At 47.7% G+C, this 72089-nt stretch overlaps 5 protein-coding genes across 5 annotated transcripts; all 5 read left to right on the top strand.

Annotated features, from left to right (window-relative positions):
- Positions 1–29028: 29028 nt before the first annotated feature.
- EV420DRAFT_1583955 (uncharacterized protein) lies at positions 29029–30756 on the top strand. Its single transcript, XM_060474754.1, has 2 exons — positions 29029–29395; positions 29442–30756. The coding sequence occupies exons 1-2, from the start codon at positions 29261–29263 to the stop codon at positions 30687–30689; spliced, it is 1383 nt and encodes a 460-aa protein (XP_060323257.1). The 5' UTR covers positions 29029–29260; the 3' UTR covers positions 30690–30756.
- A 518-nt stretch (positions 30757–31274) lies between these two features.
- On the top strand, positions 31275–32870 carry EV420DRAFT_1279539 (uncharacterized protein; the record flags this gene model as incomplete). The annotated part of the gene is made up of 1 exon (XM_060468150.1): positions 31275–32870. A coding segment is annotated over one exon (1596 nt), but the record flags the coding sequence as incomplete, so codon positions are not given.
- Positions 32871–34774: 1904 nt separating this feature from the next.
- Positions 34775–36497, top strand: EV420DRAFT_1623189 (uncharacterized protein; the record flags this gene model as incomplete). The annotated part of the gene is made up of 2 exons (XM_060475914.1): positions 34775–34790; positions 35392–36497. 2 exons carry the CDS (start codon positions 34775–34777, stop codon positions 36495–36497), a joined length of 1122 nt encoding a protein of 373 aa, XP_060323255.1.
- A 5817-nt stretch (positions 36498–42314) lies between these two features.
- Positions 42315–42603, top strand: EV420DRAFT_1583951 (uncharacterized protein; the record flags this gene model as incomplete). Its single annotated transcript, XM_060474753.1, has 1 exon — positions 42315–42603. The coding sequence occupies one exon, from the start codon at positions 42318–42320 to the stop codon at positions 42546–42548; it is 231 nt and encodes a 76-aa protein (XP_060323254.1). The 3' UTR covers positions 42549–42603.
- A 24472-nt stretch (positions 42604–67075) lies between these two features.
- On the top strand, positions 67076–67765 carry EV420DRAFT_1583891 (uncharacterized protein; the record flags this gene model as incomplete). Its single annotated transcript, XM_060474752.1, has 3 exons — positions 67076–67093; positions 67423–67667; positions 67720–67765. 2 exons carry the CDS (start codon positions 67076–67078, stop codon positions 67624–67626), a joined length of 222 nt encoding a protein of 73 aa, XP_060323253.1. The 3' UTR covers positions 67627–67667; positions 67720–67765.
- Between the last annotated feature and the right edge of the window lie 4324 nt (positions 67766–72089).

Below are 72089 nucleotides of genomic sequence, written 5' to 3'. Positions count from 1 at the left end.
TGTAGCAACCGTAAGACCGCTACAAAGGGCGAATTGAAAGTGGATAGGTTCGGTATACGAACGATGAAGAATTCCGTGGAAACGAAACCCTCGCGGTGGGCTCCAGAAATGATGAGCCTAAACTTCCGTGGCAACGGCAAAAACCAAAACTCTACAGGAGTTCACGGCAAATGGCGTGTAGCGGCAATAAAGGCTTTGTTGTTGTGCGAGTGTTTCGGTGCACCTCCGTGCGATGAATTCCTCAAGAACGCAAGTATACACTGCGACTTTTCAGTCAGCGAAGTAGTACCCTTAACGATCGAGTACTAGAAAACGTTGGCTGTAAGCCGGGAAGGGTCTCGATAGACGAGAAGGAACGGAATCCGGTATAACTGGGAATACCGGCAAACCGTGAACGAAGTGACGGCAATTTAAGTAGTAAAAGCCGTGGGCGATGTTGACGGAATTAGAGAAAATGCCGTCAAAGAGAAATACCGTTGGCAAGATAACAAATACCGTGACGGCAAGAGACGAAGACTGTAGTCGAGAAACGAGAAACTGGCGGTAAAACGAAGATAAGACTGGCTGGCGATGATATGAGGGGGAACTAGTGACGGCAAAACGACGGCTGGGACTGGGCTGGACTGAAACTGAAACTATACTGAGGTTAACGACGGCAAAACGAAACTGATACTAATCCTGAGTCTACACGGAGACTATCCTATACTGAAACTGACGGCAAGATACCAAATACCGTGACTGATGATCCTATACTGAAGCTGTTGACCGAAATTCCGTGACAGATGCTGCTGGCGGCAATAACGATCCTAATCTGAGTCCACACGGGGACGTAACGATCCTGAACTGAACTGGGTAAAACGATGGCGACGTAGAAGGTGAAAACTGATGAAAACGATCCTGGCTGGTGAAAGTGAAACGATGCTGGCGGATTAAAAGATAAAAGCGAGTTGTGGACACCAAATTCCGTGTATTGGCGCAATATGAGCGTACACCAATACCGTTAGAAGAAAAGCCGTGACAGAGAGTATAACTTGGAGTGACTATGTTGTTATTGTCTATCTCCTAGCGAGTACAAGCGATAACGGTGGTCGATAACGTGGATGATGGCTAGTGTCCAGTAACTTGTTCTAGCAACTACTACTACACTAGCTTTTATACTACAAGTCCGGAATAAAATTAGAATACTTGAAACGAGTCCTTAGTAAGTCCTTAGTACATCGATTGGTAAGAAATGATACAAAACGCGTGCTCCCAGAGTTCTAAAGTAACAGCACCCACACGGTTTTACCGCGTATAGACTTAATGATCAGAAAGAATTCCCCCGACATACGGACTCTTGGGCTGCTGTGTTGCTGCGGCAAAGTACACTGAAGGTAGTACACTGAAGTAGATGCGTGCGGCATTATCTTGGCGTTGTAACAGCCTTAGTAAAGTGAGTGGAAAGGTCACGGCATTAGGTCTTTTGCCGTGGAGTTGGTACTTTGACTGTGGCATTCTTCTAAATGACGCTTGATGCTGATGTCATCGATGGCTGTGCTGGGCGATCAATGATGGTCCTAAATCCGTGAGATCTGCAATCAGGTGCCTGGCGGCATTAATGAAGTGGCGCATATTGATACGGAATACGAGCTGGGAAGGATAGTTGGCGGTAAGAGTGGGTATTGCCGTGATTGCAATCGTTGACTTAGTGAAAGTCCGCTAAGTGGACAAGGCATTTATTATAATGCTAAAATCCGCGAATTCTGAGCGTACAGAGCCTTGAGGCTCATCACCGTTTCGAACATCTGCTTCTCGTCGCCGAATTCTTCGCACTTGTGAGCGAGCCGCTCGAACTTCGCGAAGAATTCTACCACGGACTTGAAGTCAGATTGCTGTACCTTCTTCCATTCCGCCTTCCATATTGTCAATTCCACGACTTCTCGGAACTGGACCGTTAGGTCATGTGAAAATTCTTCCCAGGTAGGGAACCGCCAGTGTCCTTGTGGGGTTCGGTACTTGTAGTACTGATCCACCCACCATTGCTGCGCTTCTCCTCGAAGGTACCCTTGGGCGAATGTGATCCGATAAGGGTTCTGCCCTTGATCGTTCATTGTATAGTATTGGGGGAACACCTGGAAGTAAACCTCGCAGTGGTGTAGGAATCGAGTGATGTCCGAGGATACCCCGAAGAAGTACTCGGGTTGAGTAATCAACTTGGGTTTGACATCGTTCCATGGGTTGTTGGCGGCACCTGGGGCTAGATTCCACGGCGGGATAGGGTCTGGAGGGGGAGGTGCGTTTGGCGGCACCGGTGGATTGGGCGGTCGTGACAGTGACCGCAGGTGTGGGTTGCCGTCCGGGGGGGGATACCCCTCTGGGTACTTAGGCGGCGGCGGCGGCGGTTTTTTAGGTACCGTGGACTCCTTTCCTTTCCTCGAAGTCCCGGCACCTGGGTCGTCAAATTCGTAGTCGGGGTCCTCAGGTCCCACGCCTGCCCAGAACTCCTCCGTCTCGAGTGGGTTAGGCATTGGCTGCGGCCGCTTGTACACCTCACATCCCGGCTTCACCATGTCGGGATGTACCTGGTTCCACACGATGGCTGCTCGATGCCATGTTTTGACGTCCAGGATGTTTTTCATGAGGTATACGTCCCCCATGTACTCTGCATGTCGGTAATCCTCTCCGGCCTCCATGAGGAGCCACTGGGAATCCCGCTCCATGTCTTCCATCATGATCTCATACAACCCGTGCCATGGAAGTATATTAAAGATTGTGGGCCGTGGAGCCGCCGGGTCGACCAGGACCGTCCTGACCACCCTCATCACTTCCACCTCGAGGGAGCTGTTTGGCGGACGACTCGGCATCCTCGGCCTCCTTCCTCTCTCGGGCGAGTCTGTCGATCTCCTGATTCCTTCGCCAGCGCCCGATGTCAGAGTCGGGGTCGCTGATCTCCGACTCATAGGCCTGCCAGGCTCTCCTTCGGGCCTCGAGGTCGGTTCCTGCTCGCTCTGCCATTCCGGAATATCGGAGGGCGGCAGCTCATTGTCGGTTCTCGACCTCGGCGCAAGTGGCGTCGGGCTCGAGAGGGAGGTCGTAAAAGCTGTCAGGCCCGATGAGGGCGGCGATTTCGGCGTGGCGAGTGCATAGGTCTGCCGCTCTTCCTCTGTCCATTCTGGCCTCGATTTCTGGGGTGATCCGGGCATTTCAAGGGAGGTCGAGCAACTCAACGAGCGTGTGGTAGAGAAGCGTCCATGGACGCTGGTCGCGAGGGACGGGGTCGGCGAATGCTCGACCCGCGACGGACGGTGTGAAATTGGGGACGGGGGCGAGGTCGCTGGCCCCGGCAATTGTTCCAAGCTCTTCGGGAGTGTAGTCTGGGTACTCCTCCCAGAGCTGCTGATCCGTCAGTTCAGGCCTGGTGATGGTGGTAATGGGCATTGTGGCCTCTTCGCTGACGATGACAAGGGGGCCCCTTGGGGTCGTGACTTGGGCCACAGGAGTCTCTTCCCTTGGCTCGGCATAGACCCAACTGGTGCTGGGGTGCCAGCTGATGGGGGGTCCCCTATCTGCGGGCCAAGAAAGAACAGGTCTTGCTCCATCTGTACGGGAGGTAGACACGGCGGAGGCCCCAAGCCCAAGCTCTCCGGAATCACTGTCGTAGTCGTCTTTTTGCCGCTCCATATACCTCCGGCGCTCGCTTCCCCAGTCTGCATCTGTCCACTTAGTTTGCGACCTTCCACTCCAGTTGTCTCCGGTATGGGCTGCATCTTCCTCCTCATTCGGGTAGAGGTCACCGAGGAGGTCTTCGAGTCGGATTCTTTCGAGCTCTGTGAGCTCATCCCCTTCAAACTCGGTGTCAGGGCTTTCTTTGCCCGCGACCAGATTCCTGGTGCCTTGTCCTCTGCCTCCGTCGGTGCTTGACTCGCCTTCGACTGGAGACTGGTCGAAGAGACCTGGTAGGGGCGAGTCTCCTCGGTCGAGGAGTATGCCCCGGGTATCGGTGATGTCGACTGAGTCGGCTGACTCATCAGTAACGCTTCTGTAGGAGTCGGTGCTCGACTCTGAGGATCGCGAGCTGGGTCGCGATGATCCGTAGAGGGACTCTCCATAGAGGGACTCCACAGGTTCGGGTGGCAGTAGGGTTTGTTGGGAGGCTGTGGGGATATCGATCACCTGCGGGGGATATGCGGGTACGCTGGGTATGTAGTGGAAGGGTAGTTGAGGTCGAACCCTTCTCTGCTGACGACAACAGCGGAGTATCTGGTACAAGGAGATGGACAAGAAAAAGAGTATAAAAGTTACGAAGATGATGGGAATGGTGTCAGACCAGGGCATTCGTACATTCGTCTATTCTGCATAAAGTTCGATGACTCCATCTAGTCATGCAACGACAGGTGGTTTGCCAGAAGTTGCATGGCGAGGATAGCGAGTGTGAGGAGGAGGACGATAATCAGGTTGAGGTCAGTCTCATAGTCGAGATCGATCATCAACAGGGCTTCGTCGGTTTGGGACATGCTCAGCAGTGCCAGCAATATGATTGCCAGCAGTGAAGCAAGTCGGAAGAGAGTGGTGAAAAGGTTCAGTTTCGGATTCGGATGTATTCGATGTAAAGTCCTACAAGGTAGGCCGCAAGTAACGGCGCTGGGATGTAGTATCAACACAGAACGATGGTGATTACTACCCTGATTAACACTGAGGTTAACGGGTCTTGAGCGAGGGCGGGCAGGAGCCAAAGGACGCCTGCGGTGAGTATAAGGATGGGGTAAATGTTGGGCAATGATAAGTTGTTGGGCAACGAAGGATGAGCTTCGGCTAAATGTTAGCCACTAACTCTAATCAACTTAGATCGAGCTAGGATCCCCACTCGCACTTCGGTGGAGGATACTCTAGCAAGTCAAAGGCAATGAAAGTCGATGGGACAGATAGTCACGAAGGACGGAGTTCGATGTTAGGTAGATTAAACCTTAGCCAAAGCTGGGGTTTAGGCCAGCTGAGGCTCTACTTAAATACAAATGGATGTGCTAATAATAGTACCATGAGAAATGATCCGTAGGGATCGCATATGAATAATAGTGCTGAGTAAAACGAAGAAAAATGAATAAACCGTAACACCTGACCACCTCCCTGGTGTGATAAGATGTTCTGAGGTTGTCCTACAGCAGGCATATCTGGTCATGAGGGTATGAAGTAATGCTGTGGAAGTGACCAGTAATGGATAGGTGGAGGGAAAGGATCCAAAGGTGTTTCCATAAAATGTGGACTATGACTCGGATATACATTGTACTGCTGTACTGATGGCATGAAGGAGAGTGATGATGCCAATGACATGGGAGCTATAAATGGTGTAGGAGGAGTAGATGGCTCTGACGTATTGCTCGTAAAACCTGTCTGGTTGTTCCGAGTTAGGACATGGTTTCTTTGTAGGGTATTGGCAGCAGTACTTGGGGGCCCTTCAACATCTTTCTCGCCTGTGCCTGTAGGTTGGCTTTCTGACATCCTTGTTATGCCTAGGGAGAGTCATGCACTTTCAGTCAGGACAGAAGATAGGGACAGGTGGTGGTAGTGGAAGGGGTACAAGGAGTCGCAGTCATCGAATTTGTGTCGTTTTGAGCACCCAGATCTACAAGTTTACCGAGGTCCAAACAAATCCCACGCATCTTTGATTTTTGGTTTCCAGGGCCAGCCAGAGTGCATTGCCTTCAAGACTGAGCGTCGTCACTGATTCCAGGTTTGATACACTGGTGTAATATCGTATAGTGAGCACGCACCAAATTACCATCCGTCGACTGGTCACTGAGATTCCGCTCTTCACAGGTGTGAATGGAAAATACCATTACTGCGGCTCATTTACAATCAGATGATTGCTAGCATATCAATCATGATGGGGCGCCCATCAGCAAGGGACCCGGGAACATTTTGAATGTCAATCCTGCTCCTGGTGCCGTAAACTTTATACTAGTCTGGCCGAGAACGATGCAAAACTGGAATACTTCCCTTAGCTAATAGCGCCTGCTCCATGACATTTAAATGCAGGCGCCGTTCAAGTGGCACAAAAAAATCGAACGACAGGGACCACCATACCATTGGAAGGAATGACATGTACATATCGATGATCTACTTGGCGGTGAGGGCCTAGTAGGCATAAGATCTTGAGTAAACAAAGACGATAGAGAGTGTGTACCTCTAATCATCCCGAGTCTGTAACGCCCTTGAGACGCCAATCCTCCATTGGCAGCTACAATTCTTGTATGGAACCGTGATCCGATCAACAGAAAAAATCCCTATCCAACTTGTTCGATGTAACGGTTCGGTCACGATTTGCTTGACATAGATAGACGCGCGGTATGGTGGAGACCAAGTTGGGGTGCATAAGAGGGCCTATAGAGCCAAAGAGAGTGACACTCTGCCTTCCAAAGGCACTATATACATTGCCAATCAGTCTTGTGTACTTCCGCATCCTTGAGGATTAGCTGGCAAATTTCATGAGTGCCTGGTACTAACATGATCAATCCTTCATGAGCTGAAGAAGTCAACTGATGTGAGTTTCAAAGCAGCCAGAGGGGTAACGGGGACGCACATGATGTCGTATTTTTGAGAAGATGGGCAAAGCTCCAGATATTAGTACCCCAGCCATGTAGTGGGACGTGACGAAGAGGAAAGCCACGTGATTTTCCCATTGCCAAAATTCGCCGTGCATGCGGCCACTGACAACACGTGTGGTACACCACTGTTCAACGGGCTGGTGAAGTCAAGATCATTCACTCTGTCTTTAGAACGAGATTGCCGCCAAGTAGATAAGAGCCGCGACACTGACTTGGAAAGGGAAAAGCCAAAGTGTCACATGGTCGTCACTAAATAGGCCATGGGAAAAGATATGCTCTCATTCGTGCTCTAACTCATCTTCTCTGCTGCTTCGAAACTTGTCTCACAGATTCGTTCGCCACAATAGATTGTTCTTTCGACATTCGATTATCACCAACTCCAGCTTTTTAGGAACTGCTGCTGTTGAACACGATCGTGGAAGGATCAAGCGGGTCGATACACCGAGTCGACAAGAACACTTGACCATGTCCATTCATTGAAATACCCTCCAGGCGGCCTGCGCTAACTTGACATATGACCACCAGGGAACGGAAGAGAACAGGAGAAAAGGCCGGGAGGGAGAATGGGTGCTGCGCACAGACACTTCCCTTGGCATGCAGTTAAGGGGCTGGAGGCGGACACACCGTAAACAGAAAGTTTTCAGCTATACTGAAATTATCGCGTGACTCCAGAAACTTGACCATAAACTAGTCCCGAAATTGGAGAAATGGCAGGCAAGGTCAGTTTCGGGACGAGTTTCCGGTCAAGTTTCGTGACTTCCCGGTACACCCGAAATACTTCTATTTGCGGTGTGAGAGAACGGAGGTGCGAACATTTTTTCTTTTGCTTGACGTTGTTCTAATTTTGGTTTTCAAGACTGATGTGCAGTTGTTCATTCAGCTACGTCTACCTGCTGTCATCCTGGAAGGCTACACCGAGTCGACAAGAACCCTCGACCATGGCCGTCCGCTGAAGTACTCTCTAAACCGGCGGCATTAACTTAATACATGACCACGATAGAAGGATGATAGGAAGCGAAGATGGATGGAAGCGATACTGTGAGGGAGAACGGTTGTACACGAGTAAGGGGTTGGATGTTGTTGCTGGAGCTTGGAGAATGGAGGTACAGGCATTTCGGCTTCTTTTGTTTAACGTTTCTCTAATTCTGGCTGAAATTTCAAGATTGACCTCATATTTTCGAGTTGTGATTTGGGACACACTGTGTGGTTACTCACTCAGTTATGTATACCCTGCAGTTGTCTGACTCGTCGGTAATATCAACCGCAATCCGTCTATTGGAGGGATAGCTGGTTCTCTCAATGTGGGGAACATCGCATCTGAATCAATAACAAGGAGGCGTCGCGGATGGAGAAGGCCGGTGTGCGAGCATCTTCTCTTCCGAATCCGTTTGGCATCATTCTAAGTTTTTGTCTGCAGGTCGACCGAGTGTGGGCATGCCTTGAGATCTGTGGCTCCTCATTCGCACTTCCATCTTCTCCACTGCTTCGAAGCTCGTCTCATGGGTTTGATTGCCACAAGCTTGTAGTTATCTGATGCCAGTTGACGCGATGGAGGTGTGTGCATTGTTATTTCAACCTTAGAGTGTTACCAACCCCAGCTCTCTAGGACCTGCCGCCATTGGAGATGAACATGGAAGGATCCGCTAATTTGATATGCGACTGCCTGAGAAGGATGATGGTGGGGGAGCTTCCCTCAGCGTGCGGGTAAGGAGCTGAAGGAGCTGGCAACTTGGGGAATGGAGGTGTGGGCATTTCTTCTTTTCCTTGATGTTGCTCTAATTTTGGCTTTCAAGCTCCTCACATCTCCGAGTTGTCCGATCCGGGTCAATGTAGCTATTCGGTCGCTATGTATATCCTGCAGTCGTCTGGCTCGTCAATAAAATCAACTGTGATGCGTCTATTGGAGGAGAGTGGTTCCCTCAACATGGGAACAACATATCTGGATCAATGAGGTGGCGTGCAAGAAACAATCTTAGTTGGGGATAGAGAAGGCTGAGGTGTGAGTGTCTTTTCTGCCGACTCGGAGTCCATTCTTGCCCTGCCCGCCTACGTTAAATTGGTATATGAACAGTGGCATGGAGGATTGAGGTACACATCTTTTCTTGGTTCCAGCTTCTAGTCTGACGCATATACATAGCCTTCTTGGTCTACATAAAGATGCTTGCATCGAGGGGTATTGTGATCTGCCCCTTCCATCAATGCTTCAGTTTCACTTCCACCAGGTCCCCCTTCCATGTGAGCTTAGCATCTCATGCAGACCAGCATCATCTCGACTTGGACATGAAAGAAAGAGGCCTAGTTGCGGATGTCAGAGGAGGATTGGCTTTTGTGCGCATCCCTTCTTTCGCTTGGTGTTATTCTCATTCTACATCTACAGGTCCAGGTTCACTTTTCGGAGTGTTGAATGACTGGTCCTCAATCCTCTGCACATCGGCCACCTCACGGATTTTTGGTGTCTACCGTTGCAAGTCACCACCGCTTGTGGGAAGGGGCATGCTCTAACCCTACACCCTATCTCCCATCTATGGTCGGTTCACTTTCACCTTTGCTGCAAGGTTCATACTTGTTTGAGCCCAGTCCCACCGCTGGGATGATCCCATCGTCATTTCTGGTTAGCCATTCACTTTAGGATAACAGTCCATCCCACGTTACTCATTCTTTCACATCCAGCATATCGGGATGCTATCAAAGTCAGACTCATTGCTGCTGTCACGCCTCTAGTGGTAGCATTCTTCATGCCAAATTGGGATCCGCGGTACACAGAACGCCGGCCCGGAAGTAAAATGGTTTTTTTTCTTTTGATCTTTTTCTGCCCGTAGCCTTACCGTCAACCGATTATTGAGTGACCAGTAAAGTATAGTTTACAGAAAATACAATAAACGTCTAGAGATAGAAATTACATCTAACGCGATCTCTACATCGAAATCTGGATCCTCAAAACCTCAACCGGCATGTCATCAGTTCTCCTCTTGTACATTTCCAGCCCCCGTCAATCCCATCTTGAGCCTGTTCTCCACTTCGCTAAAGCATCGTGTAGTTCCATCTAGTGGTCTGTATGTCTGGGAGTAGGTGGCGAATATTCCGAACTCAGCGCAGGGTCTCCTTTGTACATAGAACCGTATGAAGCGCGTTTTTCCGCATTTGCGCAAGTACCTGAATCATTTACTGGATTCGAGCGCTTCCGCCGGACCATCCTGTCGCGGTGAAATACGATAGGATACTTCCTCCTGTGCTGCCGTCGGTGGAGGGTGTATATGAGAGCGCATAGAAGGAGCAATATGAATACAAAGGACCCGACTGTGGCGCCGATAATTGGGAGGGACCTAGATAAGCCGATAAAAGTTCCATTAGAAAAGAACGGAGAAAAACATACGTACGTGGATTTTGAAGCAGTAGTGGTTGTTCTGAAATGAGTCAGGTTTACAAGTTCAATACTGATCCTTTGGGGATGCGTACGATGAAGAACTAGTAGCTTGGGAGGAGCTGTTGAGATATGGGCGATGAGTACTAGTGCAGGAAAAAGACATAGACGAACGTCTGAGATGTTGGGTCTGCAGACCAGGAAAGGAAGGGTGTTGATTCCGAGTCAAATGTTGAAGACCCTGATGGGTTGCTTACAATGATGCTGGTTAATCTAACAAAGAAATCATGAGCCGGCCTTGTTAGAGCGCAATGGACTTACATAGGAACAGCGGTATTAATTCCGGAATCGGTACTGCTAGCAGAAATACTAGAATGACTCGGCAGCGTCTGAATAGTGCTGTTTATATTACTGGTGAATTCGGTGTAGTTTTTGTAATGGGAAAGGAGAAGTTGAAAGGTGAGACCGAGGCTTGATAGTTCAATAAATAGACCAAGGACACACCCAAGAGGTACCGGCAGAGGCAGATCTAGAGATATTCCAGCTGATGCATCTCCTCCTTGAGGACCATCAGGAATGAAGCCGCCACCAGTCGAAGTAACGAAGTGGAAACAAAATCTGTCGGGTGAATTTGAGTGCTGATCACACAATGAAGAACACAACTTACGAAATAGCAAGCCAGAGCAACATATAGCGAGACGTGAAAGGGTGGGTACTGTTTGAAGTAGACAGATAGTACAGAGTCGATCTGAACGCGGTTGTGAGGAGAAAATCTGAAACTATCAGTGGTCTTGGATACAGATAAACCATCGTATACCGCCACTGAGATGCGAACGCGGGATGAAGATCATGGTGTAAATGCTGATCAACATAGGATTCGAATATGACATCATGCAACATGAAAGCAGTTCCTGGGTATGAAGACTGGGTGCCGCAGTCAAATAACCAGATGGTATGATGCACTGCACTGAATGTAGCTATGGGAAGATGTCCAAACTATCATTGGTCTGGGACACGCCAGGGCCCAGTGATACATCATCCTTATGAAGATGAAAGCTGATCAGCATAGCACTCACATATCAGAATGCCGTGTAGCAAAGAACCTTTCGTAAGTAGATACGACGCCAAGATCAACAGCAGTATTATGATGGATAGAAATCTGGCTTTTTTGGCGAATCATCTCGCGTTACTGTTTCTAACCTATTCTTGAAAGAGGTAATCGGATGACCCTCGCATTTAGTAGTAAGGTCCGACAAAAGTCATCGTACATCGGAAGTCAAGATCATTGACTCCGAGTCTCTAGAACCGGATCCCCGTCGAGTTGTTCGAGTTGGGTCTCGCGTCGGCACCTTTCGTTTAGTATTCTCAAGCAGATGATTGACAGGGCCAGAATCGTGCGCGTAGGGATCTGGTTGAAAGAGAGAAGCGAGATCACATGGTTGTCGCTAAGTGGACCATGGGAAAATATATCTTCTCCTTGGCGCTTTCATCTTCTGCTACTTTGTAGCTCGTCTCATGGATTCGATTTCCTACAATGCGTTGTTCTTTGGACGTTGGAGTGTCGCTGACTCCAGCTCTCAGGGATCTGCCGCTGTTGGAGACGAACGTGAAAGGATCAAGCACGTCGCTACACCCACTGGGCCTGGCCATCCGTTGAAGCACTCTCCAGGTTACCGACGCTAACTTGATATGCGACCACCTGGGAAGGATGATGGTTCTACGCGGAGAACGGGAGGGGAGGAGAGATGGGAGAGCTTTACTTGACGTGCGGGTAAGGGGTTAGAGGAGCTGGCAGCTTGGAGAATGGGAGGTATGGGCGGTTCTTCTTTTGCTTGACGTTACTCTAATTTTGGTTTGCAAGATCGATTTCAGATTTCCGAGTTGTCCGATTCGGGCCATGCATTGTAGCTGTTCGGTCGCCATGCATACCCTGCCGTCGTCTGGCTTGTCAATAAAATCAATTGCGATGCATCTATTGAAGGGAGGGCGGATTCGTCTCAGTCGGGGATGGAGAAGGCTGAGGTGTGAGCATCTTTTCTGCCGACTCGGAGTCCGCTGGACCTCATTCTAAGTTTGTGTCTGCAGGTCGACCGAGTCTGGATGTGCCGCTTCTCGGTCTGTTCGCCTACGTTGAACTGGCATATGAATATTAATTGTGGGATGGACGATTGAGGTACGCATCTTTTCATGGTTCCAACTTCCAGTCTGATGCATATATACAGCTTTCTCGGTCTATAATAAAGATGTTTGCGTCGAATGGTACCATCCTCGTGCAGATCAGCATCCTCTCGGCGAGAAAGAGTCCTACTCGCGGATGATAGAGGAGGATTAGCTTTTGTACGAACATCTTTTTTTTCGCTTGGTGTCATTCTCAGTTTACTTCTACAGCCTTCGAGCTTCACTTCTCGAAGCGTTGAATGACTGGTCCCCATTCGTCTACGCATCGGCCACCTCCCAGATTTTTTTGACGTCTACCACTACTTTGGTGTTCCCCAAGCGTTTCGTCTCTATTAAAGCTATTCACTGGCTATCAATTTATACTTATACCACCTTGCTTGCTTGCTGTGTCATTCCATAATGTATATCGGCCCTCCACACTTTATCGCACGACGGCATATCGGGATCGCGTGGCTCAAAGGCCTGTTCGATCCTAGCTCGTGCCATGATGGCCGTTACGACATACCAGAAATTTGTTCTTTTTCTAGCCGGACTGCTTATCGTACTGGGACTTGTCGCTTGGATTCCAGTATCCTCGCAATCCCTCTTAGCTCGGTTGGTAGAGCGCTCCATGCTGAGATCAGTCGTTCAAGTTGACTAGAGGAGATCACTAATAAAGGATGCCACTTTTGGCCCACAAAAGTCCTGATGTGGTCCAAGTGACTTGACTCCGAGAAGGCACATTTCTGGTTCGATCCCAGCTAATGTCATGGACATAACACGTAGATGTTTTCTTCTTGGGAATCTATATATTAAGAGAGGTCGCATTGATGCTGACATAATAAGCGGACTTTGAACTTTCCGGCCATTGCCACACCGCAGCGTATTCCGGCTGAGTTTGAATGTTGCCACATTGCCAGGTTGCACCCAGGTTATGATAACACGATAGCGACGAGAGAGCAGGCAAGTAAGATGAGTACATGAGTACATTACTGAGATGTTCCAGTCTATAAATGAATATGTGTCAGCATAATTCTAACACAACTGCCAATCTTTCTTTGTAACTACTCCTCATGGTAATGGCTTAAATATTTTATTCATCAGTGTCTCTGACAATCTGGGCTTAAGATGGAGGGAAGGGTTGCAACAGTTATTCAAGCTGTCATCAATAATTTGGGACATACAAGGTACCATTATGGATACAACCATGACAATATGGCTGTAAGCTATCCAAAAATATCTCTTAAGGACTTACAAATATGCACTGTATTATTAGAGATGTGCACCATATCCAGTCTGTACTATGGTGGATATGAGTCCACACCATTGGGAGCATAGGCAAGAGGGGACTAAGGCAGATTCAGATCAGGGCATGTGATGGTTTAGGGCAGGTAGATGTAGCTTTTCCCATTTTCAATGTTCATAGCCAGGTATTTCATCATTGATGCATTTCATCTCTAAGACTCTGTGAGGGGCTCCACCATGACCATCTTTGAGGATGCAAAACATGGATGCTGCCAGAGTCAGATCCATGATATGGTACAGATTTAGCCTCAGCCATACCGTATCATAGGTAAGGCTTTTTGTATAGTCTACAGCTGTATCTGTAATGGTATGGTGCACATCCTTATGCATCCTTACTATGATGGAGTTTCACAGCCACCAGCAACCGATTTTTATTTTACATTATTTAGACCCTTATTTACCTTACTGATCATTACTGTAAAATTTTGGCTTCTTATCACCATCTTCCTGAGTATCATACCACGGAATACATGTTGTTCAAGCCACATCACCATGTTCTCTCTGACCGCTACACTTAAAATCCCAACAAAAAAGCTGATATAGATACAGATACATAGAACTCAGCTTATGTATACATTGGAAATTAGAATATATTTTATTTGAGCCTCAACTTATCACCATGTTTATATCCCCTGATAACATCTATTTCCAACTGCTCAGAGTCTCTCAAAAAAGATTTTACTCCACCAGACGAAAAGACTAGGCTAGTCTTTTCGTCGTTGGTCTCGCATTCTATTCCTCTCTACGAATGTCCACATAATTACATTCTGTTATCCAGGTACTTATTGCGAAGCCTCGCGCATCGTTCTTTCCATCAACATGCAGGATAAATCCCTTTCTTTCAAATATCCGCGACTTCCTGGCTGCCATTAATTCTGGACCTCTGATGATTTTTTTCTTAGTGGCCAGACTCTTGCTGTGCCTGGCCCGGTTCTTCTCTTTTTGTACTGACTCGTAAGTCCAGTGCAATATGAAGGATAGCCATCCTTCGACGGTAGGCTCCCCATTTGCAAAAACGAAGATGACCTTTCACCGCACAATGACCCTTGTCTGCTGATTCTTCTGGTCGGGTCCCCCTGACCGTGTTTAGATCACATGGTCGTTTCGTGGGCCGTGGGAAGCGTACACTTGGCGCTTCATAAACAAGACGATCTTTGTTTTGCGCTCGCTTGAGTTTCCAGGGTGACTTCAACACTTGCGGTTTCTGTATTAGTCCACGATGTATCCAATGACTCTGAATGAAGTGAACACTGCTATGATTGTTGGGGAGGGGTGCTAAAGTTGACGCAGAACGGGTAGATGATAGGGATGCGTGCATTGCGCTTTTTACGCCGAGGTGTCACTATAACTAGGCTGAAGTCTTTGCTTCTGTTCCTGGATTATGGCCATCACATCCAAACGAAACGAATCTGGAGGAACCCCCGAAGAAATGCTCACCGCCGACCGGTTCTCGGTGCTGTGCCAGGATCATGGCTAACGGATAAGTGACGGAGGTACAGGATTCGTTTCCTTTGCCTTGTTCTTTAGTTTCTTTCGTTTCTACAGGTTGGGATGCCGATCACCGTGTGTCACCAGAGAGAGTGCATGCACGTTGCTACAATCGGGCTGGAGTCTCGACTCTCGACCGGCTTACTATCGTATTACACTCTTGTTCAATCCTAATCTATCGAAGTCAGCTTTCCATCGTTGGTCGGCTTTTCGTATACATGAGTCGGACGCTACTGTTTCTGCTTTCCTTCCAGTGCTAATGCCCTTTCCTACAGATATTCGTCTGTTTGCGTGTATGCAAGGCCAGACACGACGCACAAATGCACGCGGTGTACCAATGGCGCATACTTCTAGTGAGATCCGTCTCCTTGGAACCTTGGCAACCTCTCAATGATTTTCCCTTAGATTTGACATGCTTGTCTACCACGTGCCATCCGTAAATATATGCTGGCCAGTATCTCCAACGCAAACTATGAGGCGGCATTATGGTGTAACGGGCGGGGAAGTTACGGAAAAAGAATTATTTCTGGCTCGATCCCAGCTAATGTCATGCAATAGGTGTGGTTGCCTTTTCTTGAAATACTCACGGATCTGTTCGGCAATGAAATACGTGGTAATAAACCTAAGGTTTCTCAAGTTCAAACCTGCTTTCATGGATTCTGCCGTTGTCCTGACCTTTGTTTTTCTATGCTCACACCATTTTGCAGCCTCATCAAGGATTCCACATTCCGAGTGGGGCGAATATCATCAAGGAGGACCATTCAAGTCAGATACGGTATGGACAGGTCATGATATGCGTTTATTACTCTTTTAGCACCGGGGCAGTGTTGCTGACATTAGCTCTCTTGGTCGACCAATACTCAGCCATCTTATCTCACCGTAATTAGGTAGATTTATGTGAAGCATACCTTACATCAACACAGAACCGTTTTAACACATATTTCATCCCTGAATCGCCTCTCGGGCCTTGTAGGGTATTCAAAACGGATGACCGACACTTTCTCAAACTTCCCATCAGGTCTTAGCCTCCCAACTACCCAAAAATCAGAGATTGATGGAACGTACCCTCCACCAGTGCCTATGAGTGTATACCAGCCATCACGTATCGGGTAAGTGTGGTCAGCGACGATTTTGCATTCACTGTACGACCACGAAAAGTCAGCTTTGACGAACAAGTTCCCGTGTCGAGGGTTGTCCGATGTTTCAGCCAACCCATTGATATAGACTGAGTCAACACGTGGTCCCTCGTACCAGTCGGAATCTATCTCCTCTGTCCAAAAAACATATCCGACATTGAATCCCTTATCACCCCACGGAAGTGTGTGCGCCATTACCTGCTCCCATGATGGATGCCAAGATTTCTTTTTATTCCCAGGTCTGGGGAAGCAGAAGAACAACTCTGCCCGTAATGAAGGCGACGTGGTATCCACAAGGGCTGCCCAGGCATCTTCTTCCGACTGAGCCCCATCATATATTGGAATAGACTTTGCATCAAGAAGGTATATCAAGCCTGCAACTTTATCCAAAGGCTTTGTTGACACCCGATTCCGCATCTGTGACAGGATCATAAACGGCGTCCCCCATCTTCGCATGTCGCGCAATAATTTCAGTTGATCATGGACCCTCGTTAGCATTTCCTCTTCCGCGTCACCAGTATCCCCACCAACAGCGAACGGCTCAGAGTCATCTGGGATCTCCTGTAGCGTCCACGCCCGATTGAACCAACACTGGTTGCTCTCGAGATCACCCAGTATGAAATTCAACGGCCGACCCAGTCCGCTTAAATAGACCACTGTATGCGACATGTTTCTAAGGCTGCCATCATACACTCCTCCGATCGTGGGGACGTCCAATTTCCACTCCTTCTTGCGCTGACCTTCCTTGTGCTGATCCTCCTCATAGTGATCCTCCCTAATCGCATACTCCTGCCGCAAACACAGAACGTCCAACCACACATACTCTGCTCCGCGGTTCAACATCTCGATGCGGATGAGATTAAGGTCAACATCTTTCGGTATGGGCACGGGCCACTCGTATCCGTTGATGGGTGTCATAGCATTCTTGCGCTCTTCTTCGGCCACCCATGCATGTGAGATCCCCGTCCAGTCTGTGAGCGCAACCCAGTATGGGACCACCCGATTAGCATACAAATCCCAGACACGTCGCGGGGGCATGTCCCGCTTGGTGATCTTGGCACCGACGATCGCCTTCCTCCGCATTATCCTGTCCCTCTCTTCGTCTCTGCGCAACGACTCTTCGATGACGGCGGGGTGAAACCAGTAGAAACGCAAATGAGCATAGACCATGCCAAAATTGCATTCTTGTTTGATATAGGATTCGAGAACTGAGAACAACAGGGGAGATGGAGTGTATGAAGTGCCGAGCATTGTGTTAAATTTCTCGAATACTCCATGAACACCAAGATTGGCACAGGGAGTGTCGGCCAGAGCAGATGGAATGACCTTTCTACCAGTGTATGACCGTTGCTTCAACACGGGAATCGTCGATTCGTCTCGACCGGTCTCATCGAAGGCGGAGAGAGTGACCTCAGGAGGGTCGTACTTGCGCATCTGCACACAAAACATTATTCCTTGCCTCTCTAGGTCACTGTTCTTACCTCATTCATTATGACGCCCCATCGGCCGTCGTTATACCCCCAGTCTTCCTCCCAAAGATTGTCAGATTCATCGCATTCTTCCTCTAGTGATAACAGGATGAGGATGTGCAACATTAAACCAAGACAAGCGCACTACTTATGTCCATGGTCTACGTGGGTTGCTGGCATCCGTCGTCACACCGAGCAGTTTTTGTCGTGCTGTATGACAGCAAGAAGCAAAGAATGAAGACTAGCGTATAGATCACAGCGATGTGTCATGATCATCTGCACTGCCGAAAAATAGACACCGAAAGTAACATAGAAACTAATCCTTATGCATCATGAGTTGCGATCTTCATCTTCATGAGTCCTAGTTACCCGTTGGTGTTCTCTATCGAGCTCATCAGCCAGTCCTTCGGCAGCCAGTACGCCATCGCCAACAACGTCGACTCTATCCTCGAATCTCTTATCCCTAAGCGTTTGTTCCTTGCTGATGGTCAATACGAGTGTTCATTGGGGATACATTGGCATACATTTAAGAGAGGACTACCCATGTGGGACGGTGAAAGACTGAGGGTAGGATCAGCATCCCGGACAGTGGATATAGATGGTTCGTACTTTGTAGATGATAGTCAAGTTATGGAAGCGATAAACTGGTAAGCTGGGGGACTCAAATTAGCAGGCAGGTCAAGTCTTGAGGACTCATGGGAATCAATCCGGTCTGCAGGCTTTAGGACTCAGGGAATGTCAGGATCAGCATCCATATCGTTAAATAATCCTTGACATTTGCGTTTTGTCTAACATCGAGAGTTTTGTCAGTCGATGAATGGTAACAGGTGAAACACAGGACTTACGATTCTTGTTCAAAGCTCGAGCTCTTCCATCCACCAGGTTCAAGTCAAATAAATTGTTTTTCTTCTTCGAATCGCGCGAGGTTCTTTGAGATAGAAGACCTATGCGGGGATGAGCCTGTGTGAGAACACGCACCGAAGAAGGAAGCAAACCTGAGAAACGCAAGTGAAAGAAATGTTTCGCAAGCTGTAATCCATATCGTAGAATTGCCCCAGCATCATCTTGAGAACAGCCGTAACAAGGATCAGAAGACAAGAATCAAAAATCGGCACCGAGCAGTACCCGAATCGAACGGGACCAAAAATCTGCGCACTTCTTGGATCAGGGGACGGGATCACCGAAAAGGGGGAATAATGGTGGACAAACGAAATTTTGAGGTATTCCCCCCCCAAAATAATCTTTACCATGTTTCAACACTATAAACATGCCTTAGCGATCTATCTTTATGACGCGGGTGCATTCTGAGTGACACAAAGGAATGAGACCAACTTATGCGTGAGGATAACAGCAGTAGACATCTGAATACGAGATTGGCACGACATCAAGACAAAAGAAATGAGACCTGTACCTCCAGAAGCGACTCGTGGAACATTACACAGATACTTCCTACTCGATGTAGAAGTATGGCAGAGTTACCGGTCATGGAAGCTGTTAAGGGTCGAAACTAGAGGGAAATCGTTAGCACCCCCCCTCGCAAGAATAATGCACGCACTTCCATCACCATTCGATACTGTGTCTGGGCTACCTCTGGTCTTGATTTTCTAGCATAGAACGAAGATTCACCATCTCGCTTTGTTTGGCTGACTCCAAGGTGGGCCGTGTAGCAGGGAAGGGAAATTGCCATGCTTTCCTCAAGCCTTCCTTAGTGACATAAATTATTGAGAGATTTGAAGATATCGTTTCGCCAGTGTAATTACTGACGCCACATCCGGAAGATTTTTCGAACGAGACTGTTTTTTTAACGTGAGGACAAGAAGAGAGACTGGGAGGCAGGGGTGTAGCGGCCGGAGGCAGCCGGGGATTTCGAATTTTTGCATCATGTCCAGATCACGTGCATCTCGTGTTTCTACTTTCTGTTATTTTCCCTCCTTCGCTCGCTACAAGTATCGGTCGGAGTCGGTGCCTGCAGGACCCAGGATAACAACATCGTATCAATAGAAATATATGGCTTTCCTCGAAAGGGCCCACTACACGACCGACCAGAAAATACTTGAAGCTTTGCCATCTTTATCTCCGTGCTGCACTCCGTTCCAGGGTCAGCGCTCCTTACAAAGGATTCGATTGTCAGCAGACCTGCAATTTGTGGTCATTTGAGGCGAACAATTCCAGGATTTCTTACGCCTGCGAGTTTGGACCGAGTACAGATTGTGGTTGATGGTTGTGCGTGCATTATCCTTTCGATCTGGGTGTCGCTAACACCAATTGTCCAGGTCAGCCCTTACCGTCCCTCCGTTTGTTTCAAGCGAATTGAACCTGGAAGATCCCGTGTCAGTACTGACTCACAAATCGTGACAGGTAGTAGGGGTGTCGGTTCTTTTGCCTTGCTAATTTTGTGCCATAGATAAACTAAGCAGCTGAGGGTTCGCGACTACCATGGTCGAGCTTGTCCTCTCCGACCTCTCAGATCTCATTTCTGTTATGATGTAAGACGGAGATTAACTTGATAGATACAGTTACTGTAAAATCTTTCCATTTATCTTCTAATGGCATATAGCCTGCGCGCGCAGCACATCGACAAGAAAACGTGTCTCCCAATGTGAACGTATCTCTCATTCGTCAAAGCGTGCCATGCCGAACATGCTAACGATAGTAAAGAACAAGAGGAGACGACGGATGGGACATGTGCGCATACGGATTACTGCGGTATGAGACTAGTCTCCTGAATAACGTTAGCCCGACTTGACGTCGTCCCTCTAAGTTTGTGTTTTGGATCCACGCTCGAGGTTGAACGTTTGAACGATGAGGTGTATACTTCACGGTATTGGATGTACGGCATGAATACTGTATAAACGATCATCACAACATCCTGTCGATGAGTAGAGGTGTCGCTAACTAGATTTCCAGACTGCAAACGTCTGATGAACGCATTATCTGCGCAGTGCACCTGACGATCCCTTCAAGCATGTTTGGATTCCGGCCTCAAACGCTGAAGCGCTGAAGTTTGAAAGTGCGTGCTTCTTCCTTAGATAGAGTGTCGCTAACTGTGGATCTCCAGATCGACCCCAACGAGTAATTAATAGGGAGCTAGCTCGTTCCTGGGCATTTGTTTTGCCTATATCTTTTTTTGGTGTTGAATTCTCCGGTGCTGTCTGGCTCAAACACATCTAGTCATCGACGGATCGGCACACTTAGCGCCTTAGATCCGACGCCCGTTTCCTTCTGATGCACTTGAGGTTTGCTCGAGGGCAGGGTTTGTATTAGCGTTTACATACTTGATGAATATCACAGGCGTTTTCTTATGTGGACCTAGTGAGATGCCTTGAATGTCTCCATCATGAAGGCTATGCGCAGGCGATACAATCAAATGTAGGCGCTTCTCCTGGGAATTATTTGAGTGAGTGATGCTGTACCCGCTTCCGCTTTATATAGAAATCCTATTGAATCCATGCAGATATCAGCCTGCCCTTTCTCACTATATACAATGCCTGAACAACACGCTCATGTCCTTTACACAAAGCTGCTTCTCTCTCGAGGTCACGGTTACCCCCTATGGATCCCAGAGCCAGATTATAGCCTCTGTTCAGCATACGTCGATAGAGGTATCTGCGTCGGTGACGTTGGGATTATCAGAGATGACGGAGGATTTGACTTTATTTTCAATGCCTTCCTCGAAGCCGACGATCCTGTTCATGAAGGCGGCGTCCCTCCCAATTTCACTCCCCTACATATGGAGTCTCACAATCCTGTCCGCACTATATATTGCCAACATCCGAGAGGCTCATCTGTGAGAAGTTCTCATGTATCTGTCACCTCAGTGGCTCTGGAGGCGTCAGCCGAAGTACCGTGCGTTCATATGCCTCTATTATCCAGATAGAAAATTTATCTTAGGTTTAGTTCAGTTGCAGGTGGGGGGGGGCAGGATTCGAATTCACGACGTCCAAGGACCAAGCAGCAGTCCTGATGCTCCTACAAGGTGGTACACGATTTGACGGTAAAAATTTATCGTTGATGAGGAACTACGCCCTTGCACATGCACACGAGTGGTATGAATACGTCAATAGCCCAGACTATCTTGGTCGGGAGGCACCAAACGGTTCTCTTTACTTTGTCACCGGATGCGACAAAGCAACAGCGTGGGGATCTGCTGCGATGTCCAGGCCTTCAGATACTCGCCAATTCTCAATAAAGTTCCTCGTGGGGGGTCTTGCAGAAGGTCGGATAGCATTGCGGTCATCTTGGAGTACCCAGGAATGGGCCGACACTCGGATTTACCCCGATCAAGATATCGACATGAACGCACCTCTTCCCATCAGGGAGAATCAAGGCATATTCATTCGTGGATTCACCATCTCTGTAAGAGAGAAGAGTAGAATAACCAAGATCTTACCTGGATTTGGGCGGCGCGATGTGCAGCTTGTAGGGATGTCGGACAAGTCTGGAAACCTACCCGTTGCTGGGTCCAAGGCGCCCTACTCCAATCACAGACATGATTCGCCACCAGTATCGGTGCCGATATGGGCAGCTAACGGGGATACGATTCGCGGGTCTATTGTAGGAAACGAACTAGTGAGAATGATTCCATCAACCGTGTTTGCTAATAATTCGGATTCAATGTTCTTTAGAAGCGATTACTGATGAGTATCATTGACGCCCACATGGTAGATATTTTATTCCACTATATTCTTTACATTCATTGCTTATTCTGACTGCAGAAAAGTTTTGGTGAATCACATTGGCCGCAATCTGTGTTTGTGAGTTTGAAGATCTCATCTACTACTAAATTATGAGCCATTAACTATATTGAAAGATGAATATTCCACTAGTAAGAAAATTGAGCAACGATGGACCAGAGTATGCGGTTGTACAATACTTCCCTGAAAGATCCACTGAGGTGCGAGCGACCTTGCCGATACATAATGCATGCATACTGACCCTAATGGGCCAGTTACTCAATCCATCAGTCAAATTCAACGAATACATCCTTGCTAAGGTTTGATTCTTTCATATACTTCTTTACAGGTCGCTTATACGCTGCAAAGGTTCCCGAAAGCGACGTTGTTGTCACACACGACAGTATCTGGATGCTACCAATGCTGGTAGCAGATATCATCGGATCCGGATTATCTATTCCTCGGTTACTAACAGCTGTTAGTAGGGAGCCCCCATCTTATTCTCGATCTATGAGGCGAAGAACGAAAAGGGCGCGCTACTTTAAAGCGCGTTTACGAAAGTCTACATTTAATCTCCAGGTGGTGTTATCATTTAGTCGAATCCCTGCCTAATTGCTGACACCATTCACTGAAGGAATTTAACACGAGCGCCATATTTCCATCCCTTGAAAATTCTTGGATTTTTTCTCGTCTGTTTGTGCCTGTCGCTCCCTCTGTCGACGCCGAAGTTCACAATTATATCGATCGGTTTCCAATGTTCAACACCTCGGAGCTGGTGCGTGTTTCGATTCGTCTTCTTCATACAGTCTAGTCAATGGTGATCAGGTCCTCGAATTTGCGAAAGGCGCCTCTTACATTTTCCGTCAAATACCTTTCAGCGAGGAACCCCTACAGGATACCCGCAAAGGGGCAACCCGTAAGGCACAGCTGCTGATTGAAGGGGGTCGCAACTCTCAGGCGCCGCGGAGGCCTCAATCTGTTCATCAGGTAGGTCCTATATTCTTCCGATTTTCCGTCCACTACATGAATATCAGGATAATCTTGTGATGAGATACGATGGAAATCGTTGGTTTGGATGCGTTACAGAAGCTGCCACAGTCCTTCGCTCACTGGCGCCATCTACCACTGTGTATAAAACATTAGAGAGAATCGAGGCGGAAATCAATGTAAGCTCCTAGTTCACGTTCAATTTGTTTATGCTCATGTCCTATAGCTGTTAGCGAGCCCGCCGATTCTAGAGAACAAGAGATTTGATATCGTCGCTACGAATGATGTCTTTTATGGTAAAGGGAGTAAAACGTCCGCTCTGCCAGGGAAGAGGCATCGTACCGGACGCTCGTTTATCTCGGCCGGGATCAATTCGCGTCGGTTTCCTTCTGCTGCACGTTAGCAGGAAGGCATGTAACGGATAGACACTTTTCCGCAGAATAGCGAACGGGCAACTGCACGTCTTATCTCTTATTAGTTCGAGCCTGTAATTCTCAGTCTACTGGTCAAGGAGTTACAGGATGAGCGGTAAAGCTCTCATCTCTGGTTCGTCACCTCGTTCGAATTGGAATCCTACCTTGAATAAGGATCGCAGGATTTAGTTTTTATTTTTGAACCTTTGTGAGAGGCGAAAGTCTTATTAGGGCAGTGTTGCACGGTGAATCATGATCTATCATTGGCCGACTGTTGGACAAATCCAATTTAGTAACCGTGCTTGATAATATCACATTTCTCGAAACGCAGACATCCAAACGGCATTCAAATATCAATATTGAACGATACTAAATCATACATAGTTGCGAACAAAGAACTAGAGCAATTAAGGAATTTATTGAAAGAATTCAATGCTCGTGATTCGTTGGAGAAGCTAATCCCCGCTGTAATGAACAGTGTTAGACCTCAGAATGCTAGCATACCACGTAGGCACGTACAAGCAATCACCGCACCCGGACCCATCAGAGACGCAAACATTCCAAGAATTTTCCACGTTGTTCCTCCCATTGACTTTGTCGACATCCGAGTCACCACAAGCGTTCAGGATATCGTTCACCCTATTATGGAGTTCGTCGTCTGAGATGCTGTTGACGTCTACGTAGATGCAGCCTACGCAGGGTCAGTCAAAATCGAAATCAAGAACAGTTAGAGGAATTACAGTTGTTGGCGGAGCAGATGGGGTTGTATGCAAGGAAGGGACCGTAGTGACAGGTATGGCTATAGTCGAGGCCGGACCAGCCGTTGGCGAGGAGGTCGCGGCAGGAGGAAAGTCTGTGAGCGGGTGCGGGCTCGCCATTAGTAGTAACTCGGATGGGAGATGGAGGGTACGCACGTCGCATCCCCCGCGGTACCGCAGGTAATATCACCTTTAGCGGTGGTGGCAAAGGCAGCGATTACGGACAATTTGGTGAAAGCGCTAGTCAGCTTCATGGTGTGTATAGAAGAGATGATGGAGAGGCGGAAAGAAATCTGGGGGGGTTAAATATCGTTTGGACGTCTGGCTGTGGAGTGGTTTAGTTGCTAATCCCCCATTTTCATCGCGGGAAATATTATGAAGGACCGATGAGGGTTTTGGAGCGGAAGGTCACGATGTCGGTGGGTTGGTGTTTGAAACGCTTTGTGGTTCGCTAGAAATTTTTTTTGCTGTTGGCTTCTTCTAACCAGATGGGCTAGGAATATCTGGAACTTCATGTGTAGTACCAAATCGGACTCTGAGATGAACGCAAGGAGAGGACGCCTAGAAATTGCGTCTGACACATGCCATAGAATCCGACGATTCTCCAACTCGAAGCATAGTCACAGGATATTCGAGAAACTCGGAGTCCTAGCAAAGCCAGACTAAAGGAATATAAGTTTTTGCGAGCGAATATAATCCAAAGTGACAAGTCTCCAGTTCCGCATTCGTTGTCACTCCACGCATCACGACAGAAGCGCTTCGTTAAATTTTCTCATCAATCCGTGGTGCAAGGTAGCGGCAGAAAATCAGGATGAACTCCAGCCAAGAAGAAATCGTTCGATTTGTTAAATAATCCTTAACGTATCAATTGACGTCTGCAGTTCACAAGACCCATAAATTTATGAATAGTAACGGTCGTAACAGGGTACTTACAAGTTTAGTTCAATGCCTGAGCTCCACTTAAATTAACGCTAGAATTGAGCTGCCAGAGTTAATTCTTTTAATTGGAATCGCACAAGAGAGACTCCATGCCAGCGGCCAAGTACATCCTCCAAAGAAAATCTCGGAGTAGCGCGGCCAACGAGGTAGGAACTCGAGCGCTCAAGCTGATTGCTGACAGGTCATCCCTGTGATTCTGCGAGCGACGCGCCTGACATTTACTCCGGAGTTGGAGTATCTGGCCATAAGCAAGCAGAATTCGGACCTGAAATTCTGCGCCTGGTTCAGTGTTGAGTCCTCCTTTCAAATGAGTAACTGTTTTGCTCGCTTTTGTCGTTCTTGAGAATGATACCGTGCGCCCAAGAAAGAAGAATCAAGAAGGGATTTATTAATTATTTAAATAAGACATTTTGACCGCAATTCAATCACGTGTATTTCATCACTTATCTCGCACGGACCCTGGGGCGGATGCATCTCAACGTTCGCTACAGGCCATGACATCAGCATCGTCCGGTTGGAATCGGTGCTTGCAGAGGTCTGCGACCACACTACGTTACCAAAGAAATACCAGAGCTTCCTCTTTGATACTTCCGCCCGGCGCCTACACGACCTACCGGAGTGTGCTTGTCCGTCTTCTCAAGTAGGGCACCATCATCAATATCTTCTCCCAATCTCTGTTCTACGCTCGCTCCAGGATCAAGGATTTCATTAACAACAAGACTCGGAGTTGTAACCTTTACAAGCAAATACTACCAGTATTTTCTATCCGAGCCAGGACTCTTGGGAGGTCGGTCAAATCGGTCACAGGATGGTCAGGCAGCGGAGGTGCGTGCGTTTTCCTTTGACGTGGGTGTACTACTCACTCTAGCTTTCTAGGTCGACCTTTTCCCATTTCTGTACTGCTATACACACCTTTGTGGCCGAGCGACGACGACTGTCTACGTAGGCATGCGCTGACTCACGGTGTTCGTCTAGAACTATATCTTTCCATGAAGGGTTCCGGTTGGTAGTGCAGGTACGCGTGTCTTTTCTTTGCCTTGACATCCTGTCAATTCCGTATGTGCAGATCTATCAGTTCCCATTGCGCCATCGGTTTCGCATCGCCCGAAATGCACGCCCTTCTGTTTCAGTGATAATCGATAATCGTACGGCTCCTTGATTCTCTCTACGTCAGTGGTATTATCATTCATCCAAGCCTGTCGCCGGCGCGTTCCTTAACATGAAGTGACGCAAATCCACTCTAGCTTTTTTTCGGAGTCATCTCTATCTATTCGATGCTTACTCTATAGCTAAATGCATGCTTACGTAAGCCATAGGACTGGCGTGCTCGCGATAAGGTCCGTCTTCTCATCTCCTTTAAAATGCATCAGTCTCTGATAATATACCCTTAGAATTGACGGTGTCCAGCTTGCCTACTTCCTGTACCCACGTGTCCTCCTCGGGCTATGGGTGGATGGGAACGTTTCCGACGTTTAAATTAGTCAGGATGTTACGGTATTTATTCTGAATTGCAACGCCAGCGTAGCATTTTCCATGACAAAAGGCTTGTCCACTTGAAGCTGAATTGTGGTCTCCGTTGTGTAACGGTGTAATCGACGAGGCCTTTGGTTTGGTTATGCCTTTGTTGGTTCGAATCCAGCTAATGCCATCCCTTAATCAGTCTTTTTTGTTGTAAACGATCTTTAGGTCTACACTCAGCGCCGCATATCTGGCTGACATCATGCTACGATGAACGCATGGTAACGACTGACGCACTTACTCTTGCCGTCTTCATACTGTAAGCTACTGAAAATACGTTTAAAAATTGAGTGCTACGATCTTAAACTATTTTGCTTGTCGAGTATTCATTTGAGCATTTGAGGGGTATCGGTTTGATAACGAGGTGTCCCTTTCGTTAGGGCATCTTTCTTCCTGGGTTCGTCGTTATCTCCAACGGTCTTCTATCTTAAGGAAGGAGTGATTACTCCATTACTCTCATCTCAAAATAGAACAGCTAAACCTATTCTGGGGGTTCGCTTGTTTTCGATGGGTAGGCAGGCCAGTGCCGTCATTTGCTTCCGACGTGTATGTTCCTTTCCCACTGGTCTGAGCATTCCACTGAAACGAAGATTCGCAGAAAACATCGCACCAACATTGTCATCATCGATAGCCCTATGCTTGCTTTGACAGGAGAGTCTGAAAGCGAATACATGTCCTAAACGTTCAGAGAGCTGTCGGCACCCGACGATTTGTACTTGCAGGATCGTTGAGTCGGATCGTTACCATCAATGATCAATTTAGTACCTTTCCAAAATGGCAGAACGCTTGTTTCCCCGCATCCTATTCCTCCCCACAAACGTCTGTCCGATTATGGTCTGCCATTCAAGCAGGCGGTACTTATTGCGAGGGTCCGCTATCTGAACCATTCTTTCGATCACCATGCAATGCAAATCCCTCATAGCTGCGCTCCTCGCTTGTGAGTATCTTTCCGGTTTGTGTTGGTTCAAGGTCATTGATCTTTCGCTTCTCTCTTAGTGACTATTGCGTTTGCATCCGCGGCACCTATACCTGACGTCCCTGGTGGAGTCGATGAGGATGTAGAGGTATATGATATGCCCTTGTTGTCTTTGAAGTAGTTTTCTGATTCGGGGTTTCTACTAGGAGCGAGCCGGATGTGGGACAAACGTTACTACATGTTATTGACTTGTCGATGCGCCCCACTCACGGTACGTTCTTCTAGTTAATATTCCGGGAGACGCTGATACTAACGGAAACTCCTAGACACATCGAACTCCTCACTTCCCCCCAAAATGTCCTGCCCGATAAGGAATACTGTGTTCCCTTTGAACATGATTATCCCTGCCTCGCTCATTCGATTAGCGCCCGCTGCTCCCGTTCGTCTGTCTGTAACCTGATTACTGTATCGCTAGTTTTGTACTTCGTAAATATATGTTGATCAAAGAGGGATGACAATGGACCCTAACCTCAACTTAGCAGTGTACTATGCAGGTCTGATGCGACCGGATTTATCATCGCCGCGGCGCCGATTTCCCACCCAACGGTCAGCGGGTTGTCTTTGTATACTATTTTTCGTGCTTCGAGAACTGGAGATACTTTCCTGTGTTATATTTTAATACACTGCTCGGCACGCCGTACATGCTTACTGTCAACTGATAAATATCAACACTTTCCAACCAAGTCACGAAAGTCACGACCTGGGTCGCGCAAGGGTCGCGTTGGGATCCGACATCGATTGAACTTTGAAGTAGCTCTGCGACTAAACTGGACCGGTCACCTTTGGCAGGCCCCCAGAAGCTCCCGCCCATTTCTGTCCTGCTTTTAGATTATCTTATGCCTTAGAAATTCAAAAACTTTGTCCAGGGGACCCTTGATCAAGAACCACCACCATGTGGGGTTTGGCGCCTAGCCACTGCAAGTCTGGCTCAAGGGATTCTATTTGACGTAGAGTCGGATAGGATAATAAGTCGCTCTCGCACCTTCACTGGTCGAGAGAAACGTTTCTCAGTCTTGAAACGTACCAGGAATCCTGGTCTGAGCCACTAGCTACCTCCCTGTAGTAGCTAGTCGACGTGCTCCAGTACTCTGCCACCCAGTTCTCTCTCGAAATTTGCCCAAACTGAAGTATATCTTCTCGAGAGTCATCGAGCCAAATCATCCTGTTCTTATCTCAGTCTGAGGGCAACAACCGCACCAACAACCCACATTGGCGATGCCACCCTATTGGGAATCTTTGCTCACGCGGATTCTGACACCCGGGTCCGAGTCGTCCGTTGATTCCTCCCTCCATCATCGCTCAGCATCCCCATCGAAGCTCCCATTGCCATCCTCAGCCCTCCTCGACGAACTCAGAGAATGTGCCACTCCTATCATGATTGTTTTCCGTGACTGCCACTCAAACCACAAAGAACTTTTCGTGACCACTTTAGGGAATGCCAACATTGTTCTCCCAAACAAAGGCTAATGATCTACTTATAAGCTTCGATCCTTGCATAAATGCCCTCTAAAACTACTCTCCCCCCAATCCTAGCCATCCTGTCTTCCACTACAAGTCCTGATCCCTCATCCCACTCTGGTGGAGAACAGCCAAAAAAGAAGCAGAAGGTGAACGAAGGACAGTTTAGGCCCAACGTGCGTGCTGCGCCTCTTTTCTTATCCTCCCCTCACTGTCAAACAGGACGACAGCCAAAACGAAGAAGACGATAGCCGTGAAGCTCGTCGGAGGACCCCCAGACCCATCCCCTTTGATCAATTCCTCTCAATGCCGTTCGAACTCCCTGACCCACGTAACACGACCGGCCTACCCACTGCAGACGAACCTTTCCCATACAATAAACTTGCTTGTTCTGGTGAAACCCCTTCCGTTCTTCCGACAGGCTCTGCCACCCCTTTCACCAACACGGCCTACCCCCGACTCTATGTCCCATGGAATCACCTCACTGCCGGGTTCCCAGAAGACCTCCGGAAGGCCATCGCCGACTCTCCAGACAAGTTCATGGCAGGGCTCCCATACGGTGCTGGACCAAAATGGTACGCCGACAACCCCAGAGCCGACCTCCTACTCAAAGAGTTCCTTGACGGTTTCGATTTTCCGGACAAGGGCCCTATCACGGTCTTCTATCCAGTCGAAGAAAAAGTGGGGAAGAAAGGGAAGATCATCGAGGAGGGCCGAAAGAGGAAGAGTGCCTTCGATAAACCGTGGCCACTAGTCGTCACCGGTATTTCGGAGGACTTCATGAAGTACCTCATCTGGCAACAAACCTTCGCCATCCCCTCCCGCATCGTCTGGAATTTCGTCCCGTTTGACCCCAAAGCTCTCGCATGGGTCGTCGCAGCTTTCCAAGGCAACGTCGTCCGCAACGACGCGACCCTTATAGCTGAAGCCCTAGCTTGCCTGAAAGTGGAGGCGTGGCGCAGCGTGCCCCTCCAAAACCTGGTCAAACGAATCACCCAGGCAAAAGGCAAGTCGGGGAACCCAATCGAGCTCACGGTCAAGATGACCCAGTCCTGGCGCCTCACCTACGTCGAGACAAAGAACCTCGAGGACGACAAAGGACCAGTCTTCCTACTCATGGGAGAGCCCATTACGGATGACTTGGATCTCCATAGAGCACTCACCGCCCATATTCGCAATCTCAGAGTCCGAGTCAACTACCAACAGTTGCTAAACGTCGACAAGATCATAGGATGCGACTGGTGTAAGAACCAGAACCATCCGAGTCATGCTTGCCCCTTCCCAGGAGTGGACTCTGCCTGGTATGGCCCCACCGCTGATGAACTAAGGCTTCGCATGATGAAAGCAGGACCCCCCAACGACCCAGGCCGGAAACGGAAAGAGGGGAGCTCCAAGCCAGGAGGGCGCTCCAAGCGAGGAAAGAACAAGGACGACGAATGGAGCGTAGTTCAGCGTGGCAAAAAGCACTAGTTTGCTTACCACCTATATGCCGTTTCATGTACCACGTACCTTTCAATAGAGATCCTTATGTACCCGCTAGATTGATCTCGGACGAGCCTCAAGCCTGTGATAGCGGAACCAGTGGTGAGACTGGATAGGTGATGTGTCCGTTAGAGCCTTCTAACACTCACCGAAGCATCTCCCCTCTTAGATTACTGACGGTTTATATGGAGGTAAGTCGGATTGCAGAGAGGGGAGAGGCGATACAAAGAGTCTCCAGCAGGACCCGATGGAGCCTACACTGCTTGGAAGGTCTTCCCTCTCACCGGGGAAGATATCTTTCAAGTGGATTCATCTAGCATACAAGTGGTTTGGCAGACCCGTATGTGAACTAACAGCGCTACTAACGTTTTGGACAACAGGAATACTTCAAACAATTCTGTGGGTGGTTACGGTAATGGTCTCGCTCTACTTAGTCGAGGCCCTGACGTACCCACTGGTCATTCCTCCATGCAAGACGGTAGGGCGAGTAGCGACAGTGGGGAACCAGTTTCGGAATTCCCGGAGAATGGGGTAGACCCAATGTCGCGAGGTCCCCCGGACAATGATGGGAACATGCCAACTGCCTCTCAACCCTCACCCTGTGCAGGCCTGAGAGAAACCACGCAAGTCCGCGGTGGTAGACGCCGGAGACGCAATCGTCAAAGGCGTGAGTCGAGCATCTCGGCAAACTCGTGCAACTCTTGTCCCCCCTTAGACGAGACACCAAATAGCGAGAGTGGCCATGCCACGAACCAAGTACAGAGTGAGCCATGCCTTCTCTCGAATGGTGAATCAAACACACAAGGTGCAACCTTGCGACCAACGAGCTCCACAACCACCCAGACCCCCTTCGTTAGGGCATATTCAGGGAACAGACGATCTCGACGTGCAGAAAACAGAAAAGAAACCCGGGCAGCCATAATGGTTTCTTGTCTGAATATCAACGGATTCAGCTGCTCGGGATCCGGAGACAATATCCAGAATAGCAAATGGAGTCATATCAACCAACTCCTACGAACGTCGAGGACTGGAATCCTTATAGTCTCAGAAGCGCACCTTACAGAGCAGCGACGGAATGATCTGGAGCACCTCTTTGCACGCAGAATGAAAATAGTCTTCACGGCTGACCCAGAGAACCCGACGAGCAAAGGCGGAGTAGCGATAGTCATCAATAAACAACTCACACTCTGGCACCACACCAAGACTAAGGTCATCATCCCGGGGCGAGCTATCCTTCTGAAAACTAGGTGGTACGGGGAAAAAGAGATCATCATCCTGGGCATTTACGCTCCAAATGTAAAACAGAGGGATGCCAAAGAATCCGCAGAGTTCTTCAAAACTCTATTCAACTTCTTTACTGCCCACCGTGAGTGGTGGCCAGATTACATGGGTGGCGACATGAATTTTGTAGAGGACCCAATAGACCGGCTACCTATGCGAGCAGACCACGCTGACGTACTGACAGCTTTTGACAATCTCAAGGAACTGCTTGGACTTCGAGATGGATGGCGTAGAACATATCCTGACAGGAAAGACTTCTCATTCCATTGCACACGAAGCGTCCCAGTCCAAGGAGCAAATGAAATGGTATGCCAAGTGTTTCAATCCAGAATCGACAGAATATATGTTACAGACAATCTGTTCGAGAATGCTCGTCAATGGAAAATATGCCCAGTAGGTATAGCAGGTGTCGATCATGATATGGTCTCAGTACAGATCGCGCATGAAGAAGCACCATTGATTGGCAAAGGAAGATGGGCCTGCCCGGACAGCATCCTTAAAGACCGCCAGCTAGCCGAAGGGGTGAAAAGGCTTGGAATAAATGCCCTAGATGAGATCACTGAGATCAGACGGTCAGGAAGAACTCAGTCCTCGAACCCCCAGAGAGTGTACCAGAAGTTCATAACAGCTGCAATGGAACTAGCCAGGGAACGAGAACGCAGCGTGAAGGTTCAATCCCAACTAAAGAGATCTCAAATTGAGAAAGAAATAGAAAACACACCAGGAAACCCTGATTTATCTGAACTGGAGCAATCAGAAAGGCTAGCAAGGCTGAAATCAGAGCTACGAAATATTAAACGAGAGGAACATGATACTGCACGCCGTTTTGTGGCAGCAAGAGACCATCTAGGGGGAGAAACAGTCTCAAAATATTACTTCCAAGTTAACAAACAGTCAAAACCACGCGATGTAATCCACGCGCTTGAAATCCCCAACAGTGTATCTCCTGTCACGGCCATTGACCAAGCCGATGCAAGTCCTCCTGTAGAGCCCCAACCTATTTACGAGCGGTACTCCCCAAAGATGGCTGAGATGATGCGCAACTTCCATGGTGAGACCCTCCAGAATGAAGGACTCGACATCAATGAGGAGGAACGAGCAAATATGATCCATGAGTCGCTCAATAACATAACAGTCTCCCCTACCGAGATGAACAAACTCCACTTCATTGAGAAACTGAAGCGTGAAGAAATTATAAAGCCCCTGAACTTGTCCAAGAATGACTCTGCTCCGGGAATAAATGGAGTGACAAATAAATTCTTCAAAGTCTTTAATGATAGGTTCGTAGAGGACGAGCGAAAAGGACTACTAGCCTTTGATATAGTCGGATTACTCACTTGCGTCTTCAACGACATAGAGGAATTTGGTATGGATGAAACAACAGCATTCACGGAGGGCTGGATGTGCCCAATCTATAAGAAAAACGACCGAAACAAGATGTCGAACTACCGCCCCATAACCCTGCTGAACTCTGAATACAAGCTCTTCACAAAAGCATTGTCTATAAAGCTGGTCAAAGCTGCACCGGAACTCATACACAAGAACCAAGCAGGCTTTATCCCTGGGTGCCAGATAACGAACCAAACAAAACTTATCCGTATGATAATAGACCATGCCGATTTAACACAACAAAATGGTCTGATTGTAGCTCTTGACCAAGAAAAAGCATACGATAGGATCCGTCATGATTATCTATGGAAGGTCCTAGAAGCCTTCCAAATCCCAACACCATTTATCACAACTATCAAATCCCTGTACAAACATGCTCAGACAAGAGTGATGGTAAACGGATACCTTAGCTCACCATTCAACATCACACGAGGAGTGCGCCAAGGTGACCCCCTGTCCTGCCTACTGTTTGACCTTGCCATAGAACCTCTCGCAGAAATGCTCCGACAATCTGGATTGAAAGGCCTGTCAGTTCCAGGCTCTGAAGAGAGATTGATCGCAAACCTTTTTGCAGATGACACAACTACATTTCTTCATGAGGACGACAACTTTGAAGACCTCATGAAACTTCTGGACAGATGGTGTCTGGCCAGTGGTGCACGCTTTAATGTGACTAAGACCAAGATCATCCCCATAGGAGACAAGGAATTCCGAGTAAACTTGATCAACCACCGCAAATCCAAAGATGACTTCGAAAAGATACCTGAGAATATCCATATAGTCGAAGAGAACGAGGCTATCCGAATCCTCGGGGCATGGTTTGGAAATAACATTCCAGAAGACACAGCGTGGGCGCCAGTACTCGAAAAAGTTGACCAGAGTCTTGCCCATTGGGATATGTCACACCCTTCAGTTCCCGGCCATAGGATTATCATCCAGACAGTTATAGGAGGCCTAACACAATACCTCACAGCGGTTCAAGGAATGCCGAAACATATTGAGGACAAACTGGAAAAACGTGAACGCAAGTTCATTTGGGAAGGAAAAACAAAGAACTTAGTTGACCTGGAAACACTCAAGCGCCTGAGAGACCAAGGTGGCCTTGACATCCTGGACATCTGAACACGCAACAAAGCCATTGAAATGATGTGGGTCAAATCACTCCTCTCAAGTGAACAACCGACGTGGACACTCTTTGCGCATGACATAATAGCCCAGACAGGCCTGAGTACCGAAAGAAATATCAGTCCCAAAGTTAAGCAGAATATCTTCTTACAATCCTTTGGAACCAAAAAGTCCAGCCTACCACATGACCTGCAAAGAATGTACATCATTGCAAAGGAAATGGGCGTCCGGGTAGAAGGCATCGCCTTCTCTAGAGAGTTAATCCGAAACAGACCAATATGGTATCACTCAGAGGTGGACCCCAGAATTAGACTCCTGACAAAGTCAGCAGCGAGCATCTGCCTCCGGGAGAATCACAACCTACGCCTTGTTAGTGAAGCCGAAGAGATCGCAGACCTTCTCGATGACCCAAATCACAACAACTCTCGCCGGGGAGAAATTTGCCAATGCTATATATGCATAGCTATGTCAGATAACCTAGGTTGTGAAAAGCCAAATGAATGCATGCTCCAAGCCAAAGAATTATTGGACACACTTCCACCAAAGTGGGACCCAAGGTTCATGCTTCCAGAAGACTATGAAGAAGCCCCCGAAATACTTGAGGAAGGATACGAATTTGACCGGAGAGTAACAACTACTGGCGACCAAGCCAACTTGTTCAGGATCTTCACGGAAGGAGGAGTGTGCAATGACCTACCAGATCTGAGAATAGGACCCTCAAACACTGCCATCATCACAGCGGCGACAGATGGTTCCTGTATTGACAATGGAACTGTGAATGCACGGGCAGGCGCTGGAATCTACGTGGAGGGAGAAGAGACACTAAAGATAGCCCTACGGGTGCCAGCCACTCTCCCACAGACCAATCAAGTAGGAGAAGCGGTCGCGACAAAAGAACTTGCAGCAACAGTGAACAAAAGAGCCATCCTGCACACAGACACAGACTCACAATATGTCCTGAAACATCTAACGTCCTCCCTCCGACGTATGGAAGACTCTGGGTACATAGGAGTCCCAAACAGAGGTATCCTCCAAGCGATGGTGGCGAGCTTCCACAGCTGGAAGCAAATCTCAACTATGAAATGGGTTAAAGGGCACAATGGGCACCAAGGAAATGAGGAGGCAGACCGTCTTGCAAATGAGGGAGCCTGGAAGAGTGATGCGGACTCCATAAGCCTTGAAATTCACCCAACTATCAGAGTAACAGGAGCGGCGCTAAACAAAATGACCCAAAGCCGAGCCTACAAAGCCCTGCACAAACGTAAGCTTCGTAACCTCCAACCCCGGCCCAAAACAGCTAGGAACCTGGAAAAAGCAATGTTAGAAGGGCTAGACGTGTTTGGGGAGAAGCCCACAGCAGAAGCCCTGTGGAGATCATTCCAACACAAAGACATTGACCGGGGTACAAGGTACTTCTTATGGATGTTAACCCACGAAGCTTATAGAGTTGGTGAGAAATGGTTACACTTCGCACCGGAATACCATGAGCGCGCTCAATGCGAACATTGTGGTGGCGTGCTGGAGAGCATGGAACACATCCTCACATCCTGCACCACCCCGGGACAGAAGGAAGTCTGGGATCTCACCAAGACCCTACTAGAAAAACGAAAAATCTCATGGCATTCCCCCTCAATGGCCATGATCCAGACCTGTGCGGTGCCTGTGTTCAAAAGACGGAATGGCAAATGTGATAGCGGTAAGGAGAGGTTCTACCGCATAATCATATCTTCTTCGGTGCAAGTCATATGGAATGCCCGTTGCGAGAGAGTGATTGGACGACAAAACAGTCCCTTCACACCTGACCAGATCCGAAACAGATGGCTGAAAAAGATAAACAAACGGCTAGAATTGGATCGCCTGATGACTTACAAACGTTTTGGCAAGAAGGCTCTCCCCAAAGACATAGTACTGAGAACATGGGCAGGGTCCCTCCAGAACGAGCATCAGCTTCCATCTGACTGGACAGAAGCAAGCAGGGTTTTAGTGGGTATGGAATCATAGTGGCTGTGGCACGCAAGGTAAGTATAGGGGATGGCACAAAGAAGCTCGAAGAAGATGCCCAGCCACTTGATAAGTCCCAAGTCCCACACTAATCTGTGCGCAATGCATTTCCTCGCGGTAACAATCTTTTATCAACTCGGAAACACTAATGATGCTTGGTTTGAAATCCTGGCAAATTCTCCAGGCTGCACGTTGGAAGCGACTGTGTCGCCGGACCGCCTCTGCAATAGCCTCAACCAAAAAAAAAAAAAAAAAAAAAAAAAAAAAAAAAAACTTTGTCCAGAGGTAGCATATTTTAGTTCCCCAAGTTCCAACTAGTACAACTTTTGTCTTTTGTTAGCATATTTTGGGCGGTGGGCGTGGATGACCAACCATTGAAGGGTCCATAGATCCTTCCGTGAAGTACGATAAAAAGACAAATTTGAAAGCTGAACCGGTTTTTTTTGGGCTAGGTAAATTTGTCCGAGATACTTAGCATATTTTGTGAACGTTGCATATTTGAGGGGTAACTTCCTAGGATTTGCCGGACAACATTTGGAGGGAGCTTCTGGAGGCTTTCTGTGACAATGTTTTGTCTGTGACACTGATTTAGCACACTGATTCAGCGACGTGACAGAATCACGTGCAGAGCTTAGGGCAAGTCGCACTTTAGGGCAAATTGTTCGACTTGAACACTAACCCTATTGACCTCCCTACGTGTTGGAATCCTCGGTGTTGCGCAGGGTAGACTCCTGGCTGGTAAGGCCAGTTGATATGAACTTATTATTCCTAGGCTCCTACAGAGCCTGTATTTATACTACTTCGCAATGTAATCTAGAATGTACTACAACTTTCTACTAGTCTCGTGCTTACTCAGCAACTCTCAGCATGATGCCGGATTGCCCCTTCTAGAACTTTCCGGCAAAATCCCAACACTACGGCAACTCCACGGGTAGAGATTCCAACTTCAAGCATCAAATGACGAGCTCAATTCGGCGATGATATACCCTTAAAAAGCTAATGCATATTTCCCTGATGGCAGTAGCTGGCGCTAATATGAATTCGGAGGTGCATACCTGTAACTGTTTTGCTCCTTGTCCCTGAGCGCTCAAAAAGCTGATGTTGGCGCTTTTCTTCCTCTCTCATCGCCCCATCTTTTCTCTTTTTCTGGACTGAGCAGTCAGAGTCGCATTCAGGCTCCAATAGCATGGCAGTTGGACAACAAGATGAGGAACAACCTTCGTCCGCGTATGTATACTCTTATCTGCGGATGACCTTAACTTCTCATGCGTATCACAGTCCTGTGGGTGCATTGCTATCTAATGCTCGTGGCCGGCCTTCCCTACTGCAGGCTGGCAGTCAAGATGACACAATGACATCTTACGTTGTCATGTCTCATCCTCTTGATCACGCACATGGCGCTACTGAGAGCGAACCCTTATGGGCTAGCATGCCGCCATCCTGGGGGCTATCAAGTCCTTTGGACTCTCCCACTGACCCTCCGGACTCTGCATTAAATTCGGATTCGGGGACATCTCCTGTCCCTCCACATGGTTCTATTCCCTTCTCCGGCCCATTTCAGAGCGCCCAAAATCCATCTGTCGCTAACCTACCGTCGCCGCCTCCCCCTCAGCTGAGTCAGATACTCCACGGCAGCCCATTCTATTTTCACGGGCTGCCTCAGAATACTTCAAACATTTCTGGAGCGCCGGTCTCGCCGACATTCGATGCTTATCTCACGCCGGAGCCTTCTCACAGTTTTCCCCAGGATACATCGAAACAGAAAGTCTCGGATACACCTATTGGGTCAATGCTTTATGGACACGCACCTTCGCTTGATACTCCCCAAGCTATTCCATCAGCAGTACCAAACCATGTTGAGCTTTTGAAAATAAAGTCTGGAGTAAGGACAGGTATGCTTCTCCATTATCAGATAGGACATATGGCAAAACTCAACGAGAGTTTAGTCCAGGATGATTACGAACAAAAATACCCAGAAGATTCTCCTGGATCGGAATGTGATCCCACAGCCAGGATCTGGCGGATATTCGCTGATGAATGCCAAGCCTACGATAAGGGGAAAATTGAGGTTCTTCGGGACAACGTCGACGTCCTTTTGGTGTTTGTGAGTTCAATTTCTGCGATGTTTCTATCATGCAAATGGCTAAACTCGGTAAGTAGGCTGGTTTATTTTCTGCGGTAGTGACCACCTTCGTGGCGCAGACATCCCAAAGCTTGCAGGTCGATTACTCAGAGATGTCTGCCTTCTTGCTTTATGAAATGGTTAATATCCAACGTGCCATCGCTAGCGGCGTCGCGGTCGACTCCGTCTCTGCTTCACCATTGAACCCCACAACTATCTTCATTCCGTCCGCTTCTGACCGTTATGTCAATGGCTTATGGTTCACGAGCCTTTCCTTGAGTTTAGTCACAGCTCTCATCGCGGTTCTCGCCAAGCAATGGATACGACAGTATATGTTAGCATCATCAGAGACTCCACGAGATCGGTGCAGGATTCGGCAATTTCGTTATACCGGTTTTCAAGATTGGCATGTCCCGATCATTATCGGAATCCTTCCATTCCTGTTGCACATTGCGCTTGCCATCTTCCTCGCAGGGTTGGTCGTCTTCCTCCTGGATTTGGAACAGTCGACCGCATATGTTCTTTTGGTGATCATGGGAGGCTCATACGCTCTGTATCTTGCAGCCCTACTGATGCCTCTTTTCTTCCCGGGATGTCCTTATCAAACTTCATTGACGGATCTCTTCTTTGTCGCCCACAAGAAAATTCTCGGATGGACATCTATGGCTCGCTATAAGCTGCGTCCACCCTCCATTCAAGAATGGGAGCTCCAGACTATCAAAAACCAATGCGACGACTTGGATGTTCACTCCCTTCGTTGGTTATACGATATGTCTTCCAATCCTGTGATTCATAGATGTATCATACAATGCATTGGCGGGCTTCAGCCCAGCATTAAACCTGACGTGTTGCATACTGCATTCGAAGGTACTGGAATCGAGGAGAGAAACTGGGAGATTTTGCAAGAATGCTTAGAACCTCACAGCTACCCAGGGTATTCTGCTGTAATAAATGGCATGGAAACACAATTAGAGCGCCTTCTTCGTAGCCGTCTCCGCTTTTCAGCGGAGGTACCATGCAGTCATCCTTCCACTATCCCATGCCTACTCTTGACGCTTACTCCGGATAGTCAGTTATCCTTCGAAATAACAACAATGACTGCCACCATCGCATGTCAAGACGATGAGCTCCGTCCCAGAAATCATCCAACCGGTGCTGACGTCTTTCTCTACCTCACCCGACAGGCCGATACTGAAAATATTCTTCTTCATCCATCCTTGTGGAGATCTCTGTTTTCAAATGTGATTTCCCGTCGCTCCCTCGCTCTAGATTCATTCCACAATTCCGAATTTGAACCATTCTGTTACAAGTTCATGGAAACACTTACACGACAGAAATTATCATGGAATCCTGCTCAACCACAGGATGATGGTACTCGCAGAATGTCCCTTCAAGACGCTTTACGGTTCGGACTTTATGACGACATCGAAACCCACTTGTTGGACGTGCTTGCCAAATTTGATGGATTGAGCGAGCCAGGGAGTTTCGACGACCACCCCCATGAATCTGAGATTTCACGGCGTATTCGCCTACTTTTGGCTATTACCAACTACGCCCTTTCCGCACAATCATTCCGTGCAGTTCGATGGGATGATCCGTCCCTCATACAGCATCACTGTTTTGGCATGGTTTTTTTCGCATTGAGAGAGCTCCGGATACATCTCACAGACTATGCAATGCTGTCATTCCGCGAAAGCGCTGCAATTTATTCCATCATCTGTCCACTTGTAACATCTCAATCATTCGCAAGTAAAGAGAAATGTCCGTCTCCTATACCGTGGATGATTCGTTCCGATGTAATACGAATACTGGTATGCATTATAATCCCCGAAAGTTCAAATCTGGAGCCTAGCATGTCTTGGGGGATCTTACCTCCGGAGTGGAGCAATGTCAGAGACGTGATTTGTGGACTGACATTGAATCCAAACACCCGTGGTAACTGGTTGATGGACAACTATGTGCCAGCGAACTGTGTCGTCGATGCAGGAACTCTCTTGGAACATAACATGGATAATGATGATGCCACTGCGGTAGAAACATTCACAACTCTTGACATGCTCCAATTCGCCGAGCAGACTATGTTCATCTATCCCTGGTGCCGTGTCATCCAGGCCTACATCTCAGCAATCTGTCGTATGCTTGACCGGAGAAGATCAAAGACTTCCCACCCAGCTCGAATTCCCACTCCCATCGATGCATATATTGATTATATTCATTGTCCTCAAAATCTTTATACTATCTGTGCCATACTTGGCAGGCGACTTTCGAAATGTACCGAAAAGGGCGGCACTGGAGGTGCTCAAAAAACCTTAAATGTGCTTGCAGGTCTTCGTCCTCAGGATCCAGCTTGGTCTCTGTGCATAATCAAGTTGGAACGCCTTTTCAAAAATCAGCAGTACATATCGGAACAGCAATTCTTCTCGCTACACGACGCGCAGTGGAGGCCATATGACATGCGCGAGGTGCAGCACATTATGATTCGGCTCGAAATTTCCGTCGCAAAGTTGAAACAAGTCGTTGAATATTCTGTCCCGGCGCCGGTGAGTAAAGTCTCTAGTCTGCTACCTGATCTCAACGATATCATTTTAGGACGACGCGGTGTTTGCTGAGGATCTCCAACCTAGCACAATCACCGATGATTCTCCCGTGGCATACATTCCCGATGATTCCGACGAATATGCAAATCAGCCGAGTGCTCTTGACACACCTGACTCGGAGTTGTTGTCCGTGTAAAAAATTGTTTGACGTATGGCACTGATTCACGGTGAGAAGACGCTCAAATATTCCAGTAATTATGGCCTTGCGAACAATCCATGAAAATTTAGCCTCTCGTTTTCGACGTCTTGAGGATCAGAGGTTTAAAATTTTCAGGGAATGAGGTTGCTGGGAAATACAAAGTGACGTGCGCAGCACAACATGAGAGACAGCTGACTGACATACTATGGGTAGTCGCTATGTGTGCAAAATTTTGATGAATGATTTTCTGTAGCTCTTACCTGCCATCCGTATCCTTTAAAATTTTATGGGTATATTTCTAGGTATTCTTCGATGCTTTGATAAATATTAAGGGGCAATCTGTAGAGTAGAACAGTTGTCGGGCGGTGACCGAGGTGGAAGGGTGAAAAAATCGCTATATGCAAAATCCCGTCACAACGAATGTCACAGTCAAATTGGAAGTCCGCCATTGCCATGCAGCGAAATGTTGGACTTGTCGCGGGACATTTTATTGACGTACAGTTATTTACCGGTCATTGCAACACCATGGTTCAATGAAACACTTAGCCTCTTGCTCTCCCTCCCTTCATCCTTCATCATTAATTTGTATTACATTGCTGATGTGTATTGTATCTTCATGTTCTACAGTAATTCTTCATATGTGACATGGATAATATTCCGAGAAATTGAGGCTTCTGTTCTAAAAATATCTATTTTCTCGTGAACTCAAAATCTGACCCAGAAATGTGTGTCCTCCATCTGAATGTAATCACCCACAAAGGCCTCAATAATGTTAATGACCTTCTGAAGAACCTGTATGACAAGTTTGAGACCAGACGCCCATTATCTGAGGAGTCTAGGGCATAGATAAAAGTGTGGTTCTGCCAAGCTATTGCCTTTGATGGACAGTCTGACAGTCCAATGCGCCTATTATTGCCCCATTGCCTCCGAATTTTATTTCTCCTCTTGCTCAATTTTTTACTATGCCTGGACATGCTAAATCAAACTTGAAAAAGTGCCAGATTACTCGCAAATGCCATGACCAGCTAATGGAAAAGGCAGTCATTGCACACAAGAATGAGCTTGCCAAACTACCCAGTGCTCCTCAGAAAGATGCAAGAAAAATCTGCAAAGATTTCGAGGCTGTATATCAGAGGGAGACTGGAAAGGAGATCTCGCTTTCTTATAGCACTCGAGTGATTCCAAGTTGCTGACTAATGAGGTTTGGGTACATGGGCCGGACTGTTTCAATGACTCAAAATAGCCCAGAATACCCACGCCACAATAATGCTGTGAAAGCGGACTTGTACCCGCACCTTTGAGCATCTTTTTTTTACTGTATCTTATTGTTGCATAGTATTACACATTCTTACATTCAAACCTAGTCAAAATTCCCAACCAATTGGAACCTACAGTAAATATCCAATTTTGCTGTTTCATTGACCGGTAAATAACTGTAACCGAGACGCGGCAGAGCTGACTTTGAAACTGTCACATTCTCTACCACTGAAATCGATGTTTCTCTCGTTTTTCATGCATCCTTCAGGCAATAGGTCCGGATCTTTTTGTTTTGAACTCTTAAAGTATGCCCTATTCATGCCCACAAGTTATTTCAGGGCTACCAAAGGCTATTGGCGAGAAACCGGAAGTAGCCGGTCCTTACACAGGCCATTTTCCGATGGTGATTGCTGCCTTGCAAGGCTTCCTCGAGGCCTACGAAAAAAACTACTGTGTACTATGGGTTATATACTTTCAATGGGCCATCAGAAAAAAAACCGAAGCCAACAACAACCTAGAATGTGCTGCAAACCAAAATTTGCACATCGCGATCCATTTGCACATCGTGATCACCCATAGTATCCAAAATTTTGGTTTCGACGCTTCTTTTTGCAGTAATCCTTATGCAGGGAATACTTAACTCGGGCTGTGATAGGTTCGTGGGAGCGGGGTCCTTGCCCTTGGTAAGTCTGCATCTCTTGGATACTCGGAACTTGAATGTGTGGCGTGGAGACTTCGTCGAGTTTATGTTCAATCTTCTTTTCTTGGGATTCATGGAAGCAATCTTTCAATTGAGTTGCCTCACCACGTTTTAAGATTGCCGTCCCACGTGTGGCGACCCCGAATACAAGTCCCAGTCTGAGATATAACGGCGAATTCAGACATATTCCCTTTTCCTTGCAACCCTTCATCATGTCCCAGCCAAAAGCCTTCCCAAACGGCCGCCCAGATCCCGTACCTACAATCACCATCGGCGGTACCCATAAATTCTCAATTGTCAACAAACGCCTCGTCAACATCCTTCCCTCCCTCTCCCCGCCCAACCAAACTGCCGTCATCGACCTCCTAGCCGACTTTATCAAAGAAATCGAAATTAACGGCTCTGACCCAACCTACATGCGCACCATCGGCATGCTCGAGCCCGATGAAGTCGACACAGATGGAAACAAGAAGCTTCACCTACTCGACGGGTGTTCGTGGCAGATGGCGCAGTTCATGCGATACTGCGAGCCCACACGGATTGACGAGGCGGAGCCTTTCATCCAGATGTCGCTGGCACAGTACCGGAGGTTCCACCCCCCAGAGGAAAAGGACGTCACCCCGATGTTGTACCTCGTTGCGTGCTATTCGAAGCAGCCTGGAAAAGAGGCGGAGGCGGAGCGTGTGTTCAAAGAGGTGGAGGATTCCACGGAAGCATGGAGAACGAAGTTGTGGGCCATGGCGCATATGAGCAGGATGTATAGACGTATGGGGAAGGCGGCCAAGGCGGAAGAACTGGAAGAGGAGGTCGCGTGAGTTTTGCTATCAGATTTGTTTGCAAGCAGTACTGACTGGCGATAGTTGCTGGTTCGTGGGCCACCCGTATGGAATGTCGGCTTCCGATTTTAAAGCGACAGTTAGCGATTCTACGTATTCGGGGGAGAACCATATCTTGAACCATCCCGCCGTCAGGAATATATTGGATAATACCACGGAGATTGGTCCGGGGATGGCTATACATTTGGATGAGATGCGGATTGAGGATGTTGAAGAAACGGACGGAGAGTCGTAGGATATTTGATTTACTCTCCGATAATTAAATTCGCGGTTAGCGTTGGAGCTGACTCTTGACACCGATCGTGCAACCCATTCCATGACTTCGGTAGTGGTTATATGTGCGACTACCGGGACTCTTCATTCGTAAGCCATAGGTGCAGCTGCGCAGAAGCAAACACGACTAAGTTTAAATTGAGGGACAACAGTGACGAGAAGAAGATAGCGAAGCGACTCATGGGGAAAGATGCCGAATGGAAATAAAGACAGAAAATCTACGGAGTATCTCCCAGGGCCGCCACAGTATATTCCGCTAGTGGTTACGAGTTGTAGGAGAAAGGTATAAACTGAACAGGCTTCAGGCTTCAACGTCACGTAGTCGACTCTTAAATACTTATCTGTTGGTGTGTATCCAAAGTGGAACTAGCTGAGTGTGGTGTTGCTTGATCGTTTATTCCAAAGGTGTTCAGACTCTGCTACCATACGTCGTCGCAGTCGATACTTTGAGGCATAGTAAATAGATTATGTTCTGTGACGTTAATAATTAGGATTGCACGTACCAATCATAGGTGTACATATTGTCTATCTGTTGAGGATAGAAGTGTCTTTAGCACCATCGACACTGGTGAGGGATTATAAAGGGGAAGGCCATCATCTTGAGTCGCAATAGTACACATGTGGACGCGACGAAACTAGGAAAGGCAAATGGCACGTCGAAGACAGGTGTTGGAAATTGAGGCAATGGCGCGTTGAGATCACATGCACCGTGAATTTGTCCGTGGGAAAATGCATGCCACTGGCCAAGGCCGGTATCCCGTAGCTTTGTTCCCTTAACTCTTTCTCTCCGTTCTGTTCTCCCCAGGTTTTGACGTTCAGCTTACCCTCATGAAGGATTTTATCATGCAAGACTCAGAGTCGTAGTCATTTGAAGCGAGCATCACCGAATTTTTCTACCTGTATGAGGATTGTTAGGGACTTGGAAAAGTCAGATTCGGAGACAGTACGGATTATGGGCAATGGAGGCGTGTACACTGCTTTTTTAATGCTAGGGTGTCACTTACCTTGGCTATCTAGCTTGACCTTCTCGTCTCTGTGCCCCATGATTGTAACCATAAAAGCCGGAAACCCGAGACTCCTCTCAAGGGATGTGTACCGACTTCTGGCGCTGTGCTAGGACTATAACTACCAATGGAAGACTGGTAGTGGAGGTACTTGGGTCACTCTTTTCCCTTGGCGTCTTGATCATGACTGGCATTTTTGTGACTTGCTCCAGTTACAGGCGGTTTGGCAGCTCGCATCAGCCTCGTGCAGATTTCGATTAGCCAAGGCTCGTAGTCAGTCCTCGTACCAGAGCTGTTCAGGAGAAACATCCGAATCGGATATGGCGTGGATAGACGATGCAGGTGCACGCAACGGTTCCTTCGACGTTGGACTGTTACTAATATCTTATGTCCAGGTAGACCCCTGCCCACCTCTGCGCCCGGCGAATCATGTCCATATCTATTCGCCAAGCGACACGAACCTGATAATTCCATCAAGAGATGGATGCCAATTCACGAATCGTGGTTGAGATTGGGAGTGGAGGTACGAGCACCGATTCTTTCGCCTTGACGATTTGCTGATTTGACATCTGCAGGTATAGCACTGGTAGCTTCATGCATACATCGTGCTGGTCGTGGCGTGTGACCCTGGATGCTGGCGCATTATGCTCCAGTAGTAATCGTGTGACCCACTGGTTCCGTGGAATCAACCAGTGATCTCGCTATACGCTCTCCGTTCTCGGCAAGCTTTGCCCTTCCCAGGCCTGACTCGTGATAGACATCTTTCCTCTGACAGGCAGAGATCCACGCTGACCTGTGTTGGTTGCACAGTGCGCTAACGTCCTGCTTGCCTTCAAGTCTTATGCTAAGACCGTGGAAGACGGAAGTGAATCCGATTTCTTTCACTTGACGTTTCTTCAATTTAGTATTTGTGCAGGTCCACTGGCTCCTTCGGACATACATCTCGCGGAGCTCTTCGTATCACCAGCGGCTTCTGTTACATTCAGCAAGGATCTTGATATAACCAGTGGCGTTATAATCCGGCAGAGAATGGACCTTTGCGTTTGGAGGTACGCATTTATTCACGTCTCATTTTGTACCAAGACTGATAAACATTTCACCAGGTACTGTTTTCAAGTAGAATGACGATGTGTATATCGCTATCTTGCAATGCCATGCTGCCCTTCGTTCTATATAGTCCGCATCAATGACGAAGGCAATCGAAGGTCTCAGGGATTCTGCGATGATACCGGCTTTCCAGTCATCGTCAAGGGCCTCGAAGCGCAAATTATATTCTCGCTACTCCCGTGGCGCCCCTTCCGCTTTTGCGTGTATTCCTTCATATCGTGCCCGCTTTGATCTATTGTTTGCAGTGTCCCAAGTGCGAGAACAGCCATCTCGGCAGTACTCGGGCCTACGCTCTTGACTTATCACTCGTCAAATTCAACACCGTCTATTACCTACCATGGCAGGATCTCTATAAGCTTTCCCCCGAGTCGTACTTTGTATTAGCGTGTTACAGGCCCTTCTCTGTGACATATCCCCTTTGGTGCTGCATCGTTAACCAACTTTATTTTGGGGAGATCCGGCGTTTATTTAACTGTCACAAGTGAGCTATCTACTAAGACGCCGTGTGTTGTGGAGTATAGTGACGGACATATGTTATATTTTGCGCCCTTCCTTAGGCTAATTGAAGAAGGCGACCTTGTTTTGACCGCACAAAAGATTACTATCTGCACGGAATGGATAATTCTCAAATCGAGGTCCTGTGGAGGTGCCTTTACTGGATACTTTTCATGCCAAGGTTCTCAGGTGTATATTTTTGCATAGATCGATGTACCTGCATGGAGCTATGAATGCCTAGAGGTGCTGATTGATGTTTGTATTTAGATGAAGCGTGCGATATCAAAGAATAAGCGCTTACAACTTCTCTCGTCCCAAAATCTATTGGTCGATGTCGACACAACGAGTATGTTTAGCGCCTTTGTTATCCTTTCATTCATAGTCGACTGGGAGTTAACTTGGCTCAGGGAACGTTCTTCTACTTCGCAGTTCTTGTTCTTTATTCTGTGCGCAATACTTCTGACCCGGCTGCAAGATTCCTCCCACGCAAAAGCTGTATTGCTACAAACTCCGAGGCGTTTGACACACGGCTAGTATAGCCCGTTCCCGGGCGTCTGCGTTGCCCTGCACTTGCACTTCGGCTGTTTTCTTCTTTTTGCCGTCTCTCTCCCTAATGGCATATTGCAGAATTCCTATCAATACACCAACGAATGTCGTGTACGATGCCTCATTTTCACGTTTTCTTCCTGTATAACCTTGCCGGGGCGAGCGAAAATCTGTGTAGAGTCTATCGCGACCCGAGTCAATCAATGTGCATATAATTTACTTACTCGAATCAATCAGCAGTCATCGCCTTGCTCAGTGCTGTGAATTACACCATTCCGAATTTTCATGACTGTATGCGAATTCTATGACTATCAGGAAGGAAGTTTGTTCTATTAGTCGGTGCTCAGGATTCTCCTTTTGGCATTTTCTCTCTTGTGCCTAAAGCCTGTGCTATGAGCGGTTCGGATGTTGGCACAGGCCGAAAATACAGCTGATCTCCGGCATTTAGATTGGCTGTTTGGGATTGGGATTCGGTTATCTTTACAGTCGCCTTTTCACCCCACAACCACATCACACAGAATTGTCGGCAATACTCACAACCCTCACGCGATTGAACACGAGATGTCAAATTCTCTTAATGATACAAACCTCAAGGATGATGAGGGTCGTTCACCGATGTACTACTCGTCACATTTATCGATGTCTCGTAATTACTGAATATATCATAGTCGACAACAATTGTCGAGTCCATCCATCCCTGGCTCTGGTTCTCAGCACTTCACGTCGCTTATAGGCAGTCATGATGATCTTGCTTCATCCGATGAGGCTGAATCATTCCATTCTTTTCCTTCCCAAGACGAGGCCCCCGACACTTCTCCAAGCCCAGAGGGAATCCCCCTAGAAGTTCATGGTGACGATACCAATCCTTCAGACAGTGGACCATCAGGTGTAAATCCGCTACCGCCGGATGATATTTCTGCCGACCCTGGCTTTCCGCTCGGGTTTGTGCCTCAGTCCTTTCTGCCTCAGAAGTATCCAGGCGACTATGGTGAGACACCACCTTGGATGCCAGTTATTCCATTGGTTCAATGGCGGCCTGATGGGCACCCCATCCCCCACGCATACGCACCATTTTTTCCCCGCCCACCTCCAGAACTTCCTGCATCGGAACAAATGTTGGAAAGAGGTGGGCGGACTGTACAGTTTGCATCGCCGATATTTCAGGTCATGCCATCTTTCACTGAGCATTCACCATCCTCCTTGGGGGTGACGATACCAACAGACCCCTCCAGCCCATTTATGCTCTCCCCGGAGCTACCACACACTTCAATGACTCCAATCATTCCACACTACCTGCCGGCGCATCAGGCCCGGGAATCCCGAATTTTTACTTCTGTAACGCAAATTCCACAACTGACTCCTCCATACCTACCAGCATCGGATCACAGCAGATCTAAAACGCCGACAAAACAGGCAGAGCCTGCAGAATCAGAAGCGAGAATCTCGACAGGTAAGCTTCCGAACTTCTTATGAGCAAGGTATATTGAATGAATGAAGTAGTCCACACCGATGATTATGAAAAGCGATATCCTGAAGACCCTCCAGGATCGGAGTGCAGCCCTACAGCCAGAGTATGGCGTATGTTCATTGATGAATGTCAATCATTTGATGCAGAGAGAATAGTCGGGTTGAAAGAAAACGTAGAAGTTCTTCTGGTTTTTGTCAGTGTTTTTCATACATTTTTGGTGCACATGTCTTAACTCAAACTCAAATCAGGCTGGACTGTTCTCTGCAGTAGTTGCAACTTTTGTGGCACAGACATCACAAAATCTGCAGGCAGACTATTCAGAAATATCTGCTTCATTGTTGTTCGAAATGGTCAACATTCAACGCGCCATCATCGACGGTGTTGCTATCAGCACTGTTCCTGCTTCACCACTGAATCCTAACAGCCTCTTTATCCCTACCACATCCGATATTTGGGTAAATGGTTTGTGGTTTGTAAGCCTTTCCCTCAGTTTAATCACCGCTCTTGTCGCGGTTCTGGCAAAGCAGTGGATACGGCAGCACATACTACCGTCCTCAGGAACTCCACGAGATCGATGTAGGATTCGCCAATTTCGCTACGTAGGCTTTGAGGCATGGCATGTCCCATTGATTGTTGGAATTCTTCCATTCTTGTTACACATTTCACTCGCAGTCTTCCTTGCCGGATTGGTCATCTTCCTCATGGCTCTGAATCATCCCATTGCCTATATGATATTGGCAATGACAGGAAGTTCTTATGCCTTGTATCTCATTACCTTGATCACGCCCCTCTTCTTCCCACAATGCCCTTACCAAACATCATTGACCGCTGTTTTCTATGCTATCTATCGGGAAATTCTCCGATGGATGTTAAAATCTAGGTCTACCTTGCGACCACCTTCCATGTGGCAACGGGAACTCCAGACAATTCAAAAGCAATCTGATTTCTTGGATATCCAATGTCTTCAATGGTTATACACCATGTCTTCCAATCCCACAGTTCATAATTGGATCATACAGTGCATCGGCGGATTACAGACTAGCATCGACTCTGAAGAGCTCATTTCATCATTTGAAAATAGCGACCTCAGGGAGAAGGAATGAGAACTCCTACAAGGATGCTTAGCACATCATTCTCTTACTACATATAACATCATTACCCAGCCCACACAGCTGGAACGACTGCTGTGTAGCCATCTCCGTCTCTGTCAGGGTGGGGGATGGGACAATACTAGACGCACTTTGTTTATTCTGAACCCACCTCCCACAGACATAACTTCCTGCACAGATGAAACAGTGGCACTGACTGCCATTGTTGCGTGTCAGGATGACAGCATCCGTTCCCCTACTTATGCAAGCGGGGCTGATGTCTTTATGCATCTCTTGCAAAGCTGGACTCGTCGATCAGTCCTACTTCACCCTTCCATATGGATCTCGTTATTTGAAGATGTTGTTGCTAAACACATGTGCGACATTGGAAACACACCTATTCATGACTCTGTGTACGAACCATTCTGTCGTGATTTCCTGCGATTGATTGCACATCCAGGAGTATTGTGGAACATTGGACAGCTACAGGATGATGGAACCCGAAGGATGGATCTGCAAGACGCATTACGCTTTGGGCTCTATGATAACATCGAATTTCATCTCCTAGGAATACTAGTGGATTTTGATGTCTGTAGAAGCGATCCAGAAGTGTCGGGACATGTCCGCCTGCTTATCTCCATCATCAATTATGTCCTTTCCACTGGTTCATTTCGCACGGTTCATTCAAGTTATGGGGAGCAACCAGATCATCTACCAGAAGAATTCTACTGTGGGAATTGCCTGGACATTGTTTTTTTTGCTGTGCGAGATCTCCGAATATGCACTGGAGACTCCAACACATCACTGTCTGTTCCTGAATGTGCCGCCATTTCCTCCATCATCAGCCAACTCATAGCATCGCCATTTTTTGCAAGCAAGCATAAAAACTGCTCTGAACAGCTGTGGGGGATCCGATCCGACGTCATTCACATATTATTACAGATGAATGGTGTTCCACACGTTTCGACCTCAAGGTCGCATATTCACCAGTTGTCATGGCCGGATCTATCAGCGGAATGGCGAGATATTATTTACCCATTGGTTCTTGATATAAACGTACATGGGCGAAGCGATCCCATGCATATGTCCGCACGATGTGTCATCAACACAGGCATCCTACTGGAGAACGACATGAATAGCGGAGACATCACGGCATTGGCTATGTTCAAGGATTTGGACCTGCTTCACTTGGTTCAACATACCATGTACATCTTTCCCTGGTCAAGGCTCTTGCAGGCTTACATATCAGCCGTGTGGAAGTCGCTTGGAAGGGGAAAAAGGAAGACTTCCAACGTAGATCCCCCAGACACGCTCAATGACCTGGATGCCCATATCAATTATATCCATCGTCCTCATAATCTGTTCTCAATCTGTGCTATTGTTGGTGGACAGCTCGTTGATTATCCAGGACAAGGGAGGGGTGAACTTGAAAGTGCAGAAATGACACTGAAGAAACTCGCCAGCTTTCATTCATACGATCCAGCTTGGCCTACATGCTTGCAGCGTGTGGACCTCCTTTCCAGGAATGAAGGGTACCTGAGGAAACAAAGCCATTTGTTCCTTGACAGCCAAAATAGGGAAGCGCAGCAAAGGCAGTATACAGATCATGAAGTCAAGGGTATCATGGAACGACTTCACTGTTCAGTCACAATTCTTGAAAAATATCTCACCAGACATTCCATAGTAAGAACGCCATGCGTATTCTTGTCCTATCCAGGCTAATCTTTTTTTTTTTAGAATGACTCTGGTAGAGCAAATGTGCTTGCTAAACCCCCAGATACGGATAATCTTTCTGGACTGTATACACCAGATGACTCGGATGGCTCGGATGGCAGTGACTCTGACCGAGATTCAAGTGACTCCTGAGCTCTCCTGAGTCTTGACGAACACTCGGGTGGCTCTAACAGATAGCCGGCACCGCATCAGCGTGTACTACGTAGTCACATTGTGACATTGATCGTCCGTGATCTTTGTAATAGATAAACTGGCACCTATGCTATTGCCACCTACAAACTTTACATACATCAATGTTATCATCATGCGCCAGACGTATCTCCTTTTCTCTGCAACCCTTCATCATGACCCAGCCAACAGCCTTCCCAAAACGGCAGCCCAGGGCATGTACCCACAGTCATTGTCAGCGGTATTCACTTCTTAATCATCGAAAGCACCTCGTCGACACACCTGACCAAACCACCACCAACCACCAGCCCCCTCGCCAACGATATCAAAGAAATCGAAACCAGCGGTCCAGACCCAATGTATACGGCATGCTCGAGCCTGACGAGGTCGACACAGATGGAAACAAAAAGCTTCATCTGCTCAAAGAGTGTTCATGGCAGATGGTGCAGTTCATGTGGTATTACAAACATACGTGGATCGACGAGGTGGGGCCTTTCATCCCAACGTCGCTGACCCAAGTTCTACTCCCTGGAGGAGAAAGGCGACATTCTAGCTAAAATGCTGCGGTAAGCAATATGGCTGAATATTGACACTAATCATAAGTACCTACTTCGAACGCTCCATGCCCCCTGCAGTGGTTATATGCACGACTAAGGTAGATCTGCAGGAAAAACAGGAGTCCAATTGTGCATAGAAGAAAAAGATAAAAGGGAAGGACAAAAGCAGCGAGAACGAAGAAGGTATGAAGGCGACTTATACCGCAAGACAGAATAGACGACTGAATGAGCTAGGTTGTCATTATAGGATCCACGTTTAATGACAAATCGACATCCAGAGAGATTACTGTAACCAAGAGTGTTGAATCTCGTGAGCGATAACCGTAGATCCGAGTTTTGAGCTAATATTTGACCAATGCTGCTGGACTTGTACTTGCGATGCTGAAAAATTAATTGCGAAGAGCAGAAAGTCGAAGTAGAGGGCGCAAGAGTCTGTGCAGAACGATAATATAAGTTGCGGTTCAAGACCTCGGTGCGTCATCGGAAAGTCCGTTCAGTTGTCTTCACTATTGACGTGAACTGTATAAGACGAAGTATAGCATAGCATTGCGAGAAAGGGATATGCATATATCATTAATCTACCCGGAAACAAGAGCCTGGTAACTATTTATCAGTCCTGGTATAACCAGGGGCGAGCATAACTGCGTACCTTAACCCAAAAGTCTGTTCTTCGACGCATTACAATGCCACATATCTTACAAAGACCATCTACGAACGGGAACCCGAAGCGAGAATCAACAGACCTACAGATGCCAAGTTGAAGAAACGTTAAGTGAAAGAAACTAGCCGCAGGGCCGTCATTATCAGCACTCCATCTTTGGAGCGTCAGCGACGATTCTATCTCGTCGCGGCGATTCAATAAAAACTTCCAGATGCAGGCACGGTCATGTTTTGCTTGTCTAGGAACGCCTGGTTAGAAACGGATTTAATATCAGGATTACGTGTACAGCAAAGATCGACCTGCAGAGTCAAATCAGTGAGCTCAACGTCGGAAGAAAGGTCGACACAAACCTTATCGAACCCATCATTTGCGTGAAGCGCTATTACACCGGATCTCATCCTATAGGCAGTTGCAAAGCTTGCGCAAGGTGCGAACGACGCACGAACTGAAGCTAAATTCATGTAGAGATGGCGAATTCTCGTATGTATAAGACCTTCTTGTGAAGATGATGGCACAGTTCAAGGCGTAACGGTGGGCCGGAGGACAGACAGAGATTTTCCCACGGGCGGCAATCACGGTGCCATGTGATCTCGACGCGGTTGTTTCCTCCATGTTTCTAAGTCCTTCACTCTCCATTTCTTTCATGTTGATGTCTAGTAACGTGTATTCTTCTTTACACCACAGGAACAATAAATTGATGCCTTACCGATATCTCTTACGACACAGTGGGGACTGGGCCAAGTTGGCTTGAAGTTGGCACTACCCAGACTAGGATTATTGAACGTTCGGAAATATTTGATCTTCCGTTATATAGACACCTGCCTGAGTTTGTACCCCTGTTATAGTTGACGATGAAGAAAATGAAGTCCAAGCATGACGCAGCTCGCTACATCTCGGAAATAGCCGGCGAGTCCGGACTCCGTCCCGATATGTTGGTTTTCTTTGCGATCCGACTTCATCTTCAAAGTCCTACTTCGCCTGGAACTTGCTATAAATCAGGTTGGCGGTAGTTTCTCAGCATGTTCTAAGCTTATTCTCCCCGCGATAGCATTTGGCACCACCTCCGTTCAAGTTTCCTTTCCCAAGCTATCCACTAGGGAACCTCATTCGCAGCCGGATCCGCCAACACGTCCTGGTCCATATTTCTCAAATATACTGTCGCTACTTCCGAACCAGATCTCATCGAGGATGGCCTCTTCTCTCTACCCTTCAATCTCGTTCCCAAATTCAGCCCACACGCCCGCGAAGCAGAGGAGATAGCTAGCTATGTCCCTGGCACGCTCTATGGGTATGCCTGCACCCCGTTTTATCTCATACGGCGAGCATTCTCCCAACACAAGATCTCGGGGAGGATCTATCCTCATGACACGCATACCTGGAAAAACGCTGCGGAATGTTATCAAATCGTTATCCTCCAAGGAACTCCATACCATCATGCAGGAGCTCTCTGAGGTTCTACACCGTATGCGATCGTATTCTAACCCTTGGGGTGCTCGCGTATGACGTCGACGGAAAGGATATCTATGGCACGCGCGTCCCAGCCTCCAGGTCGTCACGTCAGCGCTTGCGATGACAGCGTTGATATTACGCAACCCTTCTTTTGGTTGCTGGCGCTCGAGATGATGATGAAGAGGACCTTTCCAAGCTTGACAAGGCGAGAAAGATGCCGACATTGTTTCTCCATGATATCGTATTCACTCATTGTGACCTTTGGGAATCATAATATCCTGGTGGATCAGGGTCATTAGCAGGATCGTGGATCAGGAATTGAGTATTGGAAGTACACGTCAATCCTTCGGTGGAGTGGATTACAGGTGCCTTGGGCTATGCAACTAGCTTATCTTCCTGGATGCAAATGTTCCGAAGAATTGGAATATGACTTGGCCTTGATAGCACTTTCGGACAGCTCGTTTGCCGTGTGATGATGGTTAGCACTAACTTTATCTGAAACTTGGAGTCATTTACTGGGGAAGCGACTTCCAGATCACACATATACCTTCAACCTTGCCTTGCCTTGTTTACTTGTCATCGACTCATGAGCGATCGGGATGCAGATGTTCCTTGGGAAGAGCTTTTCTGAAGAACGAACGTCACAAATGGTCTATATAGCCTTCTTATTAGTTGGTACATGCCAACCTATCCATCTCTATGCCACCGCAGTCTTGTTCGCTTCATGACACGTCACAAAAACTAAGATCTGTATTTCGCCTTGAGCCGGACGACTCCGAAACGCTTGCCGTGACACATGGTATTCAGCCTGTACATATGTGCGTGGGATGAATCAATAGCGCGGATGGCGACCCTCATCAACCTGATATCATATCGCATTATTACAATGGTTTGATGTCCAGGCGGAAACTGGACTACGATGCCGCCGGTGTCGGGATTACTTACTGTGTATCAGTCGCAGAAGCTAAGTAATTAAAGGCTTCTCCCGCTAAATGATCATCTTCTGATAATAATTATCCCCGCGCTGACTCGTGAAACCACACGCTGGATAGCAAGGAGCGACACTAGAACCTCAAGCACGAGATATTTTTCTCAAATGGTGCTCCACCGGGACGCTAAAAAGTGACATACGAATGTTCCTCGTAGCTTGGCATGGATACAAGCGCGCCACCCATGAGTACTCTCCGGTCCCGAAGAATTTCCCGCTAAGTTTGTATAGAACTTGCAGTCCGTTGTTATGGGTAGCATTCGAAGCGTTGATCCGAAGCCGCGCCTAAACTGTGCGCGAGGGCTCTAGCTCCCTGTTCCCATCAAAGATGCTTGGAGGACACCATATGGGCGAAGATGCCTACCACCGTTTGGTAAATATACCCTTCAGGTGATTTTGCGACGAGGGTATAAGAGGAGGGCGGAAACCGTTGTTGGAACTCCAACTTGAGCCCGCCTCTTGTATTGCATCTGATATGTCGTTCGCTCGCCTCTCTGCTTTCCTTTTCGTCTGCGCCGCGACAGCTCTCACCGTGGCCTTCCCTGCTGTACGTCATTGCTTCTATACGTTTCAACCGAGCTTGATGTTGACTTTTCACAGGATAGCACTATCGTCGCTCGTGATGTACTACTTACTCACGCTCTCCGTATATTCCTTGGGTGCTAATCACTTTGAATTTTCATTCAGGATGCTAGCTGGACCAACGACGCTACCTTCCGATCGGCTATCCTCGATACCACCAACTCGTACCGAAGCGCACATGGCGCGTCCGCGCTTACCTGGGACGATACCCTCGCTTCGTATGCATTACAGCATACCCAGTCTTGCGTGTTTCAACATAGCGTGGGTTGTTTCCTTTCATGCTTGCTGTAGCCTATGCTCAGCTCACTTTTAGGGCGGACCGTACGGAGAGAACCTAGCTGCTGGATATGCCTCGCCATCGGCTTCGGTTGCTGCATGGGGCGACGAAGGCAAGCAGTATAGCTGCAGCAACCCCGGATTCTCGAGCGCGACCGGTCACTTCACGCAGTTGGTGTGGAAGAGTACCACCAAGGTTGGGTGTGGAAGGGTCAATTGTAACGGTTCCAATGGGACGCCGGGATGGTTAGTTTTCTCTCTCTCTCATCAGGTGTGAAACTAGAAGCTTACCCTCCCTTGTTTCATAGGTACCTCACTTGCGAATACAGCCCCGCCGGTAATATTGTCGGAAACAACAACCAGTACTTCAAAGACAACGTTCAGTGTTAATTTAAGTAAAGGAGGAGAAGGCGATGGTCTTTGTTGTAGTTCGCTGATGTGAATACTTCTAAACTGCAGAATTTATATCATCTTTTGCACCCAAAAGCTTCGATTCTCAAACACGATGCAATCTTGTACAAAGAAACGATCAAATGCGCCATATAAAATATGATAGGAATCGAGTCTCTCTCATCCCAAAACAGAGACGCGCAACGGAAGCTAAGAACCCCGATTAGCTTTACCCTCCATTGCGGGGACAATCATGAGTGCAACGGGAAACTCCTGCATATTCAGACCCTCCGATAAACTGATCTCGAAATGCTTCAGAAGATCGACGACGACGACTTGCATTTCCATGATCCTACATGATGGTTCAAGGTTAGATACCGGGCATAGACTCTGGCTTGGAGATGACCTACACAAACCGTCAATTTGAAAATTTCACTTAGAATTGAGTGCTGGAAAAGAGAAACAAGGGAGGACCCACCCGATGCATGAACGCGTTTTGGAGCCCTATTCAGTGAGCGAGCGACTCGCGAGTGAGTCACTAGAATGTAGGATTAACCAAATGTCATCCTAACTCAGATTTCGTTTCAATACAAGTACGTTGACTCATACTCACAAATTGGCATACATCCCGAGCGGGGCGCGAGGCTCAGATCGGTCGTCAATAATCGGTTTGAATTCCATTGATCTGCGTCAGGACCCCAGATGCTCGACAGCCTGATGATGTTTCGACCCCATAATGTCTATCATCGGGAGCAGCAACGCGTACCGATTATATGTATAATGTGTATATCGAACAGAAGAAATTCTCTGTCCTTTGGGGATAGGAATGTCTTTCAAGATCTTCCCTTCCTTGGTAATGATCGGTTCGGAGAGCGGGAGGCAATCATCTTGAACTGCCCTACGTATAAGGGTGTGACCAATAGGGTGTAAATGAAGGATTTCCTGTCAGTGATAGAGATCAGAACCACGTAATAAGGACGAACTTTGCTCGGCCCCACGGACTTTGATGGTAGCGTTCAGGAACGGCATCAAATCATATTCATTAGAGGAGAGTTTGCTATTCCGCAGGCGAGCTTGCAAAATCGCTTCGTGTATTTTGTTTTGGTCTTCTGGACGTGCAGCAAGCTCGTATAATAACCACCCCAGGGTAGCGGCTGTCGTCTCGTGCCCCACAATGACAGTTGGAAAAGATGACAATCAAATGTAGACCTTCAAGCTGTGTTCGACTTCATCGTCTCGCATTTGACCTGCGCCACGCGCCTTTGCTAAGATAACTCAGCTACTAGAACCGAAAATCAGGGTTTGTTGATGAGTGACCTAGGACATCAAGGGGGTCTACTAGACGGTGCAAAGTTGAGACTGTACGTGGGTCCGACCGGAGTCAAAACTGATGTTTAAAAATACCGGGTTCAAATATTAGTCATTTCTGCAGAATCTGCCAACTGCAGCACGGTTACAGGATGTGATTTAGGGACGACCAATGAGTTGGCGCATTCTTTTCCGTCTGTACACCGTGTTAGTACGTGGGAGGAAAAGAAGAAACTAGTTAATCGTTTTCCCACGGCCCAGTAAAATCGCGCGCATGTGACATTAACGCGTCTGAGCAGCATTATCCCAGCCTGAATTTGTGCTTTACGTTAATATTCTGTCTTGAAAGCTCCATCACTCCGTTGGAGTCAATTGTTGTATTTGAGCCGCGTAGCTACTGTTGAGCTGAGATCGCGACTGCAACACATCCGAGTCACGTGATAAATGCCAGCATCAGTAATGAACCAATGATTGGCTGATCACGACAAATGGGCCTAATTACAAGTCATAACGTAGTCACAAATAGCCACTTCAGCCCACCATACATGCCTGTCCTTCGAATAAAGTGCCACCAACTTGAGGCAGTCCTCATCGGTCACCAACGGGAAACCCTCATCCGTACGTGAAGGAGAGATCTTCGACGCTTCTCTCTGTCAATTATCACATCGTGAGAGAAGGTTGATACTGCTTGAAGTGCCACATACTCTCAAGATCGTATGATAACCAAGTGCGATGCCGAATGCGACATCGATATATCGTGGCGCCGGGACATGCGAGCACTTCAATGCGACCCGAATATACTGAGGGAGGTAGCCGTTCGACTACGGGCGCTGAGGTCAGACAAGGGATCAATTACATGAGAAGACTAACATACGTGGAACACGACATCGATAAATGGGAGTCCCGCTAGGGCCTTGGGATATTGGTCCGCGTACTTCAAGCAAGATTGATTCCCGCGGAGGATCCGGTTCATACTCACCCCTAAGGCAGGGCTGCAGGCAGATTCAAAGGGGATGTAAAATTTATGGCCTGTCCACATCGGTGTAGGGTATTTATGTCTGGTGTCGGTGATGGATACACGGTTTAAGCCACCAATAACCGGGTTCCAGGCCTGTACACGATTTAGCTAGAGTAGGCAAGAGTGGAAGATAATGATACAGAAACGCACTGGGATGGTGGTTATGTGGATATTACCGGCCAGAGGAAAGTTGAAGCAGGTTTCCGTACAGGGTATCAAAACCACCTCGTCGGTGCTAGGGATCTATGAAAAGCGAAACGGTTGGGCGAAGCGATAAAGCGTCAGAAGTGACCTACTTCATGGGTGCAAAGGTCATAGACGAGTTGATCGGGGTCATTCTGGTTATATTGATCAGTGGTAGAAACAAAAGGTAATGAGGCTTCTAAACACACCACATTTACTGTTTCTTTGCCATACGAAGCAATCTACGAATAGTGTCCAATAATGATGATTGAGAAACTGCACCCTGAATCGTGCACTTACCGAGAGCTCGCTTCCATATGTCGGAGTATCATCACTATTGCTGAGTGAAGAAACATCTGGTCCCAATTGTTTATGTTCCTGGCGGAATAATGCCCTAAACTGGTTAAGAGCCATCTGGGATCTGCGTCGAGTCTCTGAAGAGTCCAGGAGATTAGCACAAAGGGAAGAGGAAGGAATCAACGATGACCTGAACTGCAGCAGTTTATATCATAACGCGTGGCATTTGCAACCACAATGAATGCAAGAAACAAAGGGCGCGAGGAAGTTTGTTTGTTTTCTAAAAAGACGACGAACAAAGCTTGGTAATGGGAGGCCTTTGGTTGTTCGTGCTTCCTTCAGTAATTTCAGTATGAAGCATCAGAGAAAAAGAAAGAGAAGAGAAGTTCAGAAAATCATACTTCATGGTCCCAGCTCAAGCTCAAGGATCGGACAGTAGGATCTTTATGAGTTTTGACGCGCCTTAGTCCTAACAACATGCAAAAACGGAGAAATAATCGCATGCGGCAATGAGAAGCCATCCGTGAGAAAGAATAAGGACAGGCTAAAGAAAGTGATGGGATTGAGAAGAGCGATGAGAATATGCGACAATCAGGACGATGCAACCAGGATAGATTGACCGTCGGGAAAACGATGACATCACTGACTGAAATTTTGCAGGCAACCGGCAAAGTACGACGCGGATCTCGGATCTCGGACAAAGGCCACGGAGCCTGCCCTCAAGAACACGTCACGACGAGATGACCGGTCCGAGCCCAACTCTCTCGACTTGCGACCGTTAAACCCCAGTGAAAAGTCGGTCGAGCCGTACTGAGCCAAATCAAGCCCAGGGGAAATGATCGATGGGGCTCTATACCGCTCGCTGTAGCTTCGAAATGTGAACCATTTACCAGCTCAAATCGAGCCATTTCGAGCTTGGTATGTCGGTGTCATGGGTTTCCATTAGGCTTCGTAGGGCTCGATTTTATTGCCATTTTTATTTAATACTATTAATATACATAAAATCAGAGAATCGCTACTACGCTAAGTAGCGGCACTGGTCTGCAGCACCCTTCCCACTGCGCCCACAGCTGGCTCTGTCCTGCATGGATGCCTCAATTGCGTTTCACGGTGTCAAGATAGATGTACCGAAATAGACAGCCTTGGATAATATTAAATCAGCACATAATGACGGGAAAGACAATTATAAGGCTACTCACGAAATGGAAGCTAGCTGGAGTGATGGCAAGCACGACCTAGATTTAGTGAGCTAAGAAATATATGCATATATGGAACAGAACGTACCGTGACCACACCCAAGTGGCGGCTAGAGAGCATAGAGCGACTGGAGACATTCTAAATGTCGAAAAACGACATATAAGAGTGCAGCGAGACGTACCTGAGAGGTAACCAGATATCCTGCTACCCAAACGAAATTTCCGAAGACGTATTCCTGCTGAGGGTGTCTAAACGAGGCGCATATATCCACCTTTCATGGTAGTTTCAGTCTGTAGCATCGTATCGCTGGGCTTCGTGTCAGTTTGCCAGTAAGAGGCCACATGCGGAGGCTACAACCTGCGATAATATAGGATTCGGGTGTAGGGCGACGGCGAAGATGGCGAATAGGTTGGAAGGCGACGGAGATGGTGGTGGTAAAAAGGAAAGAGGCGTTAAACACGTCACCGGACGACATGCACGTGCGTGGTCAGATCCATCTCGACTTGGCCAATGTGGTTTGCGCTCGCAAAGTTCGGCGCATTTCGGTTAACCATTGGATTCAGAGAAATTCGACTCTGGCATTCTTGGATGTGCTGAGTGGAAAGAGGTGTAGCTTTGGAGCTCAAAGCTTTCTTGTATACGCCGCTTGATCCGGCTCGACTACGCTACATGGTAATTTTTGCGGCTTGATTTAGCTCAAACCGGCTCGACGGAATTTTCACCGGGGTTAAACGTTAAACCTTGAACGTCCTGAACTATCACCAAGCACTCTCTAATCAAGCATCTCCAAATATGCACGTAGCGCCTCAATATCAAGAACTCGAGACGGATGTCCCGAATCTGATTTACAATCATAAAATTTAGATCTGAACGTGGGCGTTGGCTATGGTGCAAAAGATGCAATTTGGATCTTCCACCAGGTGCTTATAGCGACGATGATCCACAGCCCAACTTTTAATCTTTATCAAGGGGACGAAGTGCAGAACAGACGAAGACAACCTCGCCAAGTTTGTGTTAGTTTCCCGTTTCCGCTTGTCAATACTTGGTCAAAGCGCAGCCGTGAAGGCAATGAAGACAGAAACCCAACGCAGAATCAAAATACTCTCGCAACACTGCATCTTTTTCTCTGCATTTCACGATTGATCGTCTGTGTAGTAAGTGTCCATCAGAGAAAAAATCAATATCTGTTCAATCACTATCACAGAGGACATAAGATCCCTGGTACTAAACGTCCACTCACGTTGACATTTTCCATGATCACCTTCTTTTCAGCAACTGGAAGGGAATAGCCGCGAAGGCCTCGGTGATCGACGACCAGTAGTTCCGGTCACAGAAATGCCACCTGTTGTCCGGACTTGCCCGCCGATGAGATGTTCACCCACTGGATTGTTCGTGCTCTCAACCTTTGTTGACCATAGTCTCAAAATTACCCTATTGTTATTGGTCTGCAGAGTTCCTTAAAAAGCGGCACCCTGTATATTGCGCCCAGCCTACCGGGTTCCCCGGGTTCCCCTCACTTCGACCGCCATGTCAATTTACCTGTGTGTCCTCTCCATGGCCCTTTCAATTTCGGCTGCGCTGACTATCATGATTTACTAGGATATCCCTTATACTATACGCCTCTACCTCTCTGGCGCTGGATGCCACAGACACCAAGTAACCTTTTCATTGATCATCATCGCAGCTAGTGGCTTACCTTCATTTTCTAGTGCCACAACTAACACAGCTTCTCCGTCAACAATGTTAATAGGCATCCTGTCAGGCGTTGCGATGCTGTTCATACTTATTGCCGCTTCATTGGTTTTGTTTTTTCGAACCCGAGATTCGATACCGTGCTGCAAACACCGACGACAGCAACGATCCGAGGCTGCGGCGAGGAGTCGTCATTTCGGCGGGACAATAGAACTTATGGAACTGCAGTATCCGCCACCAGCGTATAAAGGGTACGAAAAGAGCGGTACTATGGTATAAGAGAAATGAAGCTATGTCCCGAATCGTGATCAAACTCAGGTGTATTGACATTATCGTATACGGTCGCCTTGCTTCTGCATAAGCATGGTACGACATGAAGACAACTTTATTTCAATTATCGAAACGTACAAAAGAGAATAAGAGCATAGAACAACAACTCGTTACTCGTACAATTCATATAACTATCACGTAAACATTCACCACCACCAACCTCAAGCGATGGTCGCAATCGGAGCATGGAGCGGGACATCCGTACCAATAGGATAGTCAGGGTTGAACGTAACACTGGTCTCAGGACGGAAGATGAGACAGTGCGTAGACCCTCCAAAATGGAACATGCCCATCTCGTCGCCTTTCTTGAGAACCTGGCCTTCCTGAACAGTGACTTCGCATGTCGACACCTCTGACATCCCCACAGCTATGAAGCACATCAACCCAATGCTGGGGTTATCAGCTTGGATGAAGATCAGCGAGCGAGCAGCCACGGCGGTGATGAAACCCTGTGAGAGGTCGGGGGCGGCGGGGTCAGGGTCCGGGAATCCCATCGCGGGACTCTCGGCGTAGTACGTGCCTGCGACCATGACCGTCTTCACGACCGTACCGTTAACTGGACTATGCCAGCGATGGTACTTGGTGGCACTGAGGAAGGCTTGGTAAACAGTCCCACCGACGAACTGGGGGGCGAGAGGGTCGTTGTTGAGCATATGGTTGAGCGAGTACGGCTCCCCCTTAAGCCAAAACGTGTCGAGAGCTTTGATGTTAACGGCCGTGTTATAGACGGTAGACTCGCAAGCGCTGATGACGATACTGTCATCGTCAGGGAACATGATGGGGCGCACGCCAGGCTGGAAGAGCCTGGTGAAGAAGTCGTCCCAGGATTTAAATCCGTAATATTGCGCGTTGGGGTCGCACACGTACGTCTGAGTGAAGTTGGGCATCGCAGCACTGGCGGCAGGGCCGAACCAGCCGGTAGTGTCGGTGGTGAGGACGTAGCACGAAGCTGACGACGTGAGGAAGGCCGTCCAGACGTCAAACATCTTCTTGAACTGCACGTTCATCTTGTCGTTGACGAACGCGGTGAGGCCGGCGGGTGTACCCATAGGCCAGTCAAGGATGGCGTTGATTGGGAACCCGACCAAGCCGACTTCATATTCCGATTCCTCGAAGTCGGGGGCTTCGGTAATGATTTGGTTGAACAGAGACAACATGGTCATGTAATCACGAACCTGGGAAAGAGGGACGGTATGTCAGTCGTTGAACTGCAATACAGCCATGAAAATTGCGTACGAACTTGTGGTTGTCCGGTTGGATCATTATCGTAAGGGGGCTTGGTCGGCACTTGGTCGAACATCTGATGGAAGTCCATGTAAATCTCTGCGTCGGTTTCAATAAGGTTCTGGAATTCTTGGATGACGGGCTGGAATGGCTGCGGGTCTGCAGCAACTTGAGCGATCTTTTTCGCGAGCCAGCTTTGGAGGACTCGATTGTCGCGGGGCAGCCAACCGCCAACTCGGGTAGCAACGAGAACGGACATGGTGTTCTAGAGGGTTTGCACTGTTAGTTAAGGGGAGTTTTCTTTGACGCAAAGAGATACGACTAACGAGAAATGTGGTTTAAGAGCTTCAAGGAGATGATGATATAGGTGGATGTGAGTCCTGGCGACTCTACAAGGATTGCGACAGCCTTTATATATGCACCAAGAAAACATTTAGTATCTGTATATTGCTTAGTGAAAAATGGATGACATAGAAAGAAAGTCAGAAGATCATCCCGTATCTCCACATCCCCGGAGACAAACATGACTTCCAAAGCTTACGAATTGCATTTTCCGTACGTCACGGACATGCAAAGCAATAAAGTCGAAAGACGGGATCGATGCCAGAATATTATCCACGGAGAAACAGAAGTACCGGATGTACTCTCTCATCATATGACATAGCACTAAAACTCTCCATTGCTCAACGTTCCACTAAAACTGTTCAGCGAATGGAAACTTATCATTTCAGAGAATCCCGGTCAAGTTCGACATGAGTGACCCTGTTTGAAAAGAAATGGAGAAAAACGTACTACCACTGCTAGGAACGAGGCCACCAAACTTGCGATATCAACGGGATTCTAAGAAAAATATCGAAAACTTTCCAAGTTCCTCATGACCACTGGTGTTCACCGCCCGACTTCCGCCGCTGTGTCTCCTCCCCCGGCCTTGGCGCCTTCCTGAATGGACAAAGCTTGGTATTGTGATGACTAGACATTCAATTCTAATATCTATAAGTGTGCAACCCAAGAAAAAGTCTATCGTATGAAGTTCAGTCGCATACAGAGCGGAAGTGGGCGTACAATAGATGGATCTAATTATAATATCAAAAAGATACGACGCGTAGTTGACAGTGTTCATGGAAGAACCTCGAATAAAGCCATAGTTTAGCTTCATCGCATAGAGCTAGGGACTGAAAATCAGCCGACTATATTCAAACCGCGGATGACAAGGTCACATACCAAAGCCATATCTTTCCGTGTATTTGTAAGGGAACAAGAAAGAGTTGTCTGGGCATTGCTGTTGCATAACATAATTATTAGCACACGACTGCAGTACCAGACTGAAAGACGAGGCATACAGGACTTGCTATTAGGGCTATTAGATGCCACATAATAAAAATACGATGATCTTGTGATGGCGGAATCTATAAGTTCCGTTGGGATTGCGAGAGGAAATGTCCAGTACATACTATAAAAATCCGGGTTCATATTCTCTGACATATCTCGAAGAATATTGTGCTAGTCGACGTACAGCAGAGGACTGTCTTGCTCCAATGTCACCCGATACTCCCCTGCCGCGAACACGAGGTCGGGTCAACTTTGGGACGAGAACGGTAGTGGTTGATAAATCTGGATGGATAAGGTGAGAAATGCTGGCAGGGAACTAGAGTATCGTTAGAGCTATGGGGACGAGACAATTCCCCATGTCAGTCTGTCAGACCATGAGAAATGGAGAACAAGGAAAAGAACGTCACGAGTTTCCGCTTCAGCTAATTCTGCGGGCTCCATGTTTCATATTGTCCATTCTTGCAGCCTCTCCTCCTCACCCTCCGGTACGTTGTCCTGATAAACAAGGCGCGAGAGTCAAAGACGAGAGATTCAGATCCATAAGGCTGAAGCACATGAAGAAGACGATCCATTGTATGACATTCAGTCGCATACAGAGCGGGTCCAGAGACAACAGGTGTAAGCTGTAGTAGGTAGATCCGTATACAATGTTGAAAGGGTACGATCTATCATTTGTAGAAGGTCCCCGGGTAAATTCATCAAGGTTCCAAGTCCCTATAGATAGATCCGACTTTAGAAACGATGTGAAGAGCTAGTACTAGTAAGGATAAACTCACAATGACCAGAACGAGGTAAGCAAGGTGACCTGCAGGAGTTATGCACCTCCGTATACTTTGAAACGATTGGCAACGACAGGAATACAGCCGCTATCAGCTGGCAATGCTGAATCAGAGTAGTTGTTATGGTTTGTATATTCCGAGTTAAGCGGAAAACAAGCTGAGGAATGGAGCTTATGCGAAAACCAGACAACATGAGTTCTACGAGAGGGCATAATTCGCCGTAGAGTATAATTACAGCGATGATGGGTGTCTCTCGGGAAACGGTAGCAGTCAGGAACCCCCGGAATTGCAGACCGGACAGGCTGGAAATCGTGATAGAGAAATGAAGCTGGATATAATCGAGGGCTTCCGGAATTAAAAATCTAGAATAATTCATGAGCAGCAATTGCCAACTGTGAGACGATGCATACCTTCTGCCAACAGTACCATTTTTTTTTTACGACGAACCGCATCCCAAAGCAAAGGGAAAAAAAATTATTATCCGACCTTGGGTTTCCTATTAACTATGATCGTTTATGTCTCATCGAACTCTGAAACCTCACCTGAACCAACACAAATCTTCGCAACCTCGTCGTCTGTTAATACGTGCGCGACATCCCGTCAACGCTGGACCATTGCTGAACTATCATCGCTTCCAGAAGCTCCGGGCCAGACAAGAAGTTCCTTGCAGGGAAATCTCAAGAAGTTGTATATGTATCCAGTCCACAGAGCGCGCCTTTAGTAGATGAGGTCCCGGATGCATGCTACTGTCGTCGGCGGGAAGACTCCGGTTGATTTTTGGACAATGATGCAAGCCACCCACGTACGACACTGCCACATCGGTCCGTCGTTCCGAGTACAGTTTCCCTCCCACAACGACGGTACATGAAGACCCTCTACACTGTTTGAACGTGAAGTGACGATGTCAAGCTCAACGGCGAGGAACAGTGATAGTGATAGTGGATTAGCGAGAGAAGGTGAGTCTTAGCCCGCATGCGCTACCTCTCTCTCTGCTCAACTTGCATGTATCTACAATCTAGGTCCATCAGTGTGAACCACCCCTCCCTCCCTCCGTAACGTTTGACAGTACGGATATCAATTTCGCTCGTGCCCATTTGTTCCAACATCCTAGGATTCAGTTAAACAAACAAGTTCTGCAAAAACTTGGCGGGAGCGGCTGCTGGCTTGGGCTGTGCATGGGTAGGTCGAAGCCTTGTTTTTGTGTTTTCGCCGGCTTTGCTGACACTCTTTCATTTAGTTTACTTCTCTGGACGCAGATTGAGATGGTTAGCATGGGATTGGTTGTTGTGGCTGTCAATGGGCATGGTATTGTATCTCTGTTTGCTTACTGACTAGTCATGTATCGAAGCTCTTGCTGCAACGTAGCGTTAATACAGTAAGTATGTATTAGTTGTTATCCTGCTCATCCTGACACTGAACAAACCCGATAACTTAGAAATAATAGATCTCAACTGTTTTATCAAAGATAAGATGCTCTCATTATGAGGTGGCAATGGGTACTAATGATATATTGAACTAGATGACGTGACTGAAGCGTTTCAAGCCCATAAGACCTACAGTGTGCGAGCACTGTCATAACTTCAATCATCGGGTTAGTCAAACACATACAAGACTTCGTCACAGAGAACATGATGGTGGGACGGTGCTTTCTACTACGCTTCGACATCCAGACACAGATAGGACGGACTTAGTGTTGTACGTGTTGTTGGAGAACGCGTCTAGTTTGCCAGACGCGTTAGACACGTTGACCAGACCTCTGTTCAGTTGACCGTTATGTTACGATGGTTAGCCTCATTTCTCAAACCGTTTGCGTGTCCTTACGAGGTCAGAATCAAGTCATTGTTAGTGGTAAGAAGTCTAGATGCACCTGCAATCCCCACTGAGGACCACCGAATTCTGGGTCAATGCTGTGAAAACAGCGAACGGATGGGTGTGCAGATGTTATTCGCAAGAGGTCGATAATCTCTGTAGCGTTCCGGTGCGGCCATCCAAAGCTTGACGTGTTCGTCTCATCGTCAGGGCCCGCAAACTGACAAATACGAAGCGGACTAGGGCGATGTGATAGGCAGTCGGAGGGGATTCATGAAGACAATTATGGGCAAGGCGAAGTACGTTACGAACTTTGGCGAGGAGAATATCGGGGACCCGCCAGGCAAGGAGATCATGGAGATGACAGGAAGCAGTCACGATCTTGGCAAGGAGGATACCACTACGCAGACCCATGTGGGGTTAAGTCAGAGGTAAACATAGCACATATATCCAGTACGCACCAAATCCAATGTCAGGCATTGCAGCGTACATCACCACGTCGACTACCTGTTCTGCTGCGACCCATAACCGACAAATCCAGCATTACCGAGAGCGTAAAGTCTTCCGGACAGCATTCCAGAAGGCCGGGAGATCCCATAGTCAGTTTAGGCGAGTTTACGATGGTGCTCAGTAGAGAAAGGCACGGGTCTAATATGGCTCCCGCCACTAGCACCTAGGACCAGAATGCCATCGTTGTGAGGGAGTTGTGTCAGAACGGGTGGATCTATGTGGCTGTGTCACACCACAATTGTCCAAAATCAACCAGAGTCGTCCCGCCGACGGCAATGCTACTGAAATGATGGGAAAAAGAAAACAGGATTCAGTCCGGATCAAATTAGCCGGTTCTCCGGTTCTTTCTCTCCGCCACCACCTCCAACCAGCGATGCTTACAACCCTGTTGCTGCCGCTGTTCTCTATTCTGTACGAACCCCGATGCCTCCTCTAAATGCAAGAATCCAAATACCGAGAAAAGGAAAAGTGTCATGATGAATCGACGCGCTTTGATCTACCTAGTTGAAACCCCTGTGTCTGTTCGCGTTCCCCTCCCTGCGCTATATTCTCCTTCCAGTCAGCGACAAGCTGCTGTGAGCTTTGCGAAACCAGTGTCGTGGCTTTGTCCATCTCCCTCTACGATTCTAAACGGCCGTCCTGCTTGCCCAAACAATATGCACGCTTCCAAAATCGCACCTTCGTATTACGCCCAGCCTCCCGTACGTCTTTGAGCTCCTTCAAGGCCTACGAGAACTTAAATATCGGCGTTGGTGCATCCGACCAGATTTTTGTGTTGAGGTATGAATATTTCCTATTGACTGCGATAAGGTTTGTCAGAGACATTTATCTTGTGTATTCAAAATAATAGCTTATCATTTCTGCCATTGGATTACAACGTATTCCCGTTATCAAAGTACATAAGTCTTGTACACGACTATTCATGGGCACCTAACCAAAGTATATCTACAGTGTACGTTATCCCATACTCGGATCTTCTCTTGGTCAACCGCTTGGCGCAGTATGAACTTTCCCCGTCACGCTGAACCTAGTACCGAAGCGATGGTTTCGCCTACTGCCACCTCTTGACAATACACGGTATAACTGAGTCGCTTACACAGCAAAAGATTCCGGACAACACAGAGCGACTTCTGCCCACCATATCTGGGCCGACGAATCCGCCGAATACAGTGAAATCAAATTCAGATGTTCCACATTTCTCACGACGGGAAAGTCAGCGTTCGTCCGAGAGGAACTGATGTTCGGCGCTTCTCTCTATGGGACCAGTAAGGCTCACATCACAATTCCAGCGAGAAGACGTACCATCAGAATCTTCTGATACCCGAGCGCGACATTGAACGCAACATCGAAATACCGCCCACCGGTACTCTGATGGCAACACTTGAGAGGGGTGCGAATGTATTGCGGGAGATAACCATTAGCCTTTTAGAGTCGTCAGATGAGCTATCGACCACTCTAGTAGGGAGGACCTTACATGAAAAACGACATCGATGAACCGAACCCCCACCATATCCCTGATGTACTCTCCCGGGGTCCTCAAGCATGTATGGTTCCCACGGAGGATCTGCGCCATGTTTATGCCCACCCCGCGAGGAGAAAGAACGGAAGACTCGAAAGGAATGCGGACCCACTTCAGCTCCCACATTGGGCGATCAAACGGGTGTAGAACGAAGCCGCTGGTGTCGCGTTCGCACAAGTCGAAGTAGCCAGTAATGTTCTGCGGGCACCTTGAAGTCAGGGTGGGGTGTTGGGAGGGGGGAGACTTACGGTTGGGATGGTTGTTATGTTGAAATTTCCGACAGTGAATCCAGCAGGGGGTTTCGTAGGGGTCTCCGGGGATCTGAGGAGGGGACTCAATGAGACGCATTGAGTTGCAAGCGGAACAGTGAGTGCGTACCGCATGCGTGTTGACCTCAAAGCTTATTTGTTGGGGATGAGTCTAGCATATGCATTCAGACTACAGTGAATATCGACGACAGATGTTGAGGGCGTGCTTACATTAGCTTGTTCGGTGCCATATGTTGCGAGCTATGCATGGACGGTGAGCCGCATCCAAGAAAACTGCGAATGATAACTTACGTGTAACTCAAATCCTGGCTGCAAGCCCGGTTCACTGCCATCGAGACGTATTAGGACAGGTTCGTGTGGAAGCGAAGGCCGGCGGGGTGGGCGCACAAGTGGTGTAATTTGGACGAGCTGCTGGGGCACATATTGGAAAGGAGCGGAGGAACGAAATGAGAACAAAAACTCACAGGTCGTCTTCGAGGAGTGCTGGGAGAGGTCATTTTTACTAATTATGCAAAGCAAACGAGAGTACTGACACGAAACTGGTCATCAGGTTATATATGCGTAGAGAACCTTCTACTTTGAATGCCACTCGGTGACAGAGGGGAGAAGCAGGACAACGAATGGTAGAAGACAAAGGGGAGCAAAGTAGCTGAACAATCTTGCGAATCATTGTATTTCCCGTTGTCTGTGCCACTTAACTTCGACTGTAATTCTGGTAAGAAGCCAGGCTAGTGGAACAGGTACAAACGGGAAAATCACCAAGGAAGATATGGCGAAGGTGGCATGCCTTTTCACCGACACGGTGAGAGTCTGATATCGATCGCTCATGGATGCGTTCACCTGACCGGCGCAGATCAGGGACAGTGTCGTACGCCACTTCGATATAATTAGATGCTGGCCTTGAAGATGTCAATAAACGCCAGCTTCCTGTGACCATGGATATCCATATCGGCTTCCATAAACATAGAGAAATGAAGAACATTGCATCATCATGAATACAGCAGCGCGGGGACAAAGAATTCAAGCTCCAGACAGCGAGTCGAGCTACACAGAGGCTCACTCTCAGGAAAGGTTGTCAGACGAGACTAAAGGAGAGAACCACGAAAGTTGCATATGCTTATCGGGGAAGTGATGATTGAATCTATACGTTGTTCTTGCAAGCGGTTTCAAAGCCTGCTTTTCCGGTCCGAAGTCGGGTGGAGATCGGTAGCCCATATATAGGTGCACTGGCCTAAGGCTAGAACACCATACCAACCCACTCGGGGAGGGTCGGTACAAAACCGTAAGTTACCAAGTCGCAAGACATACTGAAGGTACAAAAAGAGTATCTAATGCACGACCTTATTAGGGCTCCAACCATTTAGTTTTCGTTTGCCAGACCTGGTAAAATAAACGGAAATGGTAAATAACACTTTGTAAACTATATATAAACTGTTTTAAAGGATATTATCACGTGATCTTTTGAAATTACATTATTGAGTCATTCCAAGTAGTCGATAAATCTTCTACAGGGTTTATATATTCAAAAATATGCACCATAGCTCATACACCGATGAAACTCATACACAAAAACCGTGTGTGAGCCAGCAGAATTGAAGCAGATGTGATAGTGATGTCACACAAGCCGGAGTGCCGAGCTTTGAGGTTAGGGTCTGTTTATATGTGGACATATGCACTTCGAAACAGCTCTC

Source organism: Desarmillaria tabescens (genome assembly GCF_030435595.1).
Source record: "Desarmillaria tabescens strain CCBAS 213 chromosome Unknown EV420scaffold_85, whole genome shotgun sequence".
NCBI lineage: Eukaryota > Fungi > Basidiomycota > Agaricomycetes > Agaricales > Physalacriaceae > Desarmillaria > Desarmillaria tabescens.
This window is presented reverse-complemented; position numbering and strand designations above follow the sequence as displayed.

Coding starts and splice junctions, on each gene's coding strand:
- EV420DRAFT_1583955 (XM_060474754.1), top strand. CDS start 29,261: ATGCCCTCTAAAACTACTCTCCCCCCAATCCTAGCCATCCTGTCTTCC. Junction 29,396..29,441: donor AAGGACAGTTTAGGCCCAAC/GTGCGTGCTGCG, acceptor ACTGTCAAACAG/GACGACAGCCAAAACGAAGA.